At 38.6% G+C, this 72089-nt stretch overlaps 2 protein-coding genes across 3 annotated transcripts; one reads left to right on the plus strand and one right to left on the minus strand.

Annotated features, from left to right (window-relative positions):
* The first annotated feature begins 9891 nt into the window (after nucleotides 1–9891).
* On the plus strand, nucleotides 9892–17264 carry GJB7 (gap junction protein, beta 7, 25kDa). The gene is made up of 2 exons (XM_010565720.1): nucleotides 9892–10585; nucleotides 17128–17264. Exons 1-2 carry the CDS (start codon nucleotides 9892–9894, stop codon nucleotides 17262–17264), a joined length of 831 nt encoding a protein of 276 aa, XP_010564022.1.
* A 692-nt stretch (nucleotides 17265–17956) lies between these two features.
* ZNF292 (zinc finger protein 292) lies at nucleotides 17957–47135 on the minus strand. 2 transcript variants are annotated; one of them, XM_010565721.1, is made up of 8 exons: nucleotides 47130–47135; nucleotides 43187–43341; nucleotides 42570–42648; nucleotides 41024–41159; nucleotides 31659–31861; nucleotides 28711–28847; nucleotides 27298–27439; nucleotides 17957–25566 (listed from the first exon to the last, which is right to left on the minus strand). In XM_010565721.1, exons 4-8 carry the CDS (start codon nucleotides 41139–41141, stop codon nucleotides 18379–18381), a joined length of 7788 nt encoding a protein of 2595 aa, XP_010564023.1. In that variant the 5' UTR covers nucleotides 41142–41159; nucleotides 42570–42648; nucleotides 43187–43341; nucleotides 47130–47135; the 3' UTR covers nucleotides 17957–18378. The 2 variants fall into 2 exon arrangements, with proteins under 2 accessions (XP_010564023.1, XP_010564024.1); XM_010565722.1 differs by lacking the exons at nucleotides 41024–41159; nucleotides 42570–42648; nucleotides 43187–43341; nucleotides 47130–47135 and adding an exon at nucleotides 35409–35491.
* Between the last annotated feature and the right edge of the window lie 24954 nt (nucleotides 47136–72089).

Genomic DNA, 72089 nt, shown 5'->3' on the forward strand with positions numbered 1-72089 from the left:
CAGGCAGGGAACACAGCTCTTAGGAAGAGTCTGGAGGGTAGAAATTTCACAGGTTTAACAGACTGAACTCTGTAGTAAGGGCCTCTGACACTCTGTTATCTGGAGCTCTTCAGATTTTCTGCACCTTACAGTTGTCTCTTTATATATATATATATATATATACACCACCACATTACAAAATACAGTAGAGAGTGGCAGTGTCTACGTTTATATACTAGATATGATGGGGATGTAACTGTGGGTGTCATAAAGATGCTTAAACAGCTTTGACATCTAAGTGATGGGACTGTAACCACGCAGTTCCAATTAATAAAAAATGGGCTGTTGGGGCTTTTTTCTCCTCCTTCTCTATAGGACAGTTACAATTGCTCAGATGCCTTTAATGCCATAATAAAGTTTAGATTTAAGGTTAAACTTTAGCTTTCTCAGTACTACAGGTAATCACAATATTCCTACACTGATTTTGGCCTTTGAATTACTGATGTGAACTGAACCTTATTCAGCTGTCTGTGGCTTTTGTCAGGCATTCAGCAGCAGTACCAGGAGGAAGGCGCTTGCCTAGCAGGCAGCTCCCTCCAGCAGGCAGCTGGGAGGCTCTGTCTTACCTGCAGTCCAGCTCCGAGTTCTGGCACTTTCAGTCACCCTCTGGAGGCATCAGCTTCTCTGGGGACAGTACCAAGGTCCTGATTCAGGCACATGTGTTAGGCTATGAGATACCCTCCTATCTGTAAAACTACTGAACATTCACATAGAATTCCCAGATAAAAGCCACAGTAAGTTTAAGCTAAATAAATTATACCGTGAATAAATTATACCATGAAGAATTCATTTAAGAGGCAAGGACTTCAGTCTTTCTGCTTTTTTTGTAATGTTACTCAGCACTATAGTCACATCCCAGGTCAAAATGACTGCCAAAGCATTGATGCTTGATAAGATGCATAAGGCAGGACATAAACACTTCTTCCATTGCTTAGTTATTAAAAATAAAGTTATGGGCTTTCTGGTGGGGAGTCGTTCAGCTGCCTAGTCCAATGTGGGAATTGGTTAGCATGCACAGTAACCAAAATACATTTTAATAACAAAAACCAGGCTTCAGTCACTTGGTAAAACCACTGTAATTTAAAATTTTATAGAAAGACCTGTCTGAACATTTGTGTAATGTATTGTTAGCAGTAACGTGTGCCTAAAAGAATATTTGTTTTTAGCAGACAATTTACTTGCCCAAGAAAACCTGAAATACAAATCTGATGTAAAATGTCAAAGAACAAACAGGGTGGGAGTTAAGGCTCTTAGGTCAGTTATATGATTTCAGAACGTTACCATAATTCCATACAGCAGTTTCAAGTTTTTCACATGGACAAAGTTCTTCTGAAAAAAATGTAGAAGCCATACTATGAAGGGATGCTAAGAGTCAAGAAGTATTTCATGAAGGCCTTTCTTGCTATTTTGATGTTGCAGTAAAGTTAATATCGAAGAGAGACTAAGTTGGATGAAACAAAAGTTAGTAATGAAGCAGCACCTGAAATGGGGAGCTAGCCGGATCCTCCAGGTCATTCCTGTAGGAATGGCATATGAAAGGTAGGCTCTTTGCGGTGAGTCTTCTGCATGTGTTCATGCATGATTGACGTGGTCGAGTGACTTCTTGGCTTGCAAGTGCACAGGCTACACGTGTCTCATAGAGGGTCACTGATCATTGCCCACTGCTTTGGACACCCCAGCATGCGTGTCTTCAGGTTGTGCTGTCACTAATGTGAAAGCACAAAGCATGCAGTGTTAGAGCTGGTGCCGGTGAGCGCTCAAAAGATGCAGATAAAGCCTGTGACTTTAAACAAATGCCATAGTTTCCTCATATCTTTCTGATGATACAAGGCACATTATGGTTCTGGTTTGAACTGTGTGCCAGGAGAGATGATCAGGTTTCACTCGTTTGGTTTATATTACCTAGGAGACAAGCAGTTTCCATTTTCAAGGCTTAAAGCAGTAACTCCCTTTCTCGGAAATGAATTGTTGATTGTTAATGCCACTAGAAAGCTGAGCTCCAGCTGTAATCATTCACTGAGACACAGGTGAGTTAGAGTTTCTTGTTATAAAATATAGTTTTACGAAATAAGAAGTTGTTTTTCTAATGTCAAACAGGCTTGATAATAGCCTTGTGAAAATGTCCCATCAGCCAGCATAAACCACAGATACAATCTTCTTTTCATTGCACTATTGCAGTACTTTGTAACTGCTAAGGAGGTGCAAACTGTAATGTGGCCATTGATGATCACTTGTTCAAGTGGAAACCTTTTGACTTCGTCAATTCATTTTTTTTTACGAGTTGACTAAAGCATTACAACAGTAGCCAGAATGGAGCAGGAATACTTACTAATATTGAAGATCATTTGCTGCAGAGGGAATTTTTGTTTACATGAGGAGAGCATGGGAGAGATGGGTTATCTGTTTTGGCATGAAGGTGATGAGAAATGCAGTAGAGTTGTGTAGGTAGAATACAGACATCATGACTTAAAAAAAAAGAAATTAAGTCATTTTGGCTACTTCTGAGTTTAATTTTTCTTAATTACACAGTTTACCAAAGTAACAAAGAGAACAGTGAACTGTGTCTGCCTTCTCTCAAAACCCATTCATTGCTCCAGAGGAGAGACCACAGCAATTAGCAGCTGGCAAAGCATCACACTCAGCAGCTGCTGGGTTATTAAGTGGTGTTTGTGGTTTCTCTAAATACAAAACAAGATGGGATTTTGCCACCACTGGCTATAAGAAAGAATGCCAAGCGTGCTTAAGGTTACGAAGCCTACTGAAGATGTAGTTTAGAACTGATATTTTCAGAGAAGTGAATGTTTGGCAGCCAAGATCCTGAAGCCCAGAAAGGATGCTTTGTCCCAAGCCACTGCAGAAGCCTATGCCAAAGTCAGGTGTAAAAGCCAAACCAACCAGCTCTGGTCTAGTGCTAAATGACAGATGAGCTCTCTCCCATGTAGTTTTTTCTTTTCCTTACTGTAGTCCTTACTGTTGACTAATAAATACCTAGGCTGATGTTTTTACACACCACTTGCATATTTTAAGCACTATTTAATTGTGGAATTCTGCTTTTAATATCACAGTACCCAGAAGTTTATCTCCCAAAGTACCAAAGGGCTTATTTCTTGCTCCGAGGAGTTAGAAGTTAATAATAGACATGAAACAGTGAGAGGTTAGACTCAGTAAGCTAAGGAAGATGAAAGCAAGGGATGGGGCTATGAGAAACTACGGCTCTTTTTTTAGCTCTGCCTCCGATGTGCTGAGTGATGCTCGATAAACCACATTACCTCTCTGGTGGACATCTCCTCCTCCACAGCATGTGTTTTCTCTGTCTAGATTGTTGATGTTTTCAGTAGAGGACTCAATTTCTTATTACATGTTAATGAAGGGTTTATACCAAAGAAGTTCAATCTGAAGTGTCTATAGGTTACTTCTTGTCCATCTGTGAGAGAAGAGCAAGCTATTCCCACTATGTTTACATCTGCCATTCAGGGGCCTCCACTTCCACTGCAAGCATCTAAAGGGTGAAATAGGTAGGAAGCCTTTGGCTCATGTCATCCTGAGAAACACAGACTCTGCTGCACTACCACTAGCAGCGGTCGTGGCAGAAGTGAACAACTTGGCCAGTACGCAGACCAGGAAGGCTGTGCTTGCTCATGAGTTATCAAGACTTACCTGGCTTGTTTCTGAAGAGCCTTAAAAAGCAATAAGTATCAATACTATGCTAGTGTTAAAGCTTTACTTATTTTACAATAAGAGATGAGTTGTCTGAATGGAGCAAGGTTAATTTTTATGTCCTCTCTGTTTTCTCTTGTTGGCTCTTTCATAAGGACCTGGAAATTACCTTACATTGGCACTTTCACTGTTGAATAAGAAACAAAGGCATTGCAAGTTTAGTGACTTGTAGCAATAGTTTTTTCAGCTCCTATCGCAGATGTGCAACAGTTTGAATAGCTGGTGCACGTGCAGCTTGATAGGATGACTTTGAATGGAGTTATACTGTACCTTGGTGTTCCCAGGGGGTTTCCTGTTCCTTCTTCTTCTGTAGCAGAGCACTGGAGTAGATGCACCATGCTGGGGTGTGGTGGGGGGGCTACTGAAGTTTCCATCAATTTCAGAGCAAACTGAACTGTCAGGAACAGTATACGTACAATGAAGCCATCTTAGGGCCAGAGAATGAAGCAAATCAGTGTTTCTCAGCCTGTGGACCTTACACCTCAGGTAGTCAGTAAGGAAGCAGTGGGTAGTCCAGTCCATGAAACAAGAACAAAGACTCAGCAATCATAAAACGGATGTGCACTTCCTTATATCAGCAAAGAAAGAAAATAAGGGGAAAATGCAGTTACTAAATGAACATCTGAAGTTAAGCTTCATTATTTGTTTGGTCATTTATGGAAACCATTGTGCCAATGCTTTTTCTTTTCCTCATAACACTGAGATGATCCTTGGTGTTTAAAAAAAAAAAAAATGCTGTGATGATGTTTTGATTAAATTGTAAAAAAAATTGAGAGGATGAACTCCCAAGATTGTTACCAGCTCTGCTTTTTTATGATCCTATATTATCCTCTGTGATTTTCTACTTCTGCTCTCTGCTTTATCATTTTTGCCGCTATTTATGGTTCTTTCTTCCTGTCGAAAAAAAAAGGGGGGGGGGGGGGGAAGTTGTAGGTGTGTAGGTGCAGCAAAATACTCCCGTTAGCAATGTTTATATCAGAAAAAGAAAGTGTTTCTCCATTTCTCAGCCTGTGAGGGTAATTCAGCTTGCTTGTACAGAATTCATAGATCCACCATTCCCAGGCTCATGTTCTTTCTGTTATTTCTCAGCGTTCCATCTCCATTTCCCATAATACTGTGTCTCCTTCCTGTAATTTGCCTGCTGTCTGAGCTGCCTGCCCTCTTTGTGCGCCTAACACTTTGGATGTTTTCCCCACTTCCTCTCTACTTAGTCAGTTTGTTCTTGCATTTTCTTACTTTTTTCCCATTTTCCTCTGCACAAAGATACCTTCTCTGCTTTTAAAGTAATTAAAATAGCAGAGGCAATTGAAATCTGGGTGAAATAATTCTCTGAGCACTATGCTTTCCAATGGATGAATTACTCAATGCATATTAGCCAACCTTCAGTAGACCTCACTGAATGACAGAAATGGTATTTGATGAATATATTCAATAACAATAGCATTATTCAAACACTTTACTCCATAAACTACATTCAGCACACTCAGAAGTTAATGGTGCATTCAGGTTGCTCTGTTTACTCCACAGAGCACGTGTGCAGCCTTAGGGGGAAAAACCAAGTTGCTGATACAACCTGATCTAGTTGAAGATATCCCTGCTCATTACAGGGGGGTTGGACTAGATGACCTTTAAAGGTCCCTTCCAAACCAAACTATTCTATGATTCTATGATACGCCTGAGGGAAACAGGGGATGTGGAGGCTCTTCTGGTCCGTTGTGTCTCTAGTGAGCAGGACAAAGTGTGTGTGTGTTGTTGTTGTTGGGTGTTTCCGTCACATCTAGGGAATAAATGATGTATGTGAGGAGGAAGAGAGATTACCTGCTCCATTTCTTGACTGGTAGTAGAAGACCAGGCACTTGTTTTCATGCTCATCCCTAGTACTTCAGCTAGAAATGAGTACAACAAAATCAACATATCTCTAATCTTCAGCTTTTGTCCAAGTTGGGGTGTGCGTGTGTGTATGTGTATGGAGCAGGCGGTTGAAGTAAATCTAACTTCAAATCCCTGCTCTTCACTTCTTGCTCCATTCAACTTTTTCTTAAGAGCTTGGAGCAAATAATCTTTCTTTTACTGTTTAAGACTCTCTAGTGTCTTCTTTGTAATTTCCAATAGACGCTAAGTCTTTTTGTGGTCTTTATGTCCACAGTGCCAAATAGATCCTCCTTTGACCCTTTTGTTACTTTTTTAAACCTTTGAGTCATTTCGTTCTTAGCCTCAACGTTGGACATTACCTTGACGCAAACTGATGTCATCAACATTTTCCACAATCTACTCAATTTATTTAGCCAGCTTCCCTTCTTGACTCCCTTTGATTCATTCTGTACAAAATGAACCTCCTCTGAATGCTAAGGTTGAAATCTCTCTTTGGCTACAAGGGTTTGGATCACATTTTTTCCTCTCTTGTCCTTACATTAGTCAGAATATAATTTTGCTGAAGTGTCTTACCCTGACACTACTCTTGGCATCTGCTTCCATGTGTACTGCCACTTCTAGAAGCGTTACAAAACCTCATACCTCTGTCATCTTTTTCCTCCTGCTCAATTGTGTGCTTACTTGAAGATTTCTCTTTTTTTGTTGTCTGAATCCTCACCTTGCCCTGAATTTCATACAGCCCATATAATGTCTTTGTCTTCTCTAGCCTCAGGTAACTTAACCTCTCATCAGTCTGTGCCTGTGCTGTCCCATGAAGTCAATTTTATCTTGTTCACCTGTTGAGTAACTCCTTATGTTTGAAGTCCATTTTATTTTTTCCATTCTGTATGTTCTTTGCAATGCTTCAGTGAATTAATTGTATTTTCAAAGGATACAAAAGCATCAGTTAACATCCACAATCTTCTGTAGCAACAGCAGTACGTAAAGCAAACATAACCTTTTAAAGGCACATTTGCAGCTCCTTTGAACAGAGGAGCTGTGCTGGTTAGAACCCAAACAATACCACAAAACAGGGTCTGTGGCCCTTTAGGCTTGTGGCTGAAGGTTGTCCTATACAACCATTTCTCAACATCAAGTGAAGGCTGCAAGTGGAAAATATAACCAAAACTCTGCAGACTTCTGGCTGCAGAAGCACCGCTAGCCACAAGACCTGCCCTGCGGTTCTTTAATAAATTTCAGTTTCTCACCAACAGAGTGCATAGACCAGGAACCATCTTCATTTCTGTAAAATCCCTGCTGCCTCACTACCAGACATACAGGTACAAGAATGCATTGCTGTCTTTCAAACTAGATTTGTGGGAATTTCATCCATCCTGTCTTCTGGGTGGCTGGAATTTGCCCATTGCTCAGGATCTGCTAGAGATTTTAGTCAACTCCTTGATCCCCATTTTCTTTGGGCAGGACTTTCTTTTCCCCTTCACATCCTTCTTCTCAATGTGGGATTGGCAAAAGAAGGTATAAAGTTGTTCTTTTCTAATTGTTCTTGCTGCTCGGGTAAGGAAGTAGCAGCTCAGCTTTGGGGAAAGAGAACTCAAGGTAAATTTTTCAATCTGTATTTAGGTATCTCCATGGCCTGATTTCTACCAGTGATGGTTCCCACTGATTTTTGTGCCTTACTGGTGACCCAACATATCTTTCCTTTCTGTCCTGACTTGTTCAGCTGGAGGCTCAGAATCACTGTAACTCCAGTCATGGATTGATAGGTGACATTAGGCTTTTTTACATTGGAAAGGGATGGTGCAGTTCTTACAGCCATTAGCAAAAGCCCACTCACAGCCATAGTCATTTTCCATGGAATAACAAAATTCAGTCTTCCCTTCTGTAGTGCTTGTGTTCATCTTAAAATCCTAGGAAAGGCCTTTTGAGGTTTTCCTTCAAATCTCCTCCTGAATTTGAATGCAATATCAAGCTCATCCACAAGATGTGTTCATATATGCTAATATTCATGCTCGCTCATGTGAATGTTTTGTTTCCTTGCCTGTGCTTTATTACACAGTAGTGTCTTCATGCTTTGCTATTCAGCTCCTTTGAGACTGATGTATTGACTGTGTATTACCTATCTAGAAAGCATCAAAGCCCTAGTGCTGATGTCTTGAAGAGCTCGATTTAAACTTCTGCTTGAGCTCTAATTGCAGACATGGAGGACAGAAATAGCTCTTTAATGACAAAATTACCACTCTGCCAAACATATTTAAAAGCATATAAGCACGTCTGGTAGGATATAAGCCAACTGATATTCCTGATATTCTTTTTTTACCTGCAGCATAAAGGAGTAGCTTGGTAAACATTCTTCATGAGAACATCTTTTTTCAACATTCTTCCCAGTATAAATCAGCAATTTATTAATTTCTGCAGCTGTCCCTCAGCTCCTCAGGTAAGTCACCAGCTCTAATGGTAGCAATGTAGGAATACCCAAATAGGCAAATAACCTTGTTTTCCAGCAGAGGTCTGGTGTCGTGGTTTAACCCCAGCCAGCAACTAAGCACCACGCAGCCGCTCACTCACTCCCCCCCCATCCAGTGGGATGGGGGAGAAAATCAGGAAAAGAAGCAAAACTCCTGGGTTGAGATAAGAACGATTTAATAGAACAGAAAAGAAGAAACTAATAATGATAATGATAACACTAATAAAATGACAACAGTAGTAATAAAAGGATTGAAATATACAAATGATGCGCAGGGCAATTGCTCACCACCCACCGACCGACACCCAGCCAGTCCCCGAGCGGCGATTCCCTGCCCCCCACTTCCCAGTGCCTAAACTGGATGTGACGTCACATGGTATGGAATACACTGTTGGCCAGTTTGGGTTAGGTGCCCTGGCTGGGCATGAGAAGCTGAAAAATCCTTGACTATAGTCTAAACACTACTGAGCAGCAAACTGAAAACATCAGTGTTATCAACATTCTTCACATACTGAACTCGAAACATAGCACTGTACCAGCTACTAGGAAGACAGTTAACTCTATCCCACCTGAAACCAGGACATCTGGCCATAGGCAGAGGTCATGATGGGCTGCAGAATCAAGGGACAGCAAAAGAAGTGCTGAGCTTTCCATCAGTGTTGAGCTTTGTGATGCTGTGGCCTGATTACTACTCGTACTCAGACTTGCCAGTTGATGAACTTGCTCATACATCACCACTAACTGCAGCTGCGGCAGCAGGATTTGCACGTTTGCATGTGCCACGGCAGCCACAAAGGGGTACATTTTCTCTCCTGCTAGGCAGAGCTTGCAGGAGCAGTAGATGGGATGAGGACATTAAAAGAACACACAGATCTGTAAACTTCTCAGATTTCCCACCTCATGTCTCCCAGCCATTCTGTGTCCTGGGAATATATCTGCTTTTTGGTCTAACAAAACAAAGCAGCTTGGTATCCTCCAAGATCTGTGCAAACCTCAGAGGTGGGGCCAGATGGGAAGGTGACTGTATGCTCTTGGTGGTTATCTCAGGTCTTCTTTTGACACTGAGGAGAGTCTGGCCGCCCATGGCTTCTGAGGCAGCTCCTCCAAAAGAAGTGTTCCAGGGTTAGGACAGGGGAAGACTTGTGCAGAAAAGAAATTATAAAATAAAAACATTTTTGGAGTAAAGTTTAGTGCATTTCTTAAATGATAAGAAATACAACAAACAAAATCCAATTAAACAGGACAGGATTTAAAATATTGCACAAGTTTACTGAGAAGTTAGACCACAGACAAAAAGAAAACAATTTGCATTTTGGTAGTCAACTTATTATGTATGGGACACATGGCTCCTATACATACATTTGAAAGTGAAATCTGATTTGACTGTGCTTAGTATTTGCATAACTGACAGGGCTAAGTTGAGTGTACCTCAGTGGCAGAGTGCTAGCCTGAACTTGCCAGAGAAAGATCTACCCGACGCTCAGGAGACCCTCAGGAAGAACAGCCACATTTACTTGCAGAGGACAGCTTAACAGAATGATTAGGCATCAGCCTAACTGACAAAATCTATTTTAACAGAAATAAATTTTGCGTAATAGCCTCAGAAGATACAAATTACCGGAACTAAGTTTGTTGTTGTTGTTGTTTTCCTTTTCAAATGCTTAATAATTTTAAATTGCTTCAGCTACTGGTTATATTTCACCTTGAATGAACATCTCATTTTTTTCACCCAAGAGGAAGATTCTCTCTGATCTTGTGTTTCTTTGATACAGTATTTCTTTCTTTCCTTCAGGAGAAAAATGAGCTGGGGATTCCTACGTGATCTGCTGAGTGGAGTGAATAAATATTCAATAGGAATTGGAAGAATTTGGGTAGCAGTTGTGTTCATATTCCGCTTACTGGTTTATATTGTGGCCACAGAAAACATCTGGAAATATGAACATGATGAATTTGAATGCAATATCAAGCAGCCTGGTTGTGAAAATGTCTGCTTTGACCATTTTTTCCCTGTCTCCCACATCAGTCTTTGGGCTTTGCAATTAATCATGGTCTCCACCCCTTCACTCTTGGTTGTTTTTCACGTTGCTTACCGAGAGAAGAGAGAGAAACACCACAACCAGAAACTTTATAAAAGTCCAGGAGAGATAGATGGTGGATTGCTGTGCACTTACCTTATCAGCCTTATTTTAAAAATGGGATTAGAAATAGTTTTTCTTGTTCTGTTTTATAAATTGTATAATGGATTCAAAGTACCACGTCTTGTGAAATGTGACATAAGACCATGTCCCAATACTGTAGACTGCTTTATTTCCAAACCCACAGAGAAGATGATTTTCCTATATTTTCTGGTGGCAACTTCATGCCTATGCATTGTATTAAATCTAAGTGAATTGAGTTATCTCATTTTCAAATACTCCATAAAATGTTATCCGAAGAGGTACATCAAGAAATGTCAAGGCTCAAAAAGTGATTGCCACAAATCAGGAATCATGGGTCACAACAGACCAGCAGCTGCAGGACGGTTCCACAACAGCTGCCCATCCTTGCCTCTGCATATACAAGACAAACGTGAAAAAAGTTCCCTGTTGACTTAAAAGAAGGCTACAGACCACCTTCCCGTTACACAAGCTGTATTTGATGAATTGCTTTTCCAATCAGTGCTTTACAGAACTGAAAGGATAGTTATGTAGGAAATACTTTTTCTCTATTAGTTCCCCCTTACTTGAGTGGATAAATTCAGTTGCATTATGTATGTCATACAGAGAATCATCTAGATCTTTTCAGGTTGCAACGAGGTGTATAAGTCTGAAAATTCCATGAAGTTTTAATATAAACACAGACACGATAAATCATGCTGAAACAATTGCTCAAACAGTTGTGTTTTGAATATTACACAGAATTGCTTTGGTACGAGCAAAAAAAGAGGCTTTTTATATGCAGAGTTGGAAGAACCTGGGATTGATTAAGACACAGAATGGTAAGGGGATGTACAGCATCTGTCAGATGAGTGGATATGGTAACTGTTGAAACAGCAATCAGGAAGCGCTGGCATACAGTGGCTGCTGGTGTCTTGAAGTGAGCTGGACGGTCACAAGCCCATTCCACTGGCCTACTGTAAAACATCTCAAAAAAAAAAAAAAAAAAAAAGAGGTAGACATACCTAGTTTGGCCCATGGTGGTAAAGATGGACCTGGTTATTTAGCTATTTGTGGAGCACCTCCTTCTGGAGGTATTTGAGCCCTTTACAGTTTTTAGGGTATTTATCATCAGAACACATCCTGTAAGAAAAGGTACTTGGCTCAAACTTGTGCAGGCAGCACATACCAGAGTACAGAGTTAACTCCTGGTCGGCACCAAGCAGGTCCTGAGTCATTAGACTTTTCTTCTGCTCTGTGGCTGTGGCATTTAAGGGAAAAGATCATTCCCAGTTCCCCAGGATCTGAGAGGAACGTAGACCGCACAATATGGCAATTGTAGTAGCCAGTAGTCCTAGTATTCAGTAGCCTGGAATCCGGTCCCTTTAGTAAGGCTGAGAATACTGCTGCTCCTTTAGTAGATTTCTCTGCCACAGAAGAACATGTAAAATCTAGAAATACAAAAAGCTTCTCATAGAAACAAAGATCACCTATTCCCTCCCCCCAAATTTCAGAAGTATTACTTAAACACCACACACCTCTGCTCTTTGTTATGTGTGTTGCTTGGGCTAACAGGAAAGGGACAGAAATTAGTCAAGACATGTCTTCTGTTGAACCTAGACTTCTGAGACAATAGAAATTGGAGCCTAAAAAGACTTACTTCAGGGTAGTGTTCTCTTTCCATTGCTGGGATGAAAGAACTTAGGACATGTATCAGTACTGAGCCTGATCAAAATACACCCTTTAAGGAAAAACACGACCTGCAATAAGTGGAGCTGCCTGAGTGCTGAACCAATTTTTTTGTTCATACCAGGATAAAGAGGAGAAAACAGTAGCAAAAGCACGTTACTATTACTGCTGCCTGAATATTCAACCAATGTTATTGCTTGTGCTAGGATAAAGAAGAGGAAACAGTAGCAAAAGCATGTTAAGTATTTTTTCACTCCCAAACCCCCCAGCTTTGGTTACAAAGCATTACTTTATGAGTACTGGGGTAGCAGTTACAGAATTAACTTTTAACAACTAATGAATAAACTACGTGCCTCTGGCCATGATTTTCAAGCTTTTTTGCCAAAATAAGCTTGCCTTGATAAAAGGTGAAAATACACTTGCTGCTGCTGAACTTCGCAGCACAGCGGTCCCTCAGATACTAGCTTGCCAGCTTGTGGCCAGTTAAAGTTTTACATCTGGATTGACGCTGAATCTGTGTGTGTATCAAGACAACGCGCTTTACACAATTCAGAACATTTTCTATTAAATCTCTACATACACAGAATGTGGCTCATAACAGAAATGCAGTTAGAAACTCTTTTGTAGCTACTGAACAAAACCCACCAAGGAGTGCATGAAGCAAAACCATTGCCCATCAGCCCTGTGTAACTGTGACTGCCACAGTCTCAGTAACTGAGAACAAACCCCTGAATTATCTTGGCCCTTTCGTACCTTAATGCATCATTTTTTAAGACAAGGGTATCGTGGATGGAGTGATGCACTTCACTTGTAAGAGAGAAGTAGCAATACGTTTATTGACATAAAACAGCGTTTTAACCAAGTTTGATAGTAAATGCGACAGTGGTTTAACAAGATGTGATGGCAGGGTTCACTTGAGTATTTATTGCATAGAGGACAGGGTCAGACAAAACTGTCAGGGAGACCCTCCCGTTGAGTCAGTAGGTTCAGAAAGGAGCCCCTTGCATTCTGAACTCCTTCTCAGAGGGGAGTCTAGGTGCGGCTGGATCCACTCCTAGTCTCAGACTTGGTCAATGGTTTATGTCTAAAGGATTATGTATATGCAATCAATCCTTTACCTCACCTAGCTAAGATTTCAAAGTTTAGCATGCCATTAATCACTTATTGAGAATCTGTTATGGCAAGGAATCTCTCAGCCTCGAGGAGTAACCTTGGGAGGCATCCCTGCTCAACAGGAGATCCTGCCATGCAGGAGAGCTCAACAGCCCCTGGGCTGTCCGCTATTTATGGAGTAAGATAATTGACTCATATTTACATACTGACTACAGGTATTAGTTTCTTCCAAATTTGGCTTGAGTCGGACATCGACCAGCACTGTGGTTAGGTGGGCACATTGTTCAAATTAGCCCTTGGCTGTTGTGTTGTTGTCTTGTCTTCCCCAAACCCACTCCGAGCCAGACGCGGCCGTCACGACCAGACACATCCACTCCGATCGCCACTGGTGGTTATCGCTTGAGCAGGGTTATGGGAAATACAGGTCTGGTTGGGGGAGGAGGGCAGGGAGCACACCATCACAAAGGGCAACACTATCAAAATAAAAAATGCTTCCAAAATGACTGTTTTTTAATTACTGGCGACAGATTTTAAGACAGCACATTAATGAAAAAGTATTTTTTTTTAAAGCAAGGTTTATTTGAGAGAAAATGAAGAGAAGCAAACACAGTTTAGCCAACACAGATTTCTGATTAAATTTGTGCATTAGCTGCTCTCTAATAAAAAAGTATATTAAGTCAGGGCTTGATGGGTTTTAGAGCACCCCCTAAAGCTCTATGGCTGGTCAGAGCTTCTCGCTTAGACCAAAAATTTGCCTGTGAAATAAGAACTTTAATTCTTTGGAATGTATATTCAAGGTTTTATTTCTAATTCTATCTTCAACAGCCACAAAATGATAAATAAATTCTAAAATCAACAGGTTTCAAGTCTCAAAGGATACTTCAGTTTTGACAAAGCCAGTACCTTACATGAGAAATATTCTGAAAAATTATTATGGACCAACTCTGTGTAACCCCAACTCACTCGCAGCAAACCGCCAAGTGGCTTTTACATCACATGCTGCAAAATTAGTGTTTGACAGAGCCACTAATGAAAAGGAAATGAGCATCACACGAGGCAGCTCCATCAGATTTTACTTAACCTGAGAGAACAGAAACAAACTCATCTCCTTTCTGAACCCTTGCTCTTGGCCAGCATTTGGTCTTTTACTGGCTCCTTTCCTTCCACAGCCCTTTCCCTGCCTTTATACTCCTTTGTCCTCCAGTTTAAGTTTCACACATCCACCCATCCCTGAAGTAATTTGCTCTTACATTTTTGGTTCAAATGAGTTCATAGGCTCGGTCTCTAAACTAAAGGTTTAAGGGCTTTTTTGTGTATTCAACTTCCAAATCACTCAAACAGGCAAAATTGAAAAAATTTCAAGTGCTACGTTTTTTCTTTTTAAAGTGTAAAAGTTCAGTCTCCTCAAGCACATAGCAACTGGTAGGAAGCTGATCTGAGCCCATACTGTAATGGAGAAATAACATGATCACTCCATGTCCATTCATACAAAAATATTTACCTCATTCATATTTCAGAACATCTCTGCAAACATTAAAAGATCCAAGTCTTACACAGATCCTCATTTTCTTTAAAACCCAAGTAACCTCCTTGCCTTGTGACAGACAAGGACTGAAAAAAAGTCACAGGAAAAAATATTTCCCTCTTTGCTGATAGTTTCTTCCCTCTACTCCCATCTCCAGTACCCCTGGCCCTGTTTCCCACCCCTTCAATAGGATCATCTTCTCCACACCAAGGCTCCAGCTAGGGGTGAGCAGAGCACGAGCAGGAGCTCCTCTAGCCTGGGGCACCTAAACCTCAGGGCAGGGTGTCCCCGCCTGTGCAGGTGGGAGCCCCAGCCAACAAATTCTTTGGCACGGAAACTAATTGCAAGAATACAGCCAACTACTTTTCCTCACCTGGACCACGGACTGTTTTCAGCATTACTTTCACAAGCATCGCTCCCTCACCATCCAACAGCCACAGGCAGGACATCCCAGCAGAACGCTCTAGGACCAACGGCCACCCCAAAACACGTGAGGACAAACCCACTGCTCTTATTTACACCGAATTAGGGCTCAGACAATGTAAGATTTCTTTATAAACATAGTTAACTACAAGAGAGGCTGACTGCCGGTTTAAAGATGTCTTTCAATCACAAAATAGTCCGTGCTCTGCATCCAGACTCCTCAATTTGGTTGCTTCCCCATCAGCAACAACTGCCATTTTAGTCAGCGCGTTCCTGATGGCGACTAGGGGTTTAAAAGAAAGTGTCCTTGCTTAAATGCACCACAGTTCATGGGTGATGTGTCTGGAAGACAAAAGGCACAGAGAAGGAGGAAGAAGAAAGAGAGAGGGGAGAAGACGGAGTGGGACCGGGCGGCGGGGCAGGGCCCAGCAGCACCCATGGGTGCTGGGGCACCCTGCGGGCAGAGATGGTGCTGGTAGAGCTGGGCTTGGCCACCCTGGAGCCCCATCCCGCCCGGCAGCCCCAAGGGCAGGGGTACGGCTCTGGGCTCCGGAGGAGCTGTCAGTTCAGCTATAGCAGGAGGCTTTATACATCGCTCAAGGTAAAATATCTAATCGCAAATACCAGATTTATTTCCTCAGGAACTTTTCTAGGTGGCTTTACCAAACCACAGTGCCCCCTGCAGTCCATGACATCTTAAATCAGACTCTGCCTTCAGTCCCCTGCTTTAAGTTTAAAATACTTTTTTTGAAAAGGAAAAAAAATACCATACTAGCTTACCTGTTGGACAGGCTGTCAGTACCCACCTAGAAGAGAGTGTGCCCCGGAGGGCACTGACTATATTGGTACAGCACTCACTACAATTGGATTAATTGGGGTAAGAATGAGACAATATTAAAAATTTCATTCTCATAAATTCAGACCCCACACTCAGATCCAAACCAGAAATTACTTCCTTGATATTTATGACATTGGAATTTTTTTTTCCTTTTTTTTTTCTCTTTTAATTAGCATTCTAGTATAGCACTGTGTAGCTAAATAGTTGCATGCTATTCTCAGTCTAAAAACTGCAAATGATACGGTATCTATCATCAGGAATGTCAATGTTGAAACTATTTAACTTACACAACACAAAATTCTTCTAAAAATTAACAGTTGTGAGGTCTGTCAACAGTGACTGCAGTGGTTAGGTACATCTGAAAACAAGAGATTTCAGGCAAGCTTTGTGGATCCTCTCCAGAGGAGGTTCTCTGCCCTCTTCTCCCCTGCAGAAGATCTCTACAATCACTGCGGCTGGCATCCAACAGCAACTCCATCCAGGGAGGCCACATGGCCTCTGGTAGGTAGAACGTGGCATCATGCATAATCAATGCAACAATTATAACGATTTCTCCTAGAGTTAAAACGCAAGGATTTGTTTTGGTTTTATCATTCTCAGACCACAACTTTGATTTACTAACTTGGCAGAATTATCAGTTCAGTCACTCAGGAGGGATTTAAAGCAAGAGGAGTGAACGGGCTCTGTTCAAATGGAAGCATGGGCTGAGAAGGTATGCAATTTAGCACCAGATAGCAAACCAAGGGCTATGCCCAAGTTGAAATGCTGTTGCCTTTCCGCTTTTTCATACATAATCCTCACTCGCACAACAAGTCACTTCATTTGGTTGTAGGAATGTGCCCTCTGCATTGATATTCAAGTAAACTGTCAAAGATTCCAGGTGAATAGCTTAAGAGCAATCAAGTGTAGCATTTAATGCAAAGCTTTACATGGCAAGACAAGTTTATAGGGGAAAAAAAAAAATCAAGCCAATCTCTCCCAAGATAAAGACTATTTTATATTACTGAAGGTAGGTCACATCCAGTAATGAGAATAATCCAAGAAAAATTTTTGGTACCACACAATCCAGCTGGCTTGTCCCATCTGAGTTAAGCATAATCACGCATGAAAACCAACACTGAAGATTCCTGGGTACTGACAGCTCCCACCAACGCATTCACGCTTTTGGTTACTCAACAAACTGGATACCTGTCGTTTTGGTTAGCAGCATACAGAGAAATTGCTCCAATCCCGGGCACTACAAGCGGCACCGCTTCTGAGGCTTGTTCCAGTGTGGAAAAGAGAGAGGTGGTGAGAGTGCTGCCAGGTACAGTCAGCAAGAGGCAGAAGAGTGCGGATGGAGCCTGTGCCATCAACAGAGCACAACCACCGAGTTTATCTGCAAGATCACAATCTCACTTCCCTTTCAGAAAGTGCCTTGTTTATTCAGTTTTTAATGGTATGGCATAAGGACTCATGTATTTTATAGATAGATACCAAATTGGTATTATCAAAATAAACCATCTGTTTTATAAACCCACTATTTACAAAAAAGGTTTCTGAAGTTTTTTTGTTTTGTTTTTTTTTTTAACAAAAATTAAACTATACACCAATCTAAGTTACAGAAACAAAAATAACCTTTATAAGATCACATGTATAAAACAAGAAATGAAATGTGATTTTATTTAAGGCAATACTGGGCTACTTCACAAATCACCACCTCAAATATATACACTGCTCCACACTACTAATTTTCTATCACATTCACAACGGATTCTTTAATACCAAATATTGTTTTAAATCTCCAATGTAGCAAACTATTTTTATTCACATTTCCATTTTTATTATGGAATCATAAATGCTTTGTATCCAATTAAAAGCAATGAAAAATGTAGCTATAAGAAAACTATTATATTTATGAGTTAACTACATATGAATATCATCCATAGATACTGGATGTTAAAATCTACAAAAATGAGAGTGTGTCAGTACGTTTAACCTATGAAATGTGATCTTATCCAGCTCCTCTCCTGTAAATAAATGCTTTATGCAAAATAAACTGGATATGGCAGACTTAACTAGTTTTAGTTCAAAAGTTCTTAATTTAAAATGATTAAAGGACAGTTTTAAAAACTTGCTCACTTAGTTACAAATTAAAATTCCGAATATAAATGTGTCATTTAATAGTTTAGACTTACAGACTGCTGGTGGCAGCAAATGATTTACAATAATAAATATATACAAAAAAAAAAATGTATCTACAAATAAAGAGTACTGTTATACATGAGCAGTGACCTGGTGAAAGATACCAATCACAGACAACTCACAAAGATTTAGTTCATGGAAAGGACAATCTTGGTAGAAAGTTGAGGTTTTGATCAAGTATTTACAAAACTGAAGCAATTACTCTGTTCTTCAAGTCCCATAGGGATAAAAACAAATAAGACATTTACATGACTCATGTCATGTTTTTTGCTAGATTAAATCACTTCAAAATAAAAGAGCTCCACAGTTACTAGCATGCTTGATGGCTTCCTATTCAAAATAAATTTTATTACAGGTCACGGTTAAACACATTACTTTTTCAGTATTTTGACTCCCCTTCCTCGGTACCCATAACAATTACTTTTGCAGCTGTAACCTCTGGATTATCCTCCCAACGTCCTTCGAGCTTTCTCAAACTGACGATAGGTTTCATTTCCTGAAGTTGCTTCAACACACGCTCAGTGCAGTCTTTAAAAGTCTTGTCTAAAACTATCTTTACGTTATCACCACATGGAAGCCGTGATGGGTTGGCAAACGGTACAAGGGTTTCAGTTTCAGAACATGACCAAATGACATTATTACTTGCTACGGAGGTCTTCTCGTTGGATTTTCTTGAGTTCGAATGGGATCCTTTTTTGGTTCCGCTGCTGTGGTAGTCTCTTTCGGTGTTTTTCTTTTGCTTCACAGCAGACTCTTCAAGGAACTTGAGGAATGACACTTCAAAACCCATCGGCTTAAATGAGCTCCAGTCGAAAGCTGCAGGTTGCTCTTCAGCCGTTTGAATGGCAACAGCAGTCTCTTCCTCCCTGTGCATGCTACTCACGTCAGCAGGCAGTACTTCCTCAGTTTTTTCGGCTCTCCTCCTCTTATTCTGAGATACGTTTTTTTCTTTGTTTGCTCTTTTTAAATTGTTTGATTTTTGCTTTTCTGACGGGCAGGAGCTGGTCTCCTGCAAGTCACTATTTACACTGGAAGAGATTTTTGCTTGATTTTCAGCACTTGAACAATCCTCATTAATCAGTTTAGTAATGAATAGTTCTGTCAGTTCGTCCACTTCATCCTTCTCACCTTTTTCAGTTTCCTTTTGCGGTAATGTAGATGTGCTTGAATCATTATTGCTCACTATCAAACTCAGTTCAGGCTCTTTCACATCACTTTTTTTATCAGTCTCCTCTTGCTCACAAGAGGCTTCTTTTACTTGTGAGACAGAGTGCTTTTTAGATACAATAAGAAGATTTCTGTGTTGGGAAGTAAATGCTTTGGACAGCTTGTGACATTTGTAATGCCTTATTATGTTACTTTCGCTTGTAACTACGGAAGAACATCCCTTTATCATACATGGATACTGAGTTATGAATCTACTTGTACATTCTGATAAGGCATCATTTCTAGCCTTTATTGAAAATACGTGCTTGCCGCGTTTCAGTGAATAAGCCTTATTTTCTTGAACTTGCATTCCTTTTGAGTTTTTGGTTTCCAAGTTCACATTTTTCTTTCGTTTTGTTTTCACCGACAGCCTGTTACCTTCTTTTCCCGATCGGTTTTTTAGTCCTCTCTGTTTGGACTTTAATGGTTTCTCCTGATTTGCTTTGCTTGAAATGTTTTCCTGACCTGGTGTCAATCTCCTAGGTCTTATTAGATGATCTTTATGCTTATCATTATGTTTGTTAAAAATATGCCTCAGCAGGTTAGACCTAGTAGCATAAATACGGTCACAGCCTTCACAGTCACACTTGAATACGCCGTCATCTTCTACTTTGTTTGGTCTTATCTTAATACCGTGATCTGCCTCAAGATGTACAATGTAGTTAAGATATGCTGTAAACGAAGACTTACATTGAGACTGATCGCAAGAAAACCTTCCTGCCTCTGGAGCTGATTTCATGTTTCCAATTTGCTCTGGGGTCATGTCATGAAGCTTCATATAATGTTGTATCAAGCTGGTAACTTCCTGGAAAATGCGAGAGCAGTCACTCACCTCACACCTGAACTCTCTGACAGCAGGTTTGGTTTCCACCTCATCGCGTTCCTCTTTGCCGGGCTCGTTCTCCTCCTCCACTTCAGCAGAGAAGGCAGGGAGATCTGATTTGTGCACAGCTTGGTAATGAAGGATTAGGTTTTGTTGTATCGTAAAAGCTGCGAAGCAACCCTGATGGACACACCGGTATGGTCTATAAGGGCTGTATCTAGTGGGAAACTCCAGAGATTTCGTTACGGGCTTCCTACGTTTTCTCTCCTCTTTTTCCTTCCTGTACCTCCTAACCTTGCGTACTTTGGGTTGTGCCTGCGTACTACCGAAAGAGGCTGCATTATGCTGCTCCGGTGGAACAGAAACCACTTGGGGAGGTTTTTCCAGTCTTTCGGGAATATTATTTTCTGGTAGAAGTTTTTCCAAGACTTTTACAGGCTCTACAACTTCCTTTATCTGAGCTTCTTTGACCAATGGAGCTGCAGTTTTGTTTTCTATTATTAGTGTCTGCAAAGTTTTTATTTCAACAGGTCGCGGGGCTGTGTTTACAGTTTCATTTTGAGATCTTCTGCCATAAGGCCTTTTAATTTTTAATTTTACCATCTCCTCTGTTGTAAAATGATGTACAAGCTGACAGTGTGCTCGGAGATTAGAGTTTCTTGTGAATGTTTTTGGACAGGTAGCTACAACACATTTGAATGGGGCATACTTCAGTTGATGTTTCTTAATTTCTAGTATCATTTCTGCAGTGTACTGATGAACCTTGCCATAGTGTTTAAATAATGCATCTTTTGTCATAGCACTATAATTACAGCCTGGATCCTGACATACAAAAGGCTTATTAACTTTATCACTAAACTGAATGTTACTTGCCTCCGAAGATATCTGGATGAGGGGTTTATTTTCAGTTGATACAACAGGAACTGCTGGTGCTAGCATATCTGCTGGAGGGCACTGGGAAACAGTCTCAGACACCTGAATGGGTGAATCATTTTCTAGTTTCAGTTTTTGCAAGCCCTCCAAAATTTCCAATATTTGAGTATCATCCTTTTGAGATGTCTCAGACTGAGCAAAGCTACTCTTTGCAGCAGTGACATTCCCCACGTGCACGGCAAACTGTGCAGGAGTGGGTAGTTTTACACTATGTGCAGAATTTCCCGAAGAAGCCTGTGCATTATTTACTTGTGAGTTCTGTCCTGAAGCAGCAACAGTATCCTGAATTTCAGTTTTCACCTCAAGTATCTGTGAATTCATAGCAGTTTTAATTATTTCCAGAGTTTTTTCAAAGTTCTGCATAACATTGTCTTCTGAAATCTGTTCCTCCGAATTTGCTTGCACACAGGAATTTACAGCCATCATTTGGGAATCCCCATTTTCAGTTTTTACTGTTAAAGAGGGTAGCATTGTATGAGCCTCGAGATTTGTTTTGAAGTTCTCTTTGATACTGGTCATGAATAACTGATTGTCAACATTATTGAGTTTCTGCGTGAGATTTTCCACCACCGCTTGAGAGCCACAATTTGCCAGCAAGTTGGACTGAAACCTTTCTCCCTGCATTTGCACATTTCCTTCGGTGCTTTTGGTAAGAAGTCCCATTGTTGTTGTATTATTTACTGCTACTTTCTGTGATGTATTGGGCACAAGCAAGGGCGTAGTTGCTTTTCTCTTCCTCTTTGAAGCACTGGTTCCCTTCTTATTCAAGTTGCTTGATCCTGAATTCTGGGGACTACTTATAACTGAAACTCGTGAACTGTTCCCTGCAAAGTTTTGCGTTGCTGCAACAGTATTAGAAAATGAGCTAGGACATAAGCCATTTTCAATAGTCTTTAGCATTAAGTCTTCTGTTGCAAAAACAGGCAAACTCTTGCATTCGTTTATTGGAGGAATTTTGGCATTGAGGGTCCTGTTTTGGTCTGTTAGCAGGGTACTGGGGTTACAGACTGTCTGCAGCAGAGGGGACGTGGTTGAGTTGGGGAGAACAGCTGCATTTATCTGAGTCGTACCAGTGACGCAACTTGTTGTAACTATGTGTGGAAGTACTTCTGTGTTATCAAAGGTACTCGGGATGCCTGCAGTTTCCAAGGCTTGTTTTATAATTTGATTTCCTTCCTCATTCCCACTGGTATTAAAGTTAGTCACACTGGCCCGTGGAAACATAGTCTGCAGTAAGGCTGTGGAACGATTTTCAGCTGCAAGTAACTGGAGGAACGATGGATCTTTAAAACATGTCTCTGGACTGAAGGCAGAGTCCTGGGGTTGCTGCAAGTTTAATGAATTTGAGGAAAGAATCATACTGGCAAGCAAAGACTGTCCATTAGCCTGCAGAGCTTCTGGAGAAATTTCTGATCCTTCAAGAGGCTTACAGTAAGACCTCTTAGATAAGTGACCACCAAGTGATCTAGGATTAGTGAAAACTCTGAAACACCTGCTACAGATAAATTTGCCATCCCTAATTATTGCTGGCCACTTTGCCCGCTTGTTATGTTTTGGCTTCCTTTCTTTCCCATTCAGGCCCTGGCCACGATCTTTTTTCACCTTTTCTGAAGCTGGATGTTGAGAACTAGTTTCACTGAAGTTATTTTCATTACTCAATCGTGAGGGAAATATTTGATCAACAGTCTCCTCTTTTGGGAAAGCAGAACTAGTGTTTCCTTCTAGTTGTGATGAAAAGTTATTTGTGTTATTTTCCAGTTGTGAGAAGACTGAATTTGGAGGATTCTCTGCTGATGAAGGAAAGAGAGATATTGGACCGTTTTCTGCAGGCAAAGGAAGAAAAGGATCTGAACCACCATCAATATTCAGAGGCATAACTGTTTTTGCCAAATCGTCCAACTGCGAAGGTAAGGTTGCACCAGACAAATTTTCCATTTGTGAACATAAAACACTCTCAGGCTCACTTTTAATACGAGTAGACAAACTTGGATTTATGACACTTTCAACTATAGGCAACACAGGACTGGCCAAGTTTTCTAGGTGAGTTGGAAAAAGCGTACTTGAGACATGTTGCACTTGACTGGAACAGGTAGGATTCAAATTAGGTTTGTTCTGTGCGGTAAAAGCAGCACCACTGGGATTGCCCACTTGCGATGGCATAAGATATACAATCTTCCCATCGTTCGGCACATTTTGCAGATTGCTGGATTTTCGTGGTTTCTTATTTTTACGCTGCATTTTAAAAGCAGCATATTGATCGGGGTGTGCTGCCTTCATATGTTTGCCGATGCTCTGTGACGAGTTGTACGTTCGAGTACAACCCTCAACCTGACAATTAAATTTCTGAGTTGGGGCTGCTGGTGACACAGCTGGAACTAAAGAGCTATTTATGTTAGGCTGCGAAGGAATAAATGTAATACTTTCTAAAGTTTTTAAAGGCAGGTTATATAGATTAGCTGCAGCCTTAATACTGTCTTCAATTTCAAGTTTGGAAATGGGTACACTGTTTCGATATCCTGCCTGATTCTGCATGCTGAATGGATTAACAATGTTCACTTGTCTTTCTAAGCTTTTTGATTCAAGGGCTTCTGGTTTTAGTGTGTCTGAGGTCACAGAAATATTTTGAACATTCTGAGTTTGACTGAGAGAGTCTTCTTCCTTTCTCTCTTGGAAAACTGGAAGACAAGAGTCAACCGATGAGCACAACTGTTGGGCTCCAGGTTTAGTGGTATCTACTTTACTGGCAGTAGCAGCCAATTTACCTCTTTTTACAAAGTTATCTCGGATCTTCTGGTTAACAGCAGGCACCTTAATGCTGCTTGCTGGAATTGCCACTTCTGTCTTCACTGAACCTGTAGGAGACTGCTCCGAACCAGCATTAGGCAAGGAATCGCTTTGCCGCAGCATACCCGCTGATGTGTTTACACTTTCATTCCCTACTGGTTCTGCTTTGATTTGATTCCAGACAACGTTTTCTCCTTCAGTAAAACTACTTCGGTTGTCAGCCAGAGGAGATGTCAATTCCTCTTTAACAGCAACTCCATCGGTATTTTCATTAGCTTTAGAAGGTTGACTAAGATCAGGCTGATTAGTCTGGCTTTCAGGCTGTTGCGCTTTTTCAGGCTGCTTGTTGTGATCGTCAACATGCTTTTCCAGTTCGTTCTGAGAACGGTATACCTTTCCGCAGCCTGTGACTTTGCAGGTATAGGTATTATAGTGTTGTGCTTCGTGATCATAGAGTAAATAGGCTTCAGAAAACACTCTGCCACATTTAGGAAACATACACTTGGCTCTGAAGACTTGATGCTCTTTCCTATGTGTCAGCAGCTCAGCATAACTGTTAAAACCAGCCTTACATTTCATCTGTATGCAGATATAAGGCTTGCTGCCACAGTGCATTTGTAAATGATCATTCAGGTGAGTAACACTTACGAAATGTCGTCTACAGTACTGGCAAATCACTTTTTTGCTTTGCATTTCAAGAAAACGCTTAGCTTCTTCATTATCTTTATGCCCCTTTGCATGTGCTATTAGATTTTTAAAATATTTAAAGCCTTTTTTACAAAATGTTACAGGGCAGGTGAATTCATTAACAGGGAGTGGCTTTTGAACTGGCACTATCTCTGGTATGTAAGGTTTATCTTTGTCATCGTTCTCATCGTCTGAGCCATCGTTATCATTAAACACAATGAAGTCTGTTGAATAGAGACTGTTCTTCTTAATGGGTCGCTGCTCCTGTTTGGATACAGAATCAGTTTTCTGATTCTCGTTGGCAGTTGCTATTTTAGGAGGTCTTCCCAGTCTTCTCAGTGGTTTCATAGCAGCCAATCTCTCTTTGCTGGATTTTTTAACATGCAAAGTTACATGGGGAACAAAGTTTTCTTTAGAATTAAAATTTTGGGCACAAATAGGGCAACTGTAAATTCCATCTTTATAATGTTTTTGTGCATGCCTAACTATTCTATGACCTAGGAATTCTTTGTCACATAACACACAATACTGCATATAAGCTTGCCAGTTCCTAAATCTAGCTGATATGAACCCCCGCTCTCTGAGTTTTTTAATTTCTCTCTTTTTCTGCTTTTCATCTCTGATACCCTTAAGAAGGCTTGTAGCCTCATCAAAAGTGCCCGCAAGCCCATTCACAGAAGTTTCTTTAGTCTCTTCTTGGCAATCCTCAACCTTTTCATAAACTTCACTATCGTTTAGTTCATCTATTGATGACACGATGGATGCCTCCTCTCCCATAAGTGCCAGACACTGACGCTTGAGAGTTTTCCAGTCCCAGAATTCTGGATCAAAAGGCCACTGAGTTTTCAGTACAAGTAAGAGCTCACAGCGCAAAGAATTTGGTATTGGAAGATTCTCTTCATCATACTTCTGGTCAGGCTGATTATATAGCATTTCAACAGCATAATATGCATCCACAGTGGGTTCGAGAAGAAATTCACTCAGCTGACAAGCACGTTTAACTTCCAAATCATCTGGAAGCAAGCAGGAGATAGTCTTGCAAATAGATATCTTGACATCTGTATTTTCACTGGATTCCAAGCGCAATGCTTTCACACACAGTTCAATGCAGGTTGCAAGTCCAGCACCATCGATCTGTAAAGCAAGACTAATTTTAGTAAGCCAACTTATCATAACCCTTTCTATATTTGTAAATAAGAGGTATCACTATTCAAGCTTAAGTGTCAGAAAAAATGCACCTGGAGTTTAACACAATACTTTTTCCTTCAAGAAACATAATGGTTTGTCTTTAGATGCTATTCCTTAAGTTGCATAATTTGTCTTCATGCTACTAAAAAAATGTGGAAGTTTACAAACAACTAAACCACAAATTAATTGTATGTTCTGTCTAGTTTGAGGACTTTAGGACTGTATTTTACAGGTGTTCAGTTTATATTAGAGCCATATTGTTTCTTTTCCACGAAAGAAAGCCTGCCGGTCACGTCACAGTTATTTGAGAGGAGCTTCTATGGAGCATTAACTTAACACTGGGTAGAATTCAAATGGTAAAAAAGTGCTACAGTTAAAGTAAGGGAAGCACGTGATCTACAAAAAGACCTATAATTTGGAAATCACTTAAGGCATAAAGATTTATTTTTATTTTTAAAGATTATGCCACTTCAAAGTCAACTGCCCTCAACTGAACACGTGGCTTCACTCCAACTGAAAGGAGTAAGTATAGTTAAATGTTCCATCATTTAAGTGTTCCAAAGGTCATGTGGTCTTTTCTCATTCATACCCTCAGGCAACGTAAATTACATTTATGTCCACTTTACAGTCCCTTTATGCTGCCAAGGAAGCACAGAGAGGCTGTGGTATACATGAAAATAAAGGCCAGCGAATTTATGAATGCACAAGTCTACTGCCCACGTGGTGTCCAATTTCTGCCATCAATAAAATGATCCACAGCTCACTAGAGGAAAACCAGTATGGCATGGAGCAGACAGAGCTCTTAATATCATAAGACTCTCTGAAATTTATTTTCCTCCCCCTCTCTAACTCCAATTTAGTTCAGATCTTTGGAAAAAATAATCTTTAAGATCAGAAGCCCATGATTAGCCATACCAGAACACGGCAAAAGGAAAAAAGGAATTTTTATTCTTACAATTAATATACCGAGTTACAGAAATCTCCCAATTAAAAGCTTTTGAAGAGCTCAATTTAGCTATAAACATTAAATAGTGCAGCCACTAAAGAGAGGAAACTAGGAAAATTAGATGATAAGGTTAGCTGAGAAAGATTAACAGAGTTTTTAACACAACATTGTATCTAAGTCTACAAAAGGCAAGCATTTCATTTATCAAAACAAACTGCATTCTTAAATGGCAATTCAAAAGGGTTTTTTTTGTGGGTGTTGGGGTTTTTTTTTCTTTAAACTTTCTGTAATTTTCTTATATATTAATATTCAGCCTTTATTTCCTCTCCTCATAAGCTTTTCCTCTCCATTTTCTGTAATATTTGAAATACAGAAAATAATGAAGAGAATGTTAGGACCTGCTAACAAAATACCCCATTTAGAGGACATGGACAATAGTAGAGGCTATAACCTCACCTTCAGTTTTTCCTTCATCTCAGTTGTGGCATCCAGCTCTTCTGTTTATCCCTCAATTTTTTTTCCAAAGGAACAAAGAACTTTAATGACTCAAAATGAATCAACTTACAGTTTACCTGCAGAAGGAAGTTGCTACGGCCTTTCCTAAAACCAATTAGAATCGCCCCAAAGCTGTTGCTACACAAAGAGACAGGATGTCTAAGCAGCTTTCATAAATTTTCCTGATTACAGTTCTATTAAAAGTGCCAAAAATATTCTTTCAGGAGTATCCTTACCTCTGAATTAATTACTTTAATCAGGAAGAAAATGTGATAAACAGTCTTAGTTAACACAGAAAGTTGACGACATCTCTCTAGATACACTTGAATAGAAGGCTCTACCCTTTGCTGCAGTTTACTCCAGAAAAGAGTCAGTTCCCTAGAACAAGAGAACAATATTTCAGGGCCAGCAACACAACCACTAATCTGATCACAAGAAATGCAAGGTTGAGAACAGTTTCTCTTTTGTCTTTGGGAAAGGCAAAAAAATCCAAATTTATTCACACCTTATCTTACAGAGAAAAGCTTTTTATTAATATACCCACACTATTAGTATCTAATTTTTAAGTTTATTACAATGACTCAATTCCAGAAGGACAGATCAGAATAAAGCCAGTACTACCACAATTCATGCCACATAATTTACAGACTCATGATGTGGTCTTGAAAAAAGTCTTGCTAAGTAGTTTACTCTTCACTCCACAGACTGGAATTTTACACTTCTGAATTCTTAGTAATTACTAACAGCTACAGGAGGATGGCTTTTCTCTGTGGTAGATACATTTCTCTTCAGCTGCTCTGCTTTAAGAGCTGAATTTAACTGTGATTTAGTGAGAAATTAGCCCCCAAAGCCAAATAGTACTACTGTATCTAGCTTAACTCACTAGTTCATTCCTCCTTAGGTGCAAATAGCCAAGAGCATTTAGTACCTTGTGGAATGGTGTAACCCCCAAAACTTTAGCAGAATCTGTTTAAGCAAAATCCTGCATTAGCAGATGTTCTCCTGCTGCTGCACATAAAAAGGAGGTGCACAAACAAAGCAAATTCTTCAGGAATTGTACAGGTTTGGAAGTACAACCCAATTGTTAGCAGCTGGAAATTCAGAGCCTACCAGCTCAAGTATCTGCCAACAAAGACCAGTTATTTGTTCCCACGTTAATGAAAGCAAGACCCAAACAATAATTATCTTCATCTAGCTTATTATTTTGGTTAGAGTAGTAAAGAGCTCCTTCTTTTCTAGAAGTTTGTTAGAGAAAGAAATACTGTGTTGTGAAATAAGGACAGATGGGAACAGTACTTAGCATTAAATGTTGACATAATGCTGACTAGCTGCCTGCAGATATTAAATTCCTTATTTCTACAGTGTAAGATTGTTGTCAAGAAAAATTATTAACCAGCTACTGGTATTGTAAATGCCTCATCATACATGCAGCCTTCAAATACCCATAGTGGAAACTAATCTTGTCAAATACTTTCTTTTTTTTTTCCTTTTCTTTTCTTTTTTTAGCTTTCCAAGAGCCTTATCTCCTTCCTCTTTAGCTCATAGATTTTTATCAGCTAAAGAAAAGTTAACTTATGGCTTATGTACCAGCTCTATCCTCCCAAAACTAATTTTTGTTCCACTAGACATAAAACAATACTCAAACTCACCAGGCACAGTACATCTCTCCTTGCTGCAGCTGGCGAGATAAAAATGCTGCACACAGAATTAGAGCACTTTTTTCATCTCCATCAGATTCTAGGTTACAGATCATTTCTAGAGCATCTTTGCAATCCACTTCTGCAATCTAGAAGGGAGGAAAGAAAGCAAGACCATGCCTAAGAAAGTGGTTTCATTTTCACAGTCATCTGACCCTTTGCAAAAAGACAGTGATTTAGAACTTAGTGAATATTTAACTCTATCAGATAGAGATAAGCTTGAAAGCAAATCAGTGCATTTCTAGATAGAGTGTCAAAACTGATTATTAAAGTGAATATAAACTTGTTTCTCAGACTAAGACTTGTGTAACTACTGTCCCAGTCACCTAAAAATTTTAATGTACATTAATTATTCATATATATTACATACATATGATAATTGTAATAAGCAGAGTTATAACTTTAAATTGCAGCCTAACACAATAAGATTATTACCTGAAACTCTAACCCAGTTTACTAGTTACTGATGTTACTACTGCTTTAATACAATAGCTGAGCAACTAATGAATTGGAAGTTCAACGTGAAAATTCCAGCATTTTTAAAAAATCAAAGATAAAAAGAAAAGGGAAGCTGTACAGTAATAAGCAGGTCAACTGAATGCTTTTCTAGAAGAACATTACAGTCTCTGCAACGTAACTTACTTGTTCAAGCAACGATGGAAGCACTTAGTTTTGTAGCAAAACAACAGAAAAACCACAGTCACCCGGTAGTACTAGACAGTTGTATCAGTCCTTAATCAGCACACTTGTTATAACAACTACTGTCTAATTTGATTCTCAGCAGACTGGTTTGATTACATCAATTAGCATATCTGACAGGACATGCTGGTATTTATTCTTTGACACTGGCAGTTGAAGAATAACTTGACCATTGCAACAGCACTGCTGGAAGGCTCTCTTGAGAAATCACAAGATCACCCAAAGCAAGAAACAGAAGCACCCACCCAAACACCCAGCTAGTTTGGTAGTTTGGGTAAGGTGGCAGCCACAGCTCGGTTGAGCACCATGGTATCCAGCTATTGGTCCAGCAATCAACCTACAATTTTGAAGAGTAAAGCAACTCATTTTTTCCTCTAAATTGACATTTTCTAAATACACTAATAACCCTTCTTTGAACATCATTTGAGGTTTAATAACCTCAAATTCATCTTCTAAAGAAAACTGCATTTCTCAAGACCTCAGAGAGGATGGATTAACATAACTGTAATACCAATTTAGACTGAAGGTCTGCTTTGCCCAGCACCCTATCTCAGACAGGGACCATCAGTTAAAAGCTTAGGGAAGAATATGGGAAACTGAACTTACAATAAAGGGAATTTTTTTCTGAAATGTTTTTCCAGCCTCTCAGAATTCCTAAGGGACCCAGCTTCCAGCAAAGGTCTGTACAGGTCCAGCCATCAAATCTGTCAGTCTAGCATTTCACATACTGCAGATTTGCATTCTTCACATTATTGAAGCAAACTATTAATCTAATCCAAGCTGAGAATGAGCTCAAATGCTACTCTTCTGCCTATTCTGAATGGATAACAAAATTTCCATACCACTAAGGAATGAGTTGTACTTCTTTACAGTTTACCTTTTTTTCCCATTTTCTTACTGTTCTCACACTACAAAACGACTATTCTTCTCAGTTCAGATATCCATCTTGACATGTTAATCGCATAACTGCCTTCTCTTGGTAATACATGAACTTTCCAGAATGGTTAGTAATACTGCAAACCATGCTGCAGCTGAAGCTGCAAAGCTAAGCAACCCAAGCAATCCAAGGTTTGGAAATATCTGAATTAGGTCCTCTGTGATAACCCAGTTTGAACTTATCTGTAAGTTATGGCATCCTAAGAAACAAGGCTACCCCATTCCTTTTGTCCACGGGATTCAGAGTCCATTCATTGACTGAGCCCATTCTGCTTTGGGAGCGCGGTGAGGCTGAGTAATGAAGGAAGCATGTTTGCGGGGTCACAAATTCCAAGTTCCATTGAAAGTCTTCAGCAAACAAACAGGAGATTGCACAGCCTTGTCACAGCTCCTCTTGAGCCTGTTCTGGAAGGGCCTATAGCAGCCAGAACTGGGAGGGCAAGACTGATTTGATCCTACTGAGCATCAGAAGAACATGCCCAGTCATCACCTTAGAATTTAGTCTATATCTAGGGTAGGAAACTTTTCCAACTCTGATCACTGCATAGTTTTCATCCCTTTAAGATCAATTTCAACATGCTTTATAGTTATTATTAACATAAAAAGATGACAGGGACAAAAAGCACAGAGATGCAGACAGTCAAGAAAACCGACAATTGCAGTTAGTTTTCCTTTAAGAAGGGAAAAAGCTCAGATAAAACTTTGGGGTGGGGTGAGAAATGAAGATGTCACCTGAAAGAATGCAGAAGAGCAAAGCTGTCATCTCCTCTTTGACTTTTGTATTTAAATAAGAAGGATTTTATATTTTAAACCAGATCAAATATCTGATTTCACCTTCAATTTCACCCAGGAATTTGGGTCAAAAAAGGTTACATTTATTCTCTGAACTGAAAGTAGCATCTAAAGGGCCCCATCTTAGGTACCACACAAAAAGTTATAGTTAAAATAGTAAGAGTGAGAAAACCATTATCTTCACCTTACTAACAAGATCTGAGGCAGAGTTTTAAAATACTTCAAGCAAAATCAAAGTTGTGGCAGAGCCAGAAAATGCCTATTAGTGACCTAATATTACACTTCCACAAGTGTTTTAATCAAGTCATTACTAGTCAGTTTAAAAGTGACTCAAGTGAAAAAACAGAATACCAAAAATATTTTAGATCATATTTTAAAGGAAAAACCTCTTCTACAGAAAGACAGCCTATGATTAGTGACTTCATTATCATTAAAGAAATAAGTCTAAAAAAAGTTATTCATTTTTTACTTACTTCTTCCATTAGCTTTTCATTTGGTGATCCTGAACAAAGACAGACCAGGTAGGTTTGCTTGAAATTGCCTTTTGCACTGATTTCTGGATGGTCAGAGCACAGTTTTGCCAGGGCAGTAGCTTGCATTAATTGCTTTGTTTTCATTAGGTGCTTAATACGCATATCCAGCAGGACAGGGCCTTCAAACACTAAAAATTCATTCACTTCAAAGAAAAACAAGCCAAAATATTACATAAGCATTTCACAGCAGGTTAGAGTTAACAGATGGCATTTATTCATTTATGGTTAACCCCTAAAATTTATACAAATCAAAAAAAAGTACAAAAGGTATGAAGCAAAGATGAGGAAAAGCATCTTTGAAAACTGTACTTATTTATTACGAGGATTCCCTGCTACAGACCTTTGATCTACTTGCAGGCTTTAAGTCATTCTAATTTCTTGGCAAAATAGCTGCACACAAAACAGATCTAGAAAGCATATAAATACTAAAATATTTAGATACCATTTGATTATAGTTCTACAGAAAGACAAACAACACAAAGCCACTACTCTCACATCCTTAAAGACAAAAGGCCTTTTAGACCTTGCTATGAAAGGATAAATGTGACAAGCATCGAAGTATCTTAAGTCCTTTTTATTGGTGTTAAATATTTTATATTACACCTCCACAGAATGCAGTCAAACTCGTTTAGAAGTTTTTCAGCCAAATAAGTTTCTGACAAAAAGAGGCCTATATTGTATACATTTGACTGTGTATAGTTTAAAACTCAAAGACACAGGAATGGCTGTATTTTATTCAACTGTATTTTTTAGTTATGCTGCTACCAGAGTTTAAACTCTACTGTCTATGTTAACAACTCAACTCTAGGTGCTTCAGTGGAAGGCATAAGAATCCTACAAAAAAGGGGAGCACAGGTTAATGTTCTTACTCTTACACATACAGCTCAGGTCTCATGCAGATCTTCAAGATCAAAATTGCTTCAGCTTTGAAGCATGAGCTTTAGTACTACCTCCAAAATATTTAAAGTCACAGTTATTAAAACTAGATAGACACAGAGACAATCAATTTTATTTAATCCTTTTGACATCAACCCCTCCCTGTGACAACTGTTTCCACAAGCTAGTTACACACTGCATGAAAAATCTTTCTGGTTTTCAACTATCCACATCTTAATTTCATGACAAATCCCCTCATCTTTTAAAAACACCAGAATTTTCTTCTGTTTTTTTGTTTCCATTCTTTAATGAAAACCAGCAGATTCATATTCTCTCAGTGTTAGTGTAAAATCTTGATCTTTTCTACATGAGATTTTTTTCCACCCTTTTGAGTATTTTCATCACCCCTTCCTGAAACCTCTGGGCACTTGCAGTGCTCACTTTCTGACACGTCTTGATAGAAACATTCACTATATTCCTCTTAATTTACTCGCCTTGGATTTCACTTGGATCATGTTGCCCACTCACCTAATTTATATTTTCTTGACTTTCAAAGTCCTGTTTGGTCTTGATGAAATAAATAAGTAATTTCAGCATCTGCAAAATTAATTACCTCTCTAGTAATTGGAGTATTAGTATACTGAACATGAGGTTTACTGAAAGAAAAAAGATCAACTCATTTTATTCTTTGCTTCCTCACATCCTAGTTAGTTTTTGATTCATGACTGTCTTTCGTTTTATCCCATGATTTCTCCTTCTTCTAGCTACTTATACAGGGTATTACTAGAAGCCCATCTTGCAACTGAAATTAGGTCAACCATTTTCTTTTTTACCATTTCAGTGCGCAGAATTTTAGGGCAGAAAATATTGCCTTTTGCAGAAATCAAGCCTGTTAGACCCCATCATTATCTTTCATGCATTTTCAGATTTATGGTTGAATTGTCATTTCAACCAACTTCTTAGTTATTTGTTCAGGATCCTTGTGCACTATTACAAATGATCAGCTATGGCTCACTGATGTGTAAGAATATTCAGTCAAATATGAGTTCCTTCTTCCTCTCTCCATGTCGATGAAGATATGACCAGATTTTTATTCATGTAGGAACAAAGGAAAACTAGAGCGTGCCAACAGACAACTGGTAGATGGTAACCATTTTCATGTTTATCAGCGGACATCTGCCTTTTAAGCAGGAGAATAAATGTTCCTTTAATGTCATTACCAATGCCTCATAAAAAATGCTCATACTCTTGTCAACCCACAAAAGACCCAGTGATTAATTACATTCAGTAGTTTTAGCCTTGCCCTTCCCTCCTACCAGGTACCAGTAATCCTTTCACCCACAGCATTTATTCGCAGCTAGTCTTCCTGGAATAACATTGGAACATTTTACCTTATTTCTGTAACAATATACAGGAAGACCTTAGACTTTATGCTATATTGGTAACCCAAGACGTTTCACTCTGATTTATTATTAAATTACTGAATTTAATATTTTAGAGACTGTGTACTATCTGCTAGTCCTCAGTAATCCTCTTCCTTTAGTGTTTACTGCTTCAGCCAGCCTACCTTGCATAAGCATCAGAACATTTTCTGTTATCTTCTCAACAAGACACAGGAAGACCTCTGGGTTAAAGCTACATATTAGCTCTTAAGCCTTTATTCTAATCCAAGTGATTATAATCATTACAGTTAACATTTGAAAGCTCATTCAAAACACAAGTTTTAATTACGTTTATTTCGTAACTGAACTATGTACAACATTTTAAGGCAAAAACCAGTGCTGACGTTGCAAAAGCCAGTCTATGGTGGGGAAGAGTCTTAAGATTTTTTTTTCCCAACGTTTTATAAATATATTTTATAGTGCAATGTCTATTTCAAAAGTTATTGTAGGCAAATTGTTAGTTTACCATAACAAATATAACTTCACAAAAATGCTTTGAGGCACAAGTGCTTTTTCAGCACAAGTCAGTTAACCTCTATGAGCACAAAAATTGAAGAATTTAATGAGAACGATCTAGTTTATCAATAGCATGATTCTTGAAAAAATTATTAAATATCGGGTTTGTGCAATGTTCCACCATTCATTAAAATTCACAATCTTATGCTTGTGCAAGGCATGTGCAGAATTCATATAAAATTACGGAATTAACATGAGAGAGAAAAAGACAAGTAGATGACATCTGACAGATGGTACTATGATCTACTAAATCTGGCAACTAAACTTGGAGATACTGGAATCTAACATTTTAGACACATTTTCCTTGTTATTCCCTTGAATCCCACAGCTGGAGTCTCAGGTCATACTACCAAGTGATTCTATGTGAAGCCTGCAAGAACTACTATGAACCTTTATTACAGTTAATACTTATACCATACATGAACTGAAAAAAGAGAAAAGGTAATCCATAGATTAGTAGCACACAAGAACATGAATAAGCCGCAAGCACAGCACAGTTCTGTAGTAAAAAGTTCTCTACGGTGGACAGTCCACATGTATGTCATGTTTTGGCTGACTGGAGGACTTGTAGAGCACAAAGCAAAGAATTTTTACCTTACTTAAAGCCCTCATCATCCTACTACTCTACCCTTCGCCAGTTCTTGGGTAGGTATAATCTACCACAGACCTTTATGTCTTCTCAAGCTGGGTCTGGCCAAGGGGGGTGAAGGCAGGAGGTGAATGTACATGTGGACTACCCATCTCAAAGAACTTCAGTTACTAGTCAGTAACCTCTTTAGTCATCTTCAAGTGTTAGTCCACATGTGCGTTCACACTGTGGGTGACTCTGAGCTGTACTCAATACTTTCATATTTACCTGGAGCTGGGTCTCAGAATCCTTCATGCAAACAACATCTCAGCACAATTCTGCTGAATGCAGCACCAATCCTTGATGCTTCTACGATGGCATACTCTCTGGTGAAATGGTAAAAGAATTTCCAGGTGGCTGCTCTGAAAAAACCCAGGAGGGAAAACCCTTTTTTTTTTTTTTTTTTTTTTTTTTAAAGTGAGGCTGCTGGTATCTTTTGGCTTCTGGCGGTAGATGCTCCAATTATTGGAAATAGTTCCATGTTGGCTGTTTAAATTCTAACCTCCCTCTTATCCACCTTGATAAACTCCAAATAGTGATGGTTGTATCCTTGAACCTCTTCTCGGTGGGACACACTTCAGGAGTCTGCCTACTACATTTAAACTTACGAAAAATTCAAGAACTTAATTCTTGGCATCCAGGTTTAAATCTTTAAGGATAATCAGAATCAGATAAAAAAAAGGAGCAGCAGCCTGGCTTTTTGTAGGGTTATCTCAGATTCTTTTCCTCTGGACAGTTCCACCACACACTCTTAGTACCAGCTGAGGAGATACCACTGACAGCTTTGAAGGATTTCACCATAACTACAAGAAAATGACAACCTCGAGGATGGAGAAACAGGTTCATGCTAAAAAGCACAAGCCACACGGACAGAAATTGAAGATGGAAGTGCAGTAGTAGAGTGTTTTAACATTTTATAGGCTACCACATAACCCAAACCACTTAGGCACACTTTGACTTTCAGTCTTTGGTACACTAAGCAATAAGGCCAAAGAGATTAGCCATACAACTTCAAGAAACATAAATTCTGGTTGTAATGACTCCAGATCAGCTTCAATTCAAGATTAAAATCAGTCCTGATCTCAAATTAAGCTACTTGGTAGTTCAGGAGGCCAGTAAAACAAAAGATTCACTATCATGTGAAGAATTAAGACTATCTTACTAAGGTTTCCTTCCCTAACCAATTAATGAAGCAGAGAAACATGGAAAATTCCTCTCTCCAAGTACAACTGCTTCTTGTTCATCATATGCCATCTCAAGACAAAAAGCAGTCATGCAGCTGAAACCCGAAGTAGTAGCAGGTCCAGTCAAGATGCAAATGCAGTGCAACGTCTGACAGCAATATGAAAACAGCTAACGTGCTAAAGCAGGTGGGCCATTTACTTTCAGACTAGTCAATGATCAAAGCTAATATTGCCACCTTGAATTTAATAATGTGGATAAGATATTTTATTTTCACCTGTCTAGGACATCTTTCCAGATTTATTTCTGCTTTGGTACTGACACTAGTTTTTCCCACTATTTGAGGTCAACGGCAACTGGCTGAATGGTGCTCCACAGCAAAGAATGTTACCAATGCGCTCACAAGGGATCTCTGAAATTTTATTTGGGAAGATTGGTACTTTACTATCCTCATGACCCAATGAGATCATATAACTTCAGATGATCTCTCAAGTCTAAAAAGTCCATGATGCTACACAGACAAAACTCAAAACTTGACAGACATTCTTTAAAGGCACAGGAGACAGGTTTAGGTGGAAAAAGAAGAAAATTCACATGAACAAACAAGTAGTTTACAGCTCCTGAGCACACTTTTAAGAGATAATACTGTTGAGAAACCAAAATCTGAATCAAGAAGTTGCAGGCCTAGTCACATAATTGTTGTGGGACAGAAGCAAGAAACAACAAGATATGTGGAACCGGGGAAAGGATCTCTCTTTTTGGCAACGAACTCTCTGAGGGAGTGGAAGATTGCCTGGGAATTCTTCAAATGAATATAGATTGATCCATGACACAATACAAAACAAATTCAGGAAACTCAAAAGGAGTTTCTCTCAGAAGATCTCTCAGATGGCAGCCATGAGTAGTGCTATCAACTCCAGATGTCCACTTAGGGGGCCCACAAATGACATCCAAAGACCCTGCTGACAATTCAGTTTCTGCAAATAAATTCTCTTTGGAGTCACTAGTCAAGGATAAGAAAAAAATATATTCCTCAGCAAATTAGGAATCCAAATTCCCATTTCCAGGCTAGTCCTCCATACAAAACAGACTAGCATTTGGGGAACAAGCACAGCCCTGAATGACAATGCTCATGTTCCACTTGCAGGAGGAGAGGGATAAATTTTCTTCAGAAACAACTCAAGTAGGGTATCAGCATTACAATAGTTACAATTACAAGAGGAGAGTCTCTTATTTGGTGACATTTGTTGCACAGAATCTGGTAACTTAAGCCCGGTTTCCCAACATTCATGGCCGGAGATGGGCTAAAAATCCAGGGCAATGCCAATTTTTGTCACCCAAGCAGGCGACAAATCAAGTAGCTGGAGAATATTTCTGGTCTGAGAAGATTTTGTGTGCACACAAACACAAATCTGTATCTACCGTATGCATTAGTTCCTGCAATACAGTTCCAGGCAGACTTTACTATTTTACATCATAGTACTGTATGAACATCTTGCAGTAATACCCATCAGCAAATAAATCAGTAACAGGCATGCTGTTCTTGTCAGTGCTTCAAACAAACGGGTATCCATCCTCTACTTTTTTGAGCTCCTTAGTGCATGAATCCTTACAGACACACATTCATCAGAAAACTGAGCTGTACCCAAGGCAGTCAGGAGTAAGGCAATTACTTAATGACATGGCACTCAGAGAACAGTCTCCCTAACATTTTTGGAAGTGAGTACTTGCTGCTCATATTTAGGTGGAACCCATGCAACAGTCCATTCATAAAACTAGGAGAGCAAGAGAACAGTCCAGTTCAGAGAAGCCTGCATTTGCTTGACTGTAATGAGAACAAACCAGCTGTGCTGTGTGGTCAGAGAAAATGAACTTGTCTCTCACACTATGTCCTGAGTTTGTACAAGTTGAAAATAGAGGAATTCAAAAGGATCTGTCTCTGAGATGAAACAGACGCCTAGTTGTGCTTCCTACAGGAGACCCAAAGAGGCAAACTGACCTTCAGGTGTCAGCAACAGAGGCCTTCAAGAAGGGATAATCAATGACCTAAAATTCAGCAGATATCCAGTTATGTCAAAGATTCTGAATAGGTCATAATTTAAACTACCAAGACTGAATAAAATAAACATGAAGAAATGACTGGAACAAATACAGGCAACAAAAGCTCAAGAGGGTGATATTAGGAAAAACACCCCCAGTCTCAACTAGTTGTTTCATTTCCAACAGATAAATGTTTACACTAACCATTACGCAAAGACCGAGCTGACCAAATCTGCCAAATGATAACATCCAGTGTAACAAGCTGACTACTTAAATACTTGGGAACTTCTGAAATAGCAAATGGTAAAGGCAACACGAAGAACAAAACCAAAATCCTGTAAGTGAAGTTAACAAATATTCCGAAGACTGTTATACTGGAGTTAAGGTTGAAGACTGCTGAGAGAAAGTTGTCCACTGACAGAGGGTAAGTGGTAGCCAGTAGGAGCGCTGGATTACAGACAAGAATGGCAGCCCTCTGGGCAATGGAGTTTTGGTATTACTAAAATACTGTTCAAATTATGAAAATATCCTTCAAATTAGCAAGAAGATGACACAAAACAATGCAGTATTACAGAGGATGACAACAGCTAGAGAACAGCTTGTCAACTGAGTACAAAAATATGGATACGTATCAGTGGCAAGATTGTCATACTACAAGTAATAACTGTAACAGGAGTCAGTCAGTCAAGTCCAAGGCAGGAGCATCCTTGAGTAAACAGCATTCAGGAGCAAAAGGAATCCCGAAATGTCCATAAAGAACTTCACAGGAAAACACTAATAAAACGAATAGTCATCAAAACCAGATTCATGAGGGAGTTCTTAAAAAACCTCAAATATAAGGCAAGTAAAATATTAATTAAACCTCTCTCTTAGAAGTACCTTACTGTTAAGAGGACTACAAGGTGGTTGATATGAAGCTAGTAAAAGAGTACTCTGGGGGACTCTGAGAACTGCATACCAATCCAAAATTTGTATTAGAAGCATAATAAATTATTAAAAGAAGCAGCAAAATGCAAATCTTGTGGAAGAGTAAGCATGGCTCTTGTAAAAAAAATAATAAATCACTTTATACATTTACTGGACTTATCTGAGGGATTTGTGATAATATAAATAAAAGAGATCCAATTAATTTTCTGAAGGTATTAAAAGAAGTCCCTCAAAACCCCCAAAGATACCAACCTATTTTGGTAGTAAGAAGAAGATACTTATATGGATAAATTATCACTTAAAAGAAAAAAGGAAAAAAGAAAAAGAAAACAAACTCTCAGCGGGCTCCCTGAGGATCTGTACCAGGACCTCTGCTGTCCAGCATTTTTATAAATATTTGGAAAAGGGGGGTAGAGAACAAGGTGACAAAACATGCTGATAAAAGCAGGGTAGTAAAAACATACCAACAGTAAAAGACTAAAGAGGACAGAACTTCATAACATGGCATAACAGACAAAATTAAAATGATGATTAAAACCCCAAAGTGATTTTCATGGGGAAAAATGCAATCCTAACTACATACAGAAAAAATAGGCTGGGTGTTAGGGGGAAAATGCTAACACTGAAATAGGTACTACTCCTCAAGAAAGAAACCAGGACTAAACCAGACAGTTTTAAGAAAACAGTGGTTCAATGCTCAGTCAAGAAGCAAGTCTAATGTTAGGAAATATCATGAAAGGAATGCAGAATGAGGCAGAAAATCAGTACATCTACGTGTTGACTGCTGAAAAAACCTTTGGTCCCCCATATGAGGAATGGGACAGTAAAGCTAGAAGATAGTATGGAATAGGCACTACAGAAGAGAAGTTGGGATATGACAGCAGTCTAACGAATCATGTCTTATGATGCGTTCATTAAAAGACCAGAGAATAGTTTACTTTTTAATAAATAGAGAATATCACATGAAATAAGCAGGCATCAGGCTAAAAGGAGGCAGACAGTAAGAGGAACTACTTTACTTGATGTGAGAACTGTGTAACTCTGCTATAGACACTTAGATGTGATGGTTCATACAAATTTTAAAATCAATTAGGCAAAGAATCAAAAAAAAGCTAAGACTTACTAACAAAAGTATACCACTTCTGAACTGCAAATCATTAACAATGGAAATAATACATCAAGAAAATATCATTGTAAGCCTCTGCTGATCATATACTCTTCCCCATAGAACTGCTGTTAGCCATTCTCAAAACTCTGGTCTACATGAATCTTCAGTAATGGCCCTCTTTGCATTTCATAACTGAGTAAATGCCATTCTCATTAAAAAAAAAAAAAAAAAAGGTATTTTTTATTTTTTGTTTTATGTCAGATAATCCTTGTATATCAGTACTGAACTTACCCCACTGTAAAATAGCCTGTATGTAATCTCCCTTCATGCAGTTTATAAAGAAAATGGCAAGAGATCTCCAGGTATGATTGCCTTTTATGCAAAATACCAACATTAAATTCTTTGTATATTCTTAGGAACATACTGTCTTAATAATTCAGACAATGCTACAAGTGTATTTATTTATATAGATTATAAATTATCACATAAACCATATTCAACAAAAGACTTCCATATCTGATAATAATATTTCAAAGTATTACAAAAATGAGGCATATTTTATCTCAATCATCATTTTAAATTTTACCTTTATCTGGATCCAACTGTTCCTGGGAAAGAATACCACACAACACTGGGTTCTTCCACACTCCCTTCTCTTGTGTAAGTGTAGTTAAAATGTGCAGTTCCCGGCTGCCATTTTCCATCAAGTTTTTATGAGCCACCTGAAGAATATATTTTACAAAACAAAGTATTGTTAAAAAGAGCTATTCAGAATGTCTTTTACACTCCTTTATACCTTATGTCAAAAAAATCCCCCCTTACCAGATAAAGAGTGTTTTTTTATACATTTAAATCTTAATATTCAGCCTATAGAGGCTTTACTTCTGCCTCTGTTGTCCAAGATTTAGGCTGAGAAACCAAAATGACTGAGTGCCCCAAACTCGCCTTGAGATTTATTAAAAGGGCTACTTCTTAAATTTCTGAAACTATATTTTGAAATAGGCCTCCCTTTTAAAATGGATGAGCAAATTCTCTGGTCCACGTATTGGTCTGGCACCAGCTGCCTAAACTCTTAGACTTTTCAGACTCTTCAGCAACTCAATTTTTTTGCACTGGAGACACTGAAAAAAAATATTTTTGTAAAGATGAAAGATTTAAAGTGTAAGACCTCACTGCATGGTTCTATGCAAATATGATGAAGGCAGGCTGGAGTTTTAAAATCAACTAAAATAGTTTCTACTGCATTTAGATACTAGTATAAACTCTGGAAGCAGATGTATGCTTGGGAGCAAACTAAGTACCTGCGAAAATCTGCAGCTTAAATAGCAATGCATAAACAACACTGGTCCTTAAAAAAAAAGAAAGGACTCACCTCTCTCTTCGCTTTTCTTTTACTTTTCCACCTGCTCTGAAGGCTGTGGAACCTCCCGGCACCAAACAGAATTGATTTATACCAGGCAGTTGCTAGTCAAAATGCTACTCTCAAAATCAGCCTTGCATCTTCCTATGTTATTTAGGCCGAGAATCCTGAGGTAACTGTATCTGGTCTTTTTCACTATTATTCTTTCCTTCTCTATAACCCCCACTTTTTTTTTTTTTTTTTTTAACTGTAGGCAGGACCTCCCACTACATATTTCTGATAAATACTGAGGAGCAGAACTTGTTTCAACATCCTTCTTTAAAGCAGAGCTCTAATCCTTAACCAGCTAGTGCCCCATGGGAGATCTAACAAACCTGCAGTATCAACAGATCTTTCATTCATAGGAAGTCTCAAATATACAGCCATAAATAGTAAAGAATGACTTATATGATATTATTTCATTTCTAACAGTGTTAATAGACAAATACCTTTTAAAACATGAGCTTTCTTTCAAGTATCTGAAAATATTTTTTTTCTCCACAGCTGCTACACGAACAAATGACAAGAACACACTACATGCTCCACAGCTGCTACATGAACAAGACAAATTATATGACTGACAGCAATTACTGCACAGAATCTCCAGCTGAAGGCCTTGATCTTTATTAGCCACCAGGAAACAAGACTTCAGACATGCTACATACTTAATATCCCTAGGTTTCTAAACCATTCTTAAAAGCGATTAAGTCTTCATTTCATGAATCAAACTCACCTGTACAAAAGCCTGAAATTCTTCCCATTTATTTTCAGGTAAATCAAGAGGCAGACACAGTAGAAGTTCAATACAGCTTCTGGAAGTCAAATGGGAATATTATTCGATGCAATTTTTGGCTTTTAAAATGTACAATCAACAATTCTTTATTCTAGTATCCAAACAGTTATTTGTTTGAAATGCCAAAGTCACAAAACAGTTTGCTTTCTTTGAACATATAAAGAAAAGGTGGTCATAGACACTCTCGCAAAAACTGTTAAAGCAAACTCTCTAAAAGAACACCAATTTAAAAAAAAAATTGGATTTATCATTCAAGTCCAACCCTGTAACAGCCTGTGTAAATTGATGCACTTTCAGACTGCATGCAGATCAATAGTAGCTAAGTGTTTCAAGCCAGGGATGTTGGCTCAGCCTAGACCAGGAGTCCTTCTCAAGACTGCCCCATTTCCAACAACCAAAGATGTTCTCTCTCCCATACAGCATTCACCATGAGGAAGGAAGGTGCTTCCCAACCTATTTAGAATTTCTGTAGACTGTGAACTGGATTGGGAAACCATTTACGCAGTGAAAAGTTAATACCATACAGGCTGGTTTTAGTAACAGAAAAATATACTCACAGTGCTAAACGTTCAAGCACAAAGGCTACATTTTCACACTCAGAGGTAAGATAAGGTCGTGCTTTAACATAACTTCGGATAGCCACTGTATACACCTCTAACAGGGGCAGAGGGTCTTCTGATGTTTTCCACTTTTCTGCATATTCCAGCAAAGTCTGTTTAGGAGAAGGAAAAAAACACCCCCAAATTCAGGAACAAATATACGTTTTTAGTTTTATATTCCTTACTAGTAGACTATCCTTCTTAATGATTACATCTATCTCCTTAATATGAATTACATGTTCTCAAAGCATGCCTTTTTTCCTTAAGATTTATTGTTTCATTACAACTGGAACTTAAACTCCACACACAATCATTCTCTGATCATACAAAAATGTTATGAATGACACCTCCCCCCTACGGTATCACCATACGATTAATTTTAAATTCATATTTTCCAAATATAGAAGCCGGAAGAGCATATCTGGGAACATCATACTTTACTTTTTTTTCAGAAATTCATAATTAAGGGACTGAAAACTCTTTTTTTTAGACATTCACCTCTACAGTTCAGCTTCTAAAGCAAGTAAATTTGAAAGTACTTTTAAGCTTTTATTTTAACTTCTCTACTTTCAGGAACAGCTTTACATTTCCTTTCTTTTGCCACCTTGCCAATACAGGCATCTTCAGGCTACCACTTTTCACATGGTCCTGAAAGGAATATGAACTATGCATTTTAAAGACACTGTTTATACACCAAAAACTCATCAATCAAAAAGTTGTTTTCCTACTTGCCACATAAATACCTACAAACAGTGATTTCAAAATAAAACTCAGAGTGATGGAATAACCACCACCACCCAAAGTACAAAAGGCTTCCGTTCATTTCAGTCAGGGCCAGGGGACTTGGACTCAGACACACATAAAGGTGGAGTAGAGAGTAAGGTTCTGTGCTGGTTTTGGTTGGGGTAGAGTTAATCTTTATAGAAGCTAGCATGGGGCTGTGTTTTGGATTTGTGCTGAAAACAGTGTCCGTAAGGCTGAGATGTTTTGGTTCCTGCTGAGCAGGGCTTACCCAGAGCCAAGGGCTGTTCTGCTCCTCACCCCACCCCACCAGCGAGGAGGCTGGGGGGGGCACAAGGAGTTGGAGGGGACACAGCCGGGACAGCCGACCCCAACTGATCTGAGGGGCATCCCAGACCATAGGACGTCATGCTCAGCATATAAAGCTGGGGAAGAAGAAGGAAGGGGGGACGTTGGGAGTGATGGTGCTTGTCTTCCCAAGTCACCGTTAGGCGTGATGGAGCCCTGCTGTCCTGGAGATGGCTGAACACCTGCCTGCCCGTGGGAAGGGGGGAATGGATTCCTTGGTTTGCTTTGCTTGCGTGCGCGGGTTTTGCTTTACCTATTAAACTGCCTTTATCTCATCCTGTGAGTTTTCTCACTTCTACCCTTCTGATTCTCTCCCCCATCCCACTGTGAGGGAGGTGAGTGAGCGGCTGCGTGGGGCTGAGTTGCCACCTGGGGTTAAACCATGACAGGTTCTCATGTCAACATCCAAACCATGTCACCACTGGATCTCTGCTGTCAAGCCTGGGGTAGCTTAAAGGATTGCAAACTAATTCCTGCACTACGGCAGGTTGCAGCCTGTCATATTAATCATCAATTTTGCTGTTTGCTTCTTGGGGGGCATAACAGACAGAAAGCTCAGGGTAACAGATAGCAATTTTGGTTGTCCGACACCCTGCTCAAAGCAGGGCCATTAGAGTAAGTTCTTTGGAGTAACGTCCAATGGAGCTGCAAGTACCCTGAGGGACAGAGACTGGACAGCCTCTGTGGGCAACCTGTTTCTGAGTCTGACTACCATTTATTGGGATCTCCCCCCACCAGTACCTAGATGCAGTCCCATGGGTTCTGTGGGATTAATAAAGACATTAATCTCCCTCAACCTGCTGGCCACACTCTCGCTAGTACAGCTGAGGGTGTAGCTGGCGCTCTGCCGCAAGGGCACGCTGCTGGCTGTTCAGGAGGACAGATGGGTTGCTGTCTGCAGAGCTACTGCCCAGGTACCCTCTACTGGTGCACAGGGCTACTCTCTCCCACACTCAGGGCTTTGTGTTTGCCTCAGCCGAATTACGTGTCAGCCCATTCCCCCGGGATGTTGAGGTCCCTTCTCAGTCATCTCCCTGACCTCCTGTGCATCGACTGCTCCCACCAATTCGGTATCATCTGCAAATGTGCTGAGGATACACTCTGTCCCCTCATCCAGTTCACTAATAAAGAAGTTAGAGAGTATCTGCTTCAGTGTCAAGCTTTGGTAGGATGCCACAAGTAGCCTGCTGCCATCTGGACTTTGTACTACTAAGCACAAATCTTTGAGACCCACAGCTCAGCCACCTCATTATATTGCCTGGATAAGTGCACTATTTCACGATTTATAAGGACACTACGGGAGACGAAGTCCAAGGTCTGGCTGATGTCAGGCAGAAAACCATCTGCTGCTATTCCCTCATCTGCAGAACGAGCTATTTCATCACAGAGGGAAATCAGGTTTGTCAGTGTGAAAGCTTTTTATATAGCTCATACTGTCAAGGCCATTCAGCAAAAGTCACGGTTCCCCTTTTTATTAATGTCAGCTGTAATTAAAACAATTTTAACAATATTGGTTCAATTCTGACAAGGTTTGCTCCAGTAAGGAAAATCAGAGCCCTCTGGACAATAAAGCTGTTCTGCTACAGAATCCCCCTGTAGCATACATACCTATGTATGTAGAATATATACCTGAACAAAAACCAGAATAAAGTGGTTCTCAACTCATCTTAACATGCAAACACTAAAATTTTGTTTAATTTTTAATATGCAAAGGTAATAATTTTAACGAACTTGCTATGTCTGGGATATAACGCAAATCAAACGATAAAATCGGACTTTGAGCAAGTTGTCTCTGGCTTTATGTATTAGAGTAAGAAAACTGAACATTAATTCTTCAGGAAAGGCCAGTCAGTCACATTAAAGGACAAAACAAAACTAGGTTTAATCCTGTCTTCAACTCTACTAAGTTCAACATAAGTTAAATTCAGCATTGCCCTGTCTATGTTAGATATATGTACTGAGTTAGCTAGTGGTACTACTAAGGACATACTTAAAATTCTTGTATTTGGCAGTGTCCAAAATATACACTCTCAATAAAAAAAAGTCAACTATATTAAACTGAATCAGAAGACTGTTTAATGTGGTTATTCGCAGTCACAATACCACCGCCAGGTTATAGCACAGACAAAACATGGACCAAAGGTATCCCAGTCAAGGATGTAACAGGTAAGAAATATGCAGTTTTTGGCAAACTATTGCATTAAAACCTATTTTGGTTTTAAAGGAGTTCTCAATACACTGTCACCTTAAAAAGTTACATACTGTACCTTTCTGCTGGGGTAGCAGATGTTTCTGCAGCATCTAGTGCTCCCTACTGGAACCTTGAGCTCAACTGGAATATTGTCTGTTTTACTGTAATACCCAATATGATGCTCTCCTAACAGCAGCAAAAAAGCATCACAGATCACAGCAGAGAAATCAAGGAAGAGTAGAATACAGCAGAAGCATGAAAGAAGCAACACAGGAGGACTGGATAAACAAGCTAACAACGTTAGCAAACATCTATTTTGGTACCATTTGGCAATTTTGATCAATGCACTAGAATAATCAGAACAAAGGAGTCTGCTTCAAAGAACCTTGAAAGAAACTCCAGTAAAAAGTCTCCCTCTGACCAAATACTCACATAATCAGATTTACTCTGATTTCAGTTACTGATCTGTCATAGAGGACATGTTTAAGGATGCTAGCAGTAAAACAGCAAAGCTGAAGAAAAAACAGCCTAAAAAACCCAAGTGGTAGCTAACTTACCAGACCAAGGCAGTAACAGGTTGCATGAACCACCATTCAGTTTTATCCCACTGATTGTCCAAACCTGGTAGAGCTGGCCTGGCCATCATAAATCTGCCAAATAGCTTCTGCCAGTAAGGTAAGCTTATATTTAGGAAGTTGATATATGAAGTCATGAATCCTTTTTAATACTAGAATCACTAGGTTTACCTGTTAAAGACTTGATGTAAATCTCATTTTGAATGTGGCCCATCTACCTTTACTAGCATCCTCTTCAGAAGAGCACAGCAAGCAACAAGGTTAATGCAAGCTTTGCAAGTGGAGGACATTTCAAAGTTAGCTAACAAGCCAGGACAACACTTCGAGACTTTCAGGATATGTTAAGTTGAGCAGAACGGGGAAGAAGAAAGGGGTGAGGAAGGAGACTTAAGCGGGGAGATGTAACTAAGCAATTGATCTTCTGAGAAGCATCACTGAAGAATTATCAAGAGGATTCTCACTAACTGTTGCAAAGACAGCAAAACCTAGAATCAAAAGAAGAAACTAAAGGCCTCAATAGAGACACACTAATTCATAAAGCAAGGCATGACAGGTGACCATGGAGACCTGTACAACCAGATCAGAAGATCTCAAGTTTCATGCGGCAGGAAAGAGAGACCTTAAAAGTAGTCAGCACGCTATAAAACCTCCAGCTAGGCAGTATCACCATCCAATCTGCATAAGGGATGACACAGGCCCATCATGACAGAACCCAGCTGGAATTCTCCCAGATAATTAGGAACTTTACAGAAATACTATGTAGTCATTAACACCAGAAAATTGGACTGGTGAAGAACTACAAAAGCACTTGCAGAACCTATGAAAGCGCAACCAACACTACTCCAATCCACGTCCAGATTAATAAGGACAAATTGAAGCAAGTAAAATTTAATTTTGAAAATATGAGGTTCAGTAGTAGTTAACCAAAACCAAAATAAAAGTAGATATAATCAACACATCAGCAAATTCTCAGAATCCACCACTTAACAAAAAATATTTGCTAAGTTGGTGAACTGTTACTACCACTACTGTCCTTTAAAAAGCAGCATGTACAGATGCAAACACACTGTATAAAGTAAGCAGGGAAGTTTGTGCTATAACACAGTGGCACTAATTTCAGCATTAAATAGTGCTATTTTTATCTTGTATATATAGATCAGCCACTTCCAAGCCATTACATGAACTATATTAAGCACTTACGCCCACCACGCCCTTCAAAAGTATTCGTCAGTATGACAGATTTCCTTGTCTGGATGTCCCCAGACTACACAGCACTGCCACTGTACAAAGAAAATCAAATTCATTCTGCTTTGCTTAATGAATCGTTGTTGTGCTCTGCTTACAACCATAAAAAGAAAGAATTTTACCCCCAGCTCTGGGCCTCATTAAGTTATTTATCTCCCTAGTCAGGACATGCTTGTTAATCAAGCCAAGTACTGTATTCAGAGCACAGCAGCAAAGTTTTGTTCCTCTGTGAGACTGAAACAGCATTTTATTTCAGCAGCAGCTTACACAGTCAAGAATGCTCCAAAAAATGGAATAATCTCAATTTGTACAATAAAAATCAGTATGTATTATATCCGTGATTTAAACTGTAGAAAATATTTAGTCATGAGTAATATTCAGACAAGACATTTTATCCTTTTCCATCTTTAACAGAACCCTTACATGAATGCTGCAGTAGCAATACAGCCACTGGAGGATGCTTTTCTACTTTCAAAAGTTATACTGAGCAATCTTCTTTGCTAAAACTAGCCCTACAATACCAAAGCTGTGTTAAAATATGTTTCATACTAAAAGAAAGCATTATTTACTATTAACCAGAGTTTCACATGTACAGTCCACATCTACATGCTTCTTCAGCTCTTAAAATCAGATTCTCACCCCTGTAGGTATCTGAATAAGGGCAAGCTTACTTAAATACGTTCAAACATGCCTGGGACTGCCACTTCCATTCCCTGCTCAGCCCAAGGGACTAAACTAAAACCAGTAGTCACACAGGTAAGCAGCACCTCTCAAACCACTCCAGTAACTAGCAAAACCTCTATTTCAGTGACCTCCCTCAAGCACATCCGCACAGGAGAAAAGTCCAAGCAACAAGCTTGATAAAATCAAATTATCTGGAGATGAGCCTTTAGGAGCTGCACACAGAGTGGCTGCAAGAACGCCTTCCACGAAGTCAATGTCTGCAGCAGCAGAGGTAGCTAAGTGATGACTGAGCTCCAATGTGAATAGCCAAGTTCAGGAGTGACAGCACTTCTCAGCGAGATTGCTCTGCCACTTCATGTTCATGTGGAGCACATTCCCACAAAGTCACAGCTCCCCTTCGGTTGGCACAACCCCACTACCCACTCCTCCAGTACCTGCCAATAACTGATTGATCCAAAAGAGCAGCTGCTTTCACAGGAACCATCAAAGGGGCTGATTCAAGAAAACAGGGCAAGCTTTATTCAAAGGTGGTAAAGGATGGCTATAATTCTGTTGGCACCAAGAGAAATTTCAAAAGAAAGTGAAGGCTACAGTCAAGAAAGGGCATAACATAAGAAAATCAGTGAAGAAGGTCTCCCATACCAACTATCCACATGATTTAAGAACCTTTTCCCTGGCTTAAGATTCTCACCTGTGAAGAAGGCAGGTATGCTCTAATGACCAGAACCATTCACAGCTTGTATCATTAGATACATTATGAGCAAATGAAAATGAATTGGGGATCCTGAGTTTGGTATCATCACATAGAGGAAGATGCAGAGAGATGCTGTATGCCCTAATGAGCCTGACACCATAACTACTTCAGTCAAATCAGGTTCCACTGACTACTCTGGACTGGTTTAGAGTTGGCTGCTTGGGATTAAAGGGACTGCAGGGAAGAAGACATATACCATAACTTGATCCAGAACAAAGACATCCTAAAGACAAGATCAAGAGAAAAGAAGCAAACGTTGCTTACTAAACTCTGCTAAATGCCTCGGAATGTCAACAACCCCAAAGTATGGACTGCAGCATGGTAGATTAGGTCTATCACGGTAATGTGGTTTAATATGCTATGTCAGGAATAATGTGTAGCCATAATGGGTCTGTATGAAGATTGTGAGGGATCATTCAGAACAAGAAACATTTCGAACTGGAGGCTACCTGAAAACTGAAGGCAGTTAGCCATGAGACTCATACACAAAGAGCACTTACATCAAACAGGTATTCAATAACAGCTTGCACATATACAGTGTCACCAGGCAGCATGCTGCAACTGTGAGTGTGCGGTCAAGGATTCCACCCCTGGGTAGAAAGCCCATCTACGTGAGGCTTGTTGGTGGAAAATGCCAAGAACTGAACGTCAACAAAGATTGCCAGTAGTGACAATGGAAGATGTAGCAGTCTGAGCAAAGGAATTAAGGTATTGCAGCAATGACTCTGGAACACTTCGTCTTGACAAATCTCCTAGAAGAACCAGGGTCGGTGAAGTCTCCTTCACATACCCAAATACTGAACTGGATGGGGCAGAGGCATAACCTCTAGCAACACTTCAAGGATAAAGAAGTTTCTCTGTCTTAAATAAATATATATGTAATTTACACATGTGCAAATACATACACAGGCTCTCATATTATAACAAATCTCCTTTCAGTTACATTATTCTTGCTGTGGGACTAGGATAATTTTGTTCTCAAACCAAACTATTTTTTTTGTTACCTGAAAAAACAAATTGGACAAATAAGCTACATAACCAAAGGGAGTATAAGTAAATTTAAGAAATTAACGTAGTTTCAGAGATGGCAGCTTTAAGGTGTGTTATCTGTAAAGTATTTCTGTAACAACTCAAGAAGACTTACTTGAGTCTTATGGTTCCTCTGTAAGAAAACTACTCCTTTTCTAAATTCCAAATTATCAATTACTCTGAAAACCCAAAGACAACCACATGAGCTAACATACATGGTGAACATTTTTGGCTAGCATCCCATGTGAGTAAAGTTCAAAACCCAGCTTCATGGCATCTGAAAATTTTATATAGCAAAATGTATACTCTATGGTGTGTAAGAAGTTTAAGTTCAGCAGTACTGGAATAAGACAAACCAAACAGGGAATAATTTATATAATCTGAAAAGGCACGTACTTTTTTGGTGGATGAAGGAGATGATTTGAGGTATTTTTTGGTGGTGGGTATAATAAGAATAAAGCACTTACAATAGTATAAGAGAATTTACAAGTTATAACCTCTCTCATGGACTCCTATTAAATTTGTTATGTTCTGGAGTCATGCTACTTAGTACGCACGGGAATTATTGCCAAACTGTTAAATGAATGCAAACAAAACATCATGCTTCATATTAGAGTAGCTACACAAATGCTCTTCCTTTCTCAGATAAGACTGTTGTGTTTCCCCGCAGTGTGGCAGAAAGTAAGGTAATCTAAATCCCAACAAAAAAAAAGAGGCAAGACTTCACATTTATTGTGTGTAAACCCACAGACACCAACCACAGAATATGATGGTTAACACCTATAGTCTTAAAAAACACAAACCCATCAAAACAACACATTATCTAAATAGCTAAGCTAAATAATATTACATAATTATAAAAATAATTATCAAGCAGGGTGTGCTACCGTAGGGTGTTCAGTGACACATTTTAAGTTATGACGCTGTCTTTATTCTAGTCCACACATAGTTAAATACTGAGTGTAGCAGTGAAGCACCTAAGCCAAGCTCACAGCCTTTCACTTCAAACTGCCTGGAATCAACACTCATCTGTAATTTTTAAATAAAAAACACCGACATTTTTCCACCTGTCAATGTGACCAGGAAGTAGTTCAGAACAGGAATTGATCTTCCAGGTTTAATAGGTACTAGCACCACAAAAGTTAAAGGAGTTTTGATTATTTACATCACACTGGCAGCAACTGCAAGAACATAATGTAGACATTAGTTTAACATGTGACTATTTAGTATTTAATTTGTGATGTCATAACACTTCACACTTGAACAAAAAATTTTGGTTGATTGTCAAAATCAAAAGCCACCCAGATTTTTGGTATCCTGATAAATTTCCAACTTAATGTAAAATCTATTATTACAGCACTTTTATAATAAAACATGTTTTGATTTCAGAATTAGCAGCTTGTGAAAATATTCATCTTGTGACTGCTTGTATTTTCTTGAAGATCTAGACTTGAAATAGAGGCTTATGATTACACAAACCACAGAATATCTCAGAAAGAGGTATTTGCAAGACACTGGTATCAGTTAGTAGAACAGAGCTAATTTTGTGCTGAAGAGAACATCAACATCCTTCTATATATGCATGTGCACAAAAATATATGCAAAACCAGGTCCCGATATACTGATCCAGGCCAGAAAATTAATCCTGGAGCCTGATCCATGGGCCTACAGCCCACAGAAGTCTTGGCTTTCATTTAAAGAAAACCATTTCTAGCTCTTGGATTTTCTTTTTCTGATGTTAGCTGATATAATGATAGATACTTGACTCTCCAAATGGCATACAACATGCCCTTCCCCACAAAACACCAGTTCTCATCAAGATCCTTGAGGCAGTACTGTGAATTCAATGACTTCATTGCCCCTCTCTTGTTAGGAGGTGTCATCATGATTTCAAACCAGAAAACCTGAGCAGTAGCTGGAAGCAGCAGCACAGTATATAGATAATTTAAATCAGTAATTCTAGTTTCTTGCATAGGCAAACATTACAGTCTTTATTGCTTACAGTTTCCAGCACTCTGGGGAAAGAAAAACCCCAAACCAAGACCATGGCCAGCTCCCACAACAGACCAAGATAGATATGGTAGACATGACCCCAACTCACTGCCCTGCCTTTCTGTCTCATCCAGTTTAAGGGTATGGCAACATCTTCATTTTTTTATTGTTCCACATGTAACCCCATGGTGGAAACAACAGCTTTGCACAGATTTACACAAACTGTGAAGGAACAACTTTTTTTAAATTTCTCTCTGTAGTGCAAGTTTTTAATATGCTTTAAAGAACAAGGTCTGAAAGTAAAGTTAAAAGGATTTTTACCCAGTGTTTCCAATAAGGAAAATAGCTTATACCACTCCTATGGGTTGCAGTAGTCCAAAATACTGAATTACACCTTCATTGATAAAAAAAGTCTAAATCAAACTCCCATAAAGAGTGTAGTGTTTTCTTTTCTTTTTTTCAGCATTACTGACAGTTTAAAGAAGTTGTGATTCTGTGCTTACTAGTAAGTTCACTTGTACTCTGCACAGCCATTTTCCTAATGTTTGTTCTTTATCATCTTTTAACTAACATTTATGGAGTAAGGGCTATTAGGACCTTGAGAAAAATCCATGACCAGAGCTAATCCTTAATCAGCAAGAAACAAGTTTTAATTCCTATCAGCTCCCCAAACATGTTCAGTGTGTAGACTCAAGTGCTTGTGCCAGCACAAAGCAAAGAAAGCAGAATTATTTCTTTCCAGGAGAATGTTGTCTTGAGACCCTTAAACTACTGCATTCAATCAGTAGGACAACATGAGCAGATTTATCTGATTTCTTCTTTGAACAATGCTAATAACAAGCAATGACTTTCATAACTGCCTTGCAGGACATGTACCCTGCTTCTATGTTCCCTAATTTTATGTCCTATATGCTAATACTTGTAAAACATGCAACTTGGATCCACTTTGCTTAATGTACTTTTTGAAATGAGCAACTGGAATTTCCTCTAGAACAGTATGAAAATTAAGAACTGGCCACAGATGTGTCATATACATTCAATCCATGATTTATGAATTGAATACGACTAGTAATTAAACTACCAAGAACTTCACCAGTCATAAAGCTAAAATTCTCCTCTTTGCTGTCTTAAAAGTCTTCTGAGTTAATTTTCTAATTCACTTCACTATTCTTTGGCAACCTCAGTATGTTGCTAACCAGCTCAGCTGAAGACAAGTGTCAGTAGCTTGTTCTCTTGCAGAAACGGCACCCTATCTGGAGCAACTCACTTGGGCATCATTTGCAAAGCAGCAAGACTAGATACAAGCTCCAAAGTTACTCTCCTTGCACTAGACAGGGCCCTTCTCTGGTTCTGTTTAGTCTGTACCTGCTTTATTTCTCAATTTTCAATTCAATTTTGTATGAATATTGTTACATTCAAAGAGTTCTGATAAATTTTCATTATTCTTGATTTAGTGAGATTTCTTTCTATATTTGGATGTCTAAAATTTGTCTAAGACTTCGAGTTTACTAGACTGCTATGGGAAAAATCTCAAATAATTATTCTTGCCAAAGAGTTAGTTCAAAAATATTAACTGCCAAAATATTCATTTTCCTTTTCTAAAAAGTACATGAAAAGATGTTTCTTGTCAAAATCCTATGTAACTTTTCACACTGAGAAAAGCAGACAATTCTCTTAATTTAGCCTGGAATGCCAGAGATACACACATCTCAGAAATAAGTAAATGGTCAGTCAGTATCCTGAAAGACAGGGATTTTTTTTATTTGAAGGAATAAATCACCTTATTGTGGCAATACTATTATCTAACTATAAGACAAGGAGAGCGAGAGATGCAAATTGGTATGATTTAAATAGATGTTCTTTGGAAACAGCTGTCTTCTACATTAGATCTTGTTATAAACTCAGATCCGTTGACAGACATTGCCTTTTAAAAACATGCAACAAAAGTGAAAGGGAGTAGAATTTGTAGCACCTTGTACTGTTTCCATCACTCAAGTGCTACTCATGATCTATGTAGTTTTCTTCTTCCATACAAACTGGGGAACTACAAGGCTGTATGTTATTTATTTCCTTCAGGTCATGAAATACATTGCCTGTGGTCAGCCAATGAACAGCACAAAAAGAGAGTGCTAACTTTAATACTCTGACCTTTAAAAGCTCCATGTTACTATCTGCTTGCAATTATTTCAACTCTCACTTCCTCAAATTTCTTGTGTAATACTTCAGATGAGCAAGAACTACCTTTCAGACATACATAACTGTATTTTAAGAATGTAATGCACAATAATAATCTAAGATACCTCCTGCTGGTCAACGTCCAAGTTACTAAAGCTAGCAATGATGAGCCAGGGGAACTAGGGAAAGCCAGACTCTGCAGCTGTAAGGATATGAAAATGCTTATCGTGCTTACTGAGAGAGTCTTCCTATGCTGACTGCTGCTGAATGGGAAGAACACTGACAGTGCAGCCATACTGACCTGTGAAGAAAACAGATGATGCCTCCCAATTTTCTATTACCAGCACAATCCTCTCTTCTGTATTACAAAATTGAAATGTAGTCCTGAAAGTAAGCTATAAGACTCTTACCAAAACTTCAACTGAAATTAAAATGGAAATGTCGGTTACTGTATCCCAATATCCAGCGCCCTACGCATTTCCTCATTGTTGAACTGCCATCTTTCTGCTTTTGATACTTCAAAAGTAACTTTACTGAAGCTTAGACAAGTGAGATTTACTGTATTTCTTGTAAAAAAATATTTTTTCCCCTTCATGAATCTGTATTTCATTTTGTTGCCTTTTTCATTTATCTCCATACTTTACAGCTAATCACTAACTGAACATAAGGATTTAAGTCTCACTAGTAGGCCTACACCAATTCTCCCTGCTGTGTTCCTTCTCCAACAAAGGAGTTGTCTACTATACAGTTACAAAAATAGCCCAATTAGTAAGATCAAAGATCCCCCCAATACCAACTCCAAGTGTTTGTAATCTTAAGTCAGTTTTCACTTCCAAAACTAAAACGTATCTGCTTCTCCTTGAAAAAGTATTTTCCATTCATATGCTTCACATTGTTGACCTTTTAGGTATGGTAGGCAGGAGTTGCAACTAATTGCTTATGTTTAACTATTACTCAAAAGAAAACTGAACAGCATTGAAACTACTGTTAACTTTCCTTTCCCAGGGGACTTAAGAGCACCATGAAATATTTGCTAAACCAGTAAAGTTCTTGCAGTATCCATGTTTCTGCAAAAGGTATTGTTCATCAGTACTGGAACATACACACAGACACAACTATGCTCAAACTTGAAAAGTCTCCACCAGTTATATCTACACAGTAAATATGCTCACTGCAAGCTCTTGCATTCGGGACCAGTGTCTTAAAGGAGAAATACTGAGGCATCTCAGATGTGCAGCACTCCAAGACAGAACCATGCAAGGCAGCTGTGCACAAGCACAGTTCTTCTAGACACATTCACACTAAAGGTGTGCACACATCCTCATAGTAAGGTCACCAAAATATTTTGAGATCTCAGTATAATTTTGGCAGGTAGGCCACCCAATATAGAAGCTTCAAAAACCATTTAATGAATATGCAGGTCGATACAGTCGCTTTGAGATATCTGAGACAAACACATTTCTTTAAAAAAATGAATACATTGGTGTTTTTTAATACTGATAGATTCACTACTGACTTATCTACAGGAGATACATATAAACAAAAAGTATTTCACAGATCAGCGGGTTAGACTATTTCAAACTGCGATATGAAAATAAAGCTATTACACATAAACCAATTCCTCAGATCAGGGATAGAACAATATGGTGAGAGAAAAAAAATGCCTTTATCAAAAGAGTCAAAAAACACTGAATGTCCACTGTATAAGACACTGCTTTCCAGGAATAAAGATAACAGGGTGAAATGCTCTCTATTCTTTTTAGGATAGGCAAGAAGGAATTTCTCAACTTGCATGCAGAGGTGACAAGCCCCTAAAACAGCAGCAGAGCATGGGTACTGGAGAGTAATCAAGTGCTGCAAATTGTAAGACAGCTTAGCTCATGGCAAAGCCCCTGAATTCAAAGAGATGAAACACGAGGAACATGATGACTTGATCTGTATTCTCGATCAAGTAGCTAGGTATAGAGTCGTGATGTTGATGATGTCTTCTGACTTAACAACAGCGGAATAAAAAGGTTTTTATTTTCTGGGAAACATAGCTAATGTGCTGATTCTTGGGCTGGAGCTAGGCATTCATCTCATTCAAATGAAGTTCATTTTTGAGGGCTGTGTTTTCCAAAGTAAGACTCTGTAAGCCTGAAGCATCATCTCACTGGCTGCTACAACCATTGAAGAACTGAGCATGTCATGAAAATGGCATTGCTCAAATTTCTGGAAAGCCGGTAACAGTCTACTTTGTAAACTATCATAAATTGTACCTTCAAACTAAGCCAGATTTCTGGTCTCGACTCTTCTGTGCAACTCCAGCCCTGTGCCAGTATCATTACAGAATCAAATGAAAAGTCAGTCATGGAACTGAACTGGTAAAATAAAACCAAACCTGTAAGTGAACAGATCTCTCCCTTCAAAGTGGAGCATTAGTCCTGGTTTGCAATGCTGAAACCATCCCTGTCTCAAGAACCCACTGTAAATGAGAAGATGACTAGGACGACAGTACGCACGACTGATGAACAAAAGAAGATGCACTGGGCTGTCATGTCCACAAAGGCCCACAGCATCTAAAAAGGATTTGGTTCACGAAGCATTTCCAGACCATCTGAACTTGATTAAGTGATGCAGCAACATTGCCTGTGATGCCTGAATTCTGTACCATGAGGAAAATGGACTGACTGGTTAAGAATAGCCTTATAACATGTTTTGTTTTTAATGAAGTAGTTGGGATACTATTAGATATCCTAGTTTAGACATCTCTAGAGTCAAGAGGCTTTGGTACCAATGTATCAGTACCAGATGATCTCTTTGTGAAGTCCCACTGCCAAGTTACATCCTAAAGGGACACCAAAACAATCTTTACAGGTGATGAAATACCATTATTCTCAGCCTCGACAATCTACAGCTCCTACAGCTGAAGACCACCTTCTTTTTGTCATCTGCTTTCTCTCCTCCTTGTTGTTCAGCGTTTTACCAGAAGATGGGACAACAAGCCTTTCATCACATAAAAAGCAGGAGTCTTTTGATAACTGCTGCAACTTTTTTTAAAAAAGGTTGTTAGGTTAAGGTTCCCATGAAAGGCACTTTAATTGGAGGAGGCTAAAGGCAGCTAAGGAGTAGTTGGGATGCAACCAGCATTTATGTCCACATTGTACGAGGAGAGACTACCCAACTAAGATGTCAATCAAATAGAATATTCAAGTAAAAACTTGAATAGTTCTTGAACTAGTTCTGCATGTTAAAAAAACCTTACTAATACAATGTCTAATTTAAACCAGGTCTACCTCAGATTTCCCATGAGACTTCACTATTTAAGACACAAATACCATGACAGAGGATTTTTAAAGCATTTAGAAAAGTAAGCTAAATGTTTACATACAGTATGAAGCCCATCATACCTCCTTCCCACTTTAAAAAGCAGGGGTAGGGGGTGGTGCGGGGGCAGCAAGAGTATCTATTCCTTTCTCTCTGGTATAACAACCCTCTGATCAAAGCATTTCTCCCTATCACCATAATCATAATCTATCTTTATTTCCCTTTCACCTTTGCCTCCAACAAAGAACCTCAAACATAAATGACCTGTTTCCATTTTGGGTTTTTTTAGTTGGGATGCTCTACAGGCAAACTGATTTTTAGACTAGAACAGAACTTACATAGAAAAGCATGGATATTTCAAACCTGTCCATTACAAGCATCAGACAGAACAGCACCATCTGAAATACTGCTGCCCTCACAGATACAACAAAATAAAGAATCAGGTCATATCAATGTAAGTCAACAAAATCAGTTCCTATTTATTTAGACCTGTGCACAGAGAGGTCATTTTAGGACAAGCCAACACAGCATTGTAATTCTAATTAATTTCCAAAGCAGTTTAATTAGGCAAATTAAAACTGGTACCAGTTAACTAATTTAGTATTTGTTTACCAAGGCTTAGCACTGTTACCTTGATTTTGCAGGTAGACAAGTGCTGCGAGAGTATTAGCTCTTACATGTTTGTTATTATAATACAACACAATCCGGAACTGAACAGCAAAACTTCAGCAGGTACAGAACATGAGACTGCATTTACAAAACTAAGGATGACAATCAAATCTGATTATCTTCTTTAGTGTGCAAGTACTATTTAAATTATGGTTATGATCAAATAACATCAATCCCATTTTTTACTCAATTTTAGTTTTTAAAACCATTCAAGATTTTAAGTTGTTGATGTGCTATTTTTACTTTCAATGTGCTTTCTGAATTGTTTCACAATAAAGTTGTTACGCAAAGTATAGCTCTAGAAAGCCAAGATGCCTTTGGCTGAAGAGTCAGCTGACGTTGCTTTAATTCTAGTGGAGATATTGACTTGTGCCCAGAAGAGAGGACTGAAGCCAGACTCTTAATTCCGTCATTTACTACAAGATTGTATTTAAGCAATTGTTTTCATTCTCAATTTCTGCAGGCACGGTGCAGAGCTATCCAATTTTTTTTTCCTATTACTACTCCTCCACTGATAGGCTGCAGTTCCAATCTTCTTCACTGTTTTTTCCCTTTCCTTCAAACAGAAAACTCCAGCTGCTTTAACACTTTACACCCCCATCCTAACACCATTGGCTTCTCTATTCTGCAGTTGAAAGCAAAGAAAAGTCAAGTCAAGATTAGTGAGTACTGAATTAGTGAGTTCAAGAAATACTCACAAAGTCAAGACTGATTCATTCAGAGATGAAGTTCAAAACCAAAATTTGAGCTTGCAATTAAGTGCTGGTCCACAAAAAGCTCACAATGACTACAGCACTTCAGTGCAATGTACTGCATAAGAAGCAGATCCACACAGCAGAAAAGCTGGTGCTGAGAACCCAAGTGTCCAGTGTATCCACCACAGGAGATCTTATTTCAAACTAGCTTTCAGGCGGTTCCATTAACTGGATACCTATTAGTGGCTAAAAAAGACTGCCTGCAACTGCTTCTGAAGCACAGCTTGTGGTTTAGTTTCACCCAAAATACATTGAATTTCCACACTGCAAAGGTGGTCCACAATGTAAAACAAAGTGTGGTAAGCAGAGATGATCAGAAGATCACTTTCAAACTGAACTTCTTGTCTGACCCAGAGTGTCCATGTCTAGGCACCTACTATTTTGGTTCACACGTATCTTCTCTGGATATGTTACATTACCTGAAAACTGTTCTTTCAACCACTCACTTTCTCGTTCGTCTACTGAAGAGAGATACTCAGAACAATAAAAGTAGTTTTGTTATAGTGTATGAGCACGTATGTTTTTACACTCGTCTCTATTACAGTGTTTCTCCTTCCACGGGAAAAAAGCCCACACTCTGTTCTACTCAGAGTGAAGTACCACCTACATGATGGCACTGATTTTTATTACTGGTATCTTCAGTACCCAGATACATAGGTATGCACTCTCTGGTACAGATAACCATCACTTATTAAGAACTAATGTGTTTAGGTGTTACCTAAACAAAAAACCACTAGCTCAAATATTTTCTAGTACTAGCTTCCTGCACAGTTTTAAAGGTAATCTGCAAAACAGTACTGCAAATTCTACCCATCTACAAGCCCCCTCTTTTTTTTAAATAAACAACCTCCTCTCACCATCCTCTTCTTTTTTATTCAGTCTGAGTTTTCAGAACAACCATGTAAATCTGAAATGTTGTCCATCAAACCAGAACACAAAGAATAAACTGAATTATAACTGCAGTTTTCTTGTGGCAAAACTGCAAAAATATAAAGATACAAATCTAAGTTTTATGTTCCAGCCTCACCAGAAAAGGAAAAGGAGATGCACAGAAACAGCAAGAAAACAAGTCTTATACATTTATCTTGCAGTAACTCATGCATATATTCATACTGAAGGAAAGCTATCCTCCTGAAGATTTTCAGAGACAACATTAAGTTCAGAGAAATACACACACACACACAGAAAAGGTAACTGTTAAAGAACTGATAGTAACTTCTAATGAATTTTTATTTAATAGAAAGAATTAGAATACATTTGAAATCTAGTAAAGTTGATCAACAAAATGCCTGCAATGAATGAGGCATTTTCTCAGTTTGTTCAATCCCTACACATTTGTACATCCATACAGTAGTTTATGTAGCACATATATATACTATATAAAATAGTTTATTATCCAAAATAAATTTCTTGAATTTTATTCCATGAAAATTACAAAACACAAAAGTTGAGGAAAGATAGAAAGTTAACAAAAATTATCATTAGCTACTTTTTGACTCTTGCCTAAAGAGTCTCCGCAAACAAGCACATCTACTTAGGTCTCTTTCGTGGATTTTTTTTTTTTTTTTTTTTTAATAAATCTCACAGCAGCTTTAGTTACATGAATATGTAATAACTAAACAGATTTCAATGCTTCTGAAAATGCAAGAGTGCATTGATTATTTGAACTCCCCCCTTCCTTTCCCTACATTTATTTATACCACCTAAGGTGTTAATGACCTTGATGGTTCTTTACAACTACTTGACTGTAGCTCACACTCTCATGGCTGCACATCTCTGATAAAGAGAGTTAAGACTAATTGCAGGAAGAATCCATGTAATGATGATCGACAACATAAAGAAACTCACCCTTAAGATTAACTTTTTGAAGATTTTTTAAAATTATTGTTACAATTCCATTTGTAAGGACATTAGCACCCTGAGTCTTCAGCACACAAGCATAAAAAGTTAACCTTGCCTCTGATCCAACTATTTCTACTTCACTAGGCAGATAACAGCAAAAAAATCCAGGTTTGTCTTCTAACGCGTGTTAACTTTGAATAGCAGGGAAGTACCACTGCCCCAATTTACACATACAAAACCAAGACAGATTTAAGTATGCTGTCAAAAAAATACATTTACATTTCTAAAGCAGAGTCTACATTGGAGGAAGGTTTGAAAAAAAGCACCTCAGTAGATACAGAGGTAGAAATAGAAGATAAGCTTGCAGGGCTCTGCTACACCCCTCAGAGTAGTAATTGTGTCATCTACCATTACCAAGAAAATACCACAAAACAAACAGCAAGGAAAAAAGACAACTGACTCTGGAAAGTTAACTACCAAACACAGAACCTTCTGTTAACTGATAGAGAGATGTTTCTCTCCCCAAATGTTAAGTCAAAAGGCACAAGCAATTTGTATGTTTTTCACCTGGCCATGCTGAACATACTGCATGAACTCAGATTGCTAATTATTAAATTGAAAGGAACAAAACAAAAGAGAAATTACCTTGGTGCTATTCTTCCCATTATTCTTCAGTCACTATTTTCCTTAAAATTCAAAACCCAGCTAGTTTTAGACAAAGAACTAGAAAAACCCAGAAAATGAATGGGCAGTCTCTGCTTACACCCATGAACTGTTTTAAAACAAGTAAATTATTTAAAATACCAGGAAATAACTTCATTAAGCCTCATGCTTTGCCATATATAGTAGTAGAAATTATCCTTCTTTAGGCTTGCCTTTAATCTTCAACATTTTGCATTCAATATGCTCCTTCTGATCTTGTCAGTAGTACCTGATTTCTCTCTTGCATCCTTACATAAGAAGTGAACTTGTCATAGTCCTAGGCTACACATCTCTCTATTCAGGTTTTTATTCAGGTCTCAATTTAATGTTGTCATTCCAACCTTCATATTTTAGTCTGTTTAGTTAAAAACAATATTCAGCAGTTGGCTATTAAACAGGCATTTCAGGAATGTGGTGGGATGTTCATTACAGTAAACTTTTATCCACTGCCAGGAAATCCGATTTACCTATTCTTTTAATTATCAGACTGGCATATGGGCAGATTAAGAATAGGAAGATAGCCAGAAATAACTGTGTCTAATATGAAAACATGCGCATTTCCTGCCATATAGGTGACTTGAACCCGTGCTCTCAGTTAAGTGAAATGAGACATTACAAATATTTCTGTAGTTCATCTGCATTACATTTTTGTATTAGCTGTCTTTATCAGCTGAACTTCTCCCACTGATACTTCAAACGTTTTAAATTCTGATGAGAACTTAACTGATAAGCTTCTTCCTCAGCAGAAAGGTTACTTAATTGCCATTTTAAGCTTGTCTATTCAGCACAGTCAAATTGGCATCCCAAAGGATGCCTCCATCTGATCTACACTTCCTGTGAAAGAACAAGGCAAGGTCTACCCAATTCACACAGATCCTAATAACCAACTGTGTTCTTATACCACAGTCAAGGTCCTGCCACCATGTCCACGTGTGAGGAAGGAGAGGAGCCGAGCTTATACTTTCTCCTGAACATATTAGCAACCTTGAGCAGAACTCGGAGCTTCTGCCATCACACCGATGTGGTTCATGAAGTCTGGCTGGGTATCCAAGAGCAGGGTTCAATTGCCATGCCTGTTTCAACTAGAACATTATACAAATTCCGGGTCTGTAGAATTGGATATTTAAGTTTTATCATCTTCACTATCATGGATTCGTAATCAGATGTTACTTTTTATCCCAGCTATTCTCTTCATAAGAGCTACTCACCAATGATTAAAGTAAAAATGAAGTTCAGATTATGTCTTTTGTGATTCTGAACATTTAATCTCTTCTTGTCCTCATCCTTGTGTTCATTCTGTTACAAAACAGTGTATTATCACAAGCTCCTGAGACAAGTAGGAATCACAAGACAAGACTGAGGAACTCCTTACTCATAATTTGATTTAATGCCTGATCACTGAATGTACTTTACTGATTCATCAAAACAATATTCAGTGTATTAGACACGTAAATATCAGACAGGATTTATCTATTCACCAGAATAAATTCTCTCCATCATTTTGAATAACAGAGGACAGAATGAGTTCTACCAAATTCTGTTCTTTATGATATACAGGAAACTGAGAAAGGAACACCATTTTTGCTATCAGCTCAAATTAAAACTCGTAAGATAACTGCTATATTCAACCCAAAAGACAACAAAGAATTACAAAACAAAGACTGGTCTTTATCTTAAAGAAATCCTAAAGAATTTTACTCCATGGAGTTGAGTTTCTCAAAGCAACAAATGCATCTGTCCAGCAGTTAGGAGAGAATGAACACTAGGAGTCAGTATCTGAAGCCAGATGGAGTGCTGGCAGAAGTTGTCCATGTTACAGGAGTCCCTATAAGGACAAAGAATTGTGTGACTAGGTCAGAATAATTAACAAAATAATCAAGTGAGAACTACATTAGCTAGCACAGGATTTTCCTGATTCTCTGATGAAAGATTAGTTTACTTTAGCTTCATACAGGGAATGAGGAAGCCAGAAATATTATATACCAGAAGACTACGTAACAGTTGCCGAAGAGAAGATGGAGAAGAAATTTCATCAAACTATTCTTACCAAAAACTACAGGCACACGTTTTTGCAAGTTTAGTCCAATCTCCTATTGGATCAGACCTCTTTTCGGAAAATAATTTTATAAAGCTCCATTGCCTTTTTGATGTTACATACACCTTCTTGCTGGATGTCTTTGTTCTGCCAAGTACTACGTGTTATTAGATTAACTCTTCCCAAATGAATGCAGTGCAGTTCACCCTTAGAGATGAAAGATCCCAGAAATAATACCATAGAGTTGTCTTTAATGCATATTTGGAAAGACAAATAGAAAAAAAAAAAATATTCCACACCTCAAAAAACCACCTGCAGGATTCTTAAACACAAGACATTAAGTTCTTAACATATGCAAAAGCATAGACCTAATAAAATGGGGAACACTGTTGCAAAAAATAGTTGCAAGTCATATTGCTTACCTGTTATTTAAATTTAAATTTGCAAGTTGTTGTACATCATCGTTTTAGAGAAGCTGATGGCATAAGAATGTCATGTTAGTTTCCCTCATGAAAACTAAATAATTATACACACTGTACTGTAACTACTCAAGGATTTATATGGAGGCCTTTAAAAACAATGCTAAGAAAAAAATATTGATAGATATAAATCAATGCCTGGAGCACTACTTCTTGAAGTTATGCTCCATACATACATGAATTTGAACTAGTTTCTTTGGCTTGTGTGTCAGTTTAGGTAATACATCACAACAAAGAAACAATATGTTGATGTCTCCTAACGTTTCAGTTTGATGCTTAATTTAGGGAAGTCTTATGTAGAAACCACCTACAATATACAGTATGTCTGCATAAAGCCTAGAGTAAAACAATATTATGACATTTAAATGGCAGAGTAAACGGAAAAGGCCAGATAAAATTCCCTGATTCTTAGTCACAATGGAAGCAAAGATTCCCCAGAAGAGCGCCTTTTTTTTTTTTTGCTGCCTTCCCTCAAGATCTGCGGTTTATGAGGTATTCATTCTCTAACAAAATAATAAATTAAAAAAAATTGACAGAGAGATAGAAAATGGGCTGAACATTCAAACAGATATGTAACTTCCTTATCAAGAAACTGAGACACACAATGTGGATATTTTGATAAAATGAGATGCCTTACTGAACATTAATAAATATATATATTCCTTGTACAGTCCTGCACAATAAGGAAGATGTTTTCCATAGTCAGTATTTCATGGTTTTTTTAAACAGTTAATCTTCAATTATCATAGTTTTAGAAAGCAACTTAGATATTATATACATTATTCAAAACTGGGGAATCAGGTTTGGATTTGTGGGAAAAGGTAAAAGCAGGAGTGTATGTGCCAGTACAGAAAGTACCCAATATGTTTAGTTACGCTAGCACAGATGTGCAGCTATTGTTTATAGCCAACTACTATGGTAAATTGAAATCTACAGTAAGGTATTCAGACTTTTTTTTTTTAAAATGGCTGAAGGACTGTGTAAAACAGAATGCCTCTCAGTCTTTGAATGGGCAATAAGAACCAAGGATATTACAGAGGAAAACTAACTGTAACTACACTTCACACCCTGTAAGTGTTAACTTTTGGCTACAAGTATTTATTAGAGAAATGGTAGTTTGCTGATAGGAGGGGTTTTCTTAACTTCAGTAAAAGCATCAAGTAACTTTAACCCAGGAAAAATTGTGCATGAGGGTAACTATGAAACCAAGTATCTATTCGCTGAACAGAAAGCTTTTATTCTTACCCACAGTAACTAAAATCAAGCATTCTGCTTAATATCATATGCAGCACCTTACAGAGGTGAGCTTTTGTCAAGATTCTGAAGTTTTATTGATTTTAATCCCTCCATCTACATTTTGTCATCTTCTTAACTACCTTAATTTGTTACGCTTTGGAGAACTATCACTCTTCTCTGGACTATTTGTAATCAGAAGGATAAATAGTGTGTTTTACAGGAAAAGTACTTAAATCCTAAGTCTTACATGGGTTGTGACCTTCTTACCAAATTCTTAAAAGATTGTTACCTTCCCTGCAAGGAAGCACTTCAAAACCACATAGATTCTGAGGATATAGTAACAAAGCAAAAAGGAAAGGGAAAAAAAAACCAAGCAAAAAATTAAAATCAAGGACTGCAAAAACTCTGGTCACAAAAATAAAAACAGGAGAAAGACTGAAAATAGCCTTGAAAATCTAAGAGGTGCTTCCAACAGAAAAGGAATATGCTACTTTCCATGTCTACATGGGATAGGATAAATCATAGTAGTCTTAAATTGCAACAAGAGATTAGAGTTCAAGTTAAAACTGCAAGAGAGGGAAAAAAAGTTTGAAGGCAAAGATAACTGAGCTACAAGGTATTATCCAGGGAGTTTTTTGGAATATTTCTTACTGGAAACTTTGAGAACAGGCTTACCAATAATTAATCCTGCTTTGGAATCATGGTCTAGCTGACTAACTTTGAAACAGCAAAAATTTTATTAATGAAAACTTGTAGTACAGAGCTCAGAAGTTCTACTGAAGACCAGCTCCAGTCTGGCATGATACTGAGGCTTGATGCCATTACTGAGGACAAGGACTAAAAAATTAGGCACTGGTTAGACTTACTCTAAACAGTGAGGTTGTTTTTTTTCTAAACACATACACATTAATACATCTAGATATGGAGACATACCATTTTATTTGAAAGCAAGACAATTTCCCTGACTCCCCAAAGTTTAACTTAAAAAATCAGGGGGTGACATTTCCACATCCATCTCCCCCCCCCCCCCCCCCCCCCCCCCCCCCCCCCCCCAGTCAGTAAGATGATAATGACTGTTTTAAGTGGCAGGTGTTATAGCGATGAAGGAGCACAAAAATGCCTGAGGCAGCTCAAAGTTTGCATGAGATGACACAGTGATGACAATTGTTATTCTCCATGCACTTGGGAATCTGTGTGGCATACTATAGTTTAGTGGATTCCTTGTGATTTCTGGCAGCTGTACATCTCTCCCTGAATAGCAGATCATCTGGAGGTCACAGGTACAAAAGCAAAATGGAAAAGTATTCGAGATTATGATGGAAATCTTACGCTCTTGGTAACATATGTAGAAAAAAACTAGCAACTGTGAGACCAGGAAGAAACAGTGTGGCAGAGGCAAATGTGCAAAGACATCAAAACAGAAGCTTTTAAGGGTTAGCTCAGTGTAGAAATCACTCACTGGACACAAAAGAAAACACTTTTTACTTAAAGAAGAAGAAGTTGTAGAATTTGTGCATACTCAAAAGAAGAGACAGAGACCTAGTTACACAGGAAATCATTAAACTGAAAGATCGAAAAATAGCAACCTTACCAACATTCACATTCCAGCAGTTAGTGATCTTTACATAAATATAGTCACAATTAGCTGTTGAGCCAAACAAAATCAAGGGTGGACGTCTACCTACACAGTCAATGAAGAGTTCAATAAATGTTGCCTGGAGTTAAGAGACCAGGTGTGCTATTAAGAAAAAGAAGAAATGTCTTCTAGCTGATGGTATTTTTCACTGTCAGTGAATACTATTCTTACGGTCACATCAGGAGGAAGTACATCACAACTGCAGGTGCTTGATGAAATAGCAAACAAGCCCTTCAAAGACTGTGGAGGTCTTTATATACAGAATTACTCTTGGCAAGGGATCATACCCTAACTCCTACAGGAAAAAATAAAGACGCCTACTGAAACACTTCTTTGTCATTGGATTAAGACAGCCTAGGTTTGGATAAATCCAGAAGTTGCAGCTAAAAGGTTTAAGAAAGGCTTTATTTAAAAATTCTATGGACAGAAATGAAGATTATTTCTGTCATCTCAAGTCTGAAGAGGAAGCTGAGAATACAGAGACTAAAGGGGAGGAAGATGACGGCAGTGGAGAGGGTGACAGCACCAGAAAGTTGTGAAGTCTGTGAGGTGTAAAAACTGAAAGCCAACTGTAGTAAGGTATACAAGAAAATAAGACTAACCTCCAATAGAAACAAATCATTAGTGAAAGCTTTATAACTTTATTATGTATAAAAAAAAGCTTTTTATGTAGAGCTATGCATGTTTGATTTTAGGAGGGACATCTTATATTCAGATTAGTACAGTATATATTCCCCAGCATTACCAAGATCTACTCTAGCATGTCAGCACACAGAACAACAACAAAAAAAGGGTAGGAACTTAAGGTCCTAATACTTCACTAGAACCTCAACACACATAAAAATCAGTTTAAAACAGTAGGAACAAACTATGCAGTCATATCAGTTAAAAACAAGCTTTTTAAAAAGAAACCCCAAAACTTCTTTGTAAGTAGGTAAAAACCTTTGTGCCCCTCAATTTTTCTGTCAGCATTACACTTTTGCCACTAGTGTTAAGAAGATCCTAGGTTACTACTGAGTAAACTGTCTACACTAGACAGATGTTAATGTGTCTACTAATGGCTAAGCACACTTGTTAACATATTTGAACACAGGATTTTTCTCATAACAGGCAGACATGACAAGACAACCAACAGATGAGACAAAAAGTACAGGCAAAGTTATTGAGGAAGGACCGCACAACAGTCCAAATATTTTCTTAAGTCTTTGATATAGGTCACTATATGTTGACAACTAGTACCTTAGTACAACAAACCTAACCACCTTACAGTTTTGGAGAATTTGTACCACAAACTACAGCAACAGAGAATGGGGGGAAAAAAACCCAACTCCAAAACCCACAAACCAAACCCAGAAGCAGATTCAGAAAGGAGATGGAAAGTCAAAAATAACAATGGAGGGAAGACTAATAAGCTTGAAGATGAAACATGTCAACTATAGAAAAATAGTCAGGATAAGCAGAAGTACCACAAAGATTTCACAGCTAACTAGCAACAAAAGAAAATTTGTTACCAACCTGCAGTCTGATATTTAAGAAATTCAAGGTTACACTGGGTAATGACCAACTGGAAAGGAACACAGCCCGTAGTGAAGAGCTCTGATATATCCATCAGCATCATGTTCACCTAGCTCTCAGGGGAAAAACCCAAACATTTTGACCTTCTCTAACTGAATACAATCAACAGATCACCTTTAAGAACAAAGTTTGAAAAGAATCTAATCAGCCACCACATGGTGACAAGAACAGCAATCTTTCTTTGGACTATTCTGAATTCTTGCAAAATTCACACTTTCAATTTTTAGTCACTACAGCTGAAGATACTTGTTTTGTCTGCCCCAGTCTGCACACATATTGTTTGTGACAACATAACTGTTTGTCACAGATTTGCTAATTACCAAATTGCAACAGAAGAGTATGAATCACAACTAAAAAGTCATTTTACATATATCCGTACGGATGTGAATTTCACTTGATAACAATTAAAAATAATGCTATTGCATGCTGACAACAGAGAACACAACTACATTCACACAGATATGGTACAGGATTAAGGTCCAGTCTATAATCCCCTTAAAATTTAAGAATAATTGAATCATTTCAGAGTGCCATCAGCAGCAAAACACAAAAATATTTACAGCTAATGAAATGCTGTACATAAAATACATCAAAGTAAACTTTATTCTTACAAGAGAAGAAAACAGTTCTATAATATTTTCTGTCAAGGTACAAGGGGTCTTGTTTTCCTGTGTTTGTAACAGTCGTTCTATGCTGTTGGGTTATAAACATTGAAACAGTTCAAACTGAGATTTTTCAAAACCAGATAAGGCATTTGGCTGTACAACTCCTGCTTCATTTAATGAGAGTAGAGTACTTAAATCCCTTATTCGCCTTTGAACCTAAGGATGTTTCAACGCTCTACTGCACATTCTTTAGCTTCCTTCTGTATGAAAATATGCTTATTTCTTGAACATTATGCTACCTACTTTATAAAAAAAAAAAAATTTAAAAAGTCAATTTATGGCAACAAGCTATGTAGTTGCTGGGGTCCAGAGTCACTACCTGGTAAAATAAAATAAGGACACAAGACTTTCCAAGTTCTGTGTGGTTATTTCATGCCTAGAAACTAGGCATGAAAAAAAAAGCAGGTGAAATCATACCGAGATAAACACTAAAATATTTCTTCAGCACTGCACTTCCAGACTTAAGATACAAATAAGACTCTAAGTTTTGTATATATGACCAGTCAAATTATTCTTTCATGCACATATATTCAAAGACTTTATTCTAGAAATCATGGCAGATGCCTTTAAACTGTTATTTAAAAGAGATTTCTGAGATGGCTTTTACTATTACATGAATTTTCTATAACCTCTGTCATGCAGTGCAAGCTAAGTAGCTAAGCCTACTATCTGAATTGTGAATACTATTTTGTGTTAGCCCCAATAAAGGATTAAAACTGTAAAAGAGGCTGAATAAGTATTTTGGCACCATGAGCACAGGTGAACAGATTTAAAAATCTCTGTTGAACCAGTATAAAAAATGTCTGCCCAACACCACCACTATTTAATACATTAAGCATCTGTTTAGACCTTGGTTTGAAATTTGAAAAGCAGGATCTTTCAATATTGAATGGCATGTCTCAACTCTCAGCGTTACACATTAGTCTTCAGCCTGCAAAAAGAGATGCAGCCTTCCTATAAATCTTGGTGTGGACAAGACAGTAACTCATTTCAAAACAGCATGGATTTTTATCTAAGTCAGTTTCTACACAACTGTTTTGTTCAGTGAGACTTGTTTTTAAAAGGTGTATGTTTAAAAGAATTAGTAAGCTTGGGCCTTACAATGGACTTCTGCAACAGCCATTAAAATAGTAAGAATATTAATTTTTGTTAAACTTTAGATCAATGAAGCCACTCACTAAGCACACGCCAACCATAATTTCAGTGATAAATCAGCTTTAGACACCAGTAATCTACTCTGTACATGTCAAGGATGGTGCCTTCATTCCCACCTACCCAACTACTTCGGTTCAATGAACAGCTCATTCACAAGTTAGAAGTCGAGCTGGAGCCAGGAAAGCTGGATTTCCACCCCCCAGCGTATGAATTTAAGAAAGCAGGCACAAAGATTAGACTGAGAACACAGTGATCTGAACCAACATAAACCAGTCTCGTTTCTGTGCATCTACACGGACTTTCTACTCAAATACCATAAGATAAAATGTGACCAGAGAAAAAGAACCTGAAATACACCTCCTGTACATATACGAAATAAAATACGAGAAAAGAGTATGCTTAAAATATTTAGTCGTGCATCTCCCTGGTTAGCAAAAAGTAGAGCCCAGTTTAATCCAGAAGTGACAGACATGTAAATTAGCATGCTACAATGGCTACCACCAAGAATTAGCTCTTTAAGAAAACAGACAGAAAATCACAAATAAAAGACAATTCAAACCGACCATGTGAATTCACTCTTTTCGGTTCCACCTTTTAACAATTTGCCTGCATTCCATGAATGGGTGACAGTAATGTGTAAACAAGTATCATCAGTTTTATCAGACAGACTATTAAACACATAGTAAAGCCGCAGAAGTAGGAGTTTCTATGAATTTCTGTGGCCTAAAATATTTAAGAACTTGTTTTATACGTTGTCTCACACCAGATGCAAGCTGAGAAAGGACATCCAAGAGAAATCAGGGCAACGTATGGACACATAGGTGACTAAAATGGAGCAGTTCAACTGTAGAGCTAGCACCACGAAGTTTGTTTGGAAAGGCACACTCGGCAGGGTCACCAGTTCAGAGGAGACACCTGCAAACCACTCTGCTTCAGGACCAGCCCAAGCCCTCGGGAAGCAGGCCTTTTCCCCGACGGCAGCCACAGCCAGAATAATCACACACAATGGTGCGTCGAACAGGGCCAGCTCAGGAGCCCTCTCCCGAGGTGGGATTGCGCTCCCTTGACAGGG

Source organism: Haliaeetus leucocephalus, unplaced genomic scaffold (genome assembly GCF_000737465.1).
Source record: "Haliaeetus leucocephalus isolate CR32 unplaced genomic scaffold, Haliaeetus_leucocephalus-4.0 Scaffold195, whole genome shotgun sequence".
Lineage (NCBI taxonomy): Eukaryota > Metazoa > Chordata > Aves > Accipitriformes > Accipitridae > Haliaeetus > Haliaeetus leucocephalus.

Excerpts from the sequence above, each read along its gene's own strand:
- GJB7 (XM_010565720.1), top strand. The coding sequence starts at position 9,892 with ATGAGCTGGGGATTCCTACGTGATCTGCTGAGTGGAGTGAATAAATAT. Across the intron at positions 10,586-17,127 it reads CCACAAATCAGGAATCATGG|TCAGCAAGAGGCAGAAGAGT; the intron begins GTCACAACAGAC and ends TGCCAGGTACAG.
- ZNF292 (XM_010565721.1), bottom strand. The coding sequence starts at position 41,141 with ATGGAAAATGGCAGCCGGGAACTGCACATTTTAACTACACTTACACAA. Across the intron at positions 31,862-41,023 it reads ACAGTTGGATCCAGATAAAG|TGAATGAATTTTTAGTGTTT; the intron begins GTAAAATTTAAA and ends TTTTCTTTGAAG. Across the intron at positions 27,440-28,710 it reads GGAGAGATGTACTGTGCCTG|GGAACTGACTCTTTTCTGGA; the intron begins GTGAGTTTGAGT and ends CTCTTGTTCTAG.